A 72,089-nucleotide genomic window follows, 5' to 3' on the forward strand; every position below is an offset into this window, starting at 1 on the left:
TTAATCCTGCATCTCCCTCACCAAATGCCATGTACCTAATTGGGTTCTTACAGGATTCCCTGTGTAATCAAGGAGACCATTCCATGATGGCATTTTGCTTTACTTCAGTTGCTGTAATTGCTAATCAGTATTGTAGGTGTCTAAAACCAGCCCCATTTTATACAGCTACTTGAGAGACTGCTGTCTGTGTTAATAGAGGACAAAATGAACAAAATGTTCTGGGCATCCCTCTTGTGTTCTGCTTAGACATTTAACCCAACCCCAGCTAGCTTTCGTAAATATCTGTCCCCAGAATTAGTCATCTGTGAACTCTCAATCTCACTTCATAAAATTAGGTTAACTCATGCTGACATTTTTTTTCCATTTTTAATCTTTATCTTCATATTACTTTTCCCAGAGGGTTTATAACAATAACTTTACATCTCTTTTCCCTTTTTTTCTTCTATTCATCAGCTCAGGTTTAAAAAGAAGAAATGAATATTTTAGCATAACTATAAACACATGGGTGGGAAAATAAATATTTCTCACGATTGAACTAGAATTCACAGTCCAAATAAACAATGATGTACAAAGTTCATTGAGAGTTATTTGTCTCTGATCATCGGAAAGGTCAACGCTTCAGCAGAGTAACCATCACTGAATATTTGTTGTTACTGAGCAATTTGCGCTGAAGAGGACACAAATATTGTGAATATTTATGTGGGGTTTTTCAAGAAATTATCTTGGCACTTGACATTTAAGCTAGTTTTAGGAAATAAAAAAGTAACATTTGAATATAAAGAATGATAACAGGGCAATGTGGAAAACTCATTGAAGGAAAATTCATTGAAGAAAAATTGAAATAGTCATCAATAAGGCACTTTTGGGGGTGGGAGACAGTTGAGATGGGGGAGGGAGAGAAAGGAGAGAAAAGAGGGTGAGGCAAGTGGTAAGAGAGTGTGTGAATGAAAAAGATAAATAAAAGATATTAAAAGGTGGTAGCTTTGTTGTAGAAGAAGAATTGAGTTACCTTATCAAAAGAAACATAAAATGGAAAAGATAAAAGGGCATAAATGATATAAAAACATGTTTCTATTCCAACCTAAATTTATAGTAAAATCTAGTTACCCTAAGTCATTTGCAATAGTCCTGGTATTTGATGCCTGAATGCAGAGGTAAGTGCAAAGAGAGTGGGATGATATGATGATTGACAACTGTTAACAGAATTTGGTTTCTTGTTTAAATTTCATGCAGAATGTCAGAGTAAAAAATCCAAAAATGTGGGGCTTCCCTGGTGGCGCAGTGGTTGAGAATCTGCCTGCCAATGCGGGGGACACGGGTTCGAGCCCTGGTCTGGGAAGATCCCACATGCTGCGGAGCAACTAGGCCCGTGAGCCACAATTACTGAGCCTGCGCGTCTGGAGCCTGTGCTCCACAACAAGAGAGGCCGCGATGGTGAGAGGCCCGCGCACAGCGATGAAGAGTGGCCCCCGCTCGCCGCAACTAGAGAAAGCCCTCGCACAGAAACGAAGACCCAACACAGCCAAAAATAAATAAATAAATAAATAAATAAACCCAAAAGTTAAAAAAAAAAAAATCCACAAATGTGAAAGTAAGACCACTAAACAAGTCTTAATCATTAAGACTAGAAATAAAATGAATGAGAACTTCAATAACCGAATTTGCCTCTGATGTATTATCTCAAGAGAGAAAATAGTGAAAAATTGTTAACAAACACTGACAAATGCATACACAATGCCTGTTCCTTAGGCATTCTTTGTTTTAGATCAGCACACAATAATTATTAGCACCAGAGTCTGAATTACTGCAATAGCCTCATATCTAGTCTTCCTGCTCCAGTAGCCACCCGTCCTTAAATTTGTTGCACGTCTTTTAAATTTAAGAGATCACATCACTCCTCTTCTCAAAAACAACCAGAAGACAGCATAAAAGGCAAAGTCTTGCACTCCCTTTAGCAGCCAGCCCCTGGCCCCTCTGTGACCTAATCCCTTATCACTCCCTTCCTGGTCACGCTGTCCCAGCCACACTGGCCATAGTCATTCCTCAAGTACTCCACCATCTTCTTGCCTGGGGTCTGTGCACTTGCTGTTCCCCCACCTAGAACAATCTTTCCTTACCTATACTTGCCATTTTCAATAGAGGCTTTCCCTGACCACCCTGTTTAAAATACCAATTCCTCCCTTCCTCTCTCCATTCCCTGCTTTAATTTTCTCCATAGCATGTCATATTTTTATTTATTTATTGGTTTTACATAGACAGTGTTTATCACATAGAAGACACTTGATAAATATTTTTCTTAATGAATACTCCACATCTTCAATTGCCTATTCTTATATAGTACTTGTTATGTGTCAGGCCTGTTTATGCATTTTTTGCATAATGAACACTTTTAAATCGTCACAACAACCCTATGAGATATAGAGTTGTACTTCAAACATTAAGTTTTGTTGTCTTTTTTTTTTTTTTTAATCCACACTAGCAACTAGCAAGGAAATTAATCCCATTTTATAGTCAAGGAAACTGAAGCATAGAGATTTTAACTATCTTGCCCAAGAGTACATAGCTAGTAAGTGGTGCAGCCAGGATTCCAACCCAGTCAGTCAGCAGAGTTCCATTGTCTTAGCTGCTAATTTCCACTGCCTCTCCAGAATGAATGGATCAGGCCAACCAAAAATACCTGACATTTGTGCAATGCCTAATGATTTCCAATATCTGTTCATATACATGACCCCATATGTTATACAGAGGAAGTGTAGTGCCTTTGTTATTTTACTATTAAAGAGAGAGTGTATTTTACCTTTTCTTAATGAATACTCCACATCTTCAATTGCCTATTCTTATATAGTACTTGTTATGTGCCAGGCCTGTTTATGCATTTAATTTAATAGTTAGGAAATATTTAATATTTAATAGTTAGGAAATATCTAGCACATAACTGGTGCCAAGCCAGTCCCTGAAGGAAAATAAGTAAGAGTTCATGGAACAGAGTTCTAGCCTCAATACGCTTATATTCTATTGGGTAAAATAGAAAATTTGACACATAAATTAATAGATATTGGGATGATTGCTCTAACAGAAGCTTATACAATGTTCTGTGGCACATTTATAACTAGTCCTGTCTTAGGTAAGTGAAGAAGACTTTATAACGGGGTAGGGGGGCAGCTTTAGAATAGAGGATGAACAGACATTTGTTCTGTAGAGAAGAGAGAAAAAAGACATTCCAGGTGGAGAGCTTATCCTGAGAGAGCATGAAAGAAAGAGTGTGGTGTAAGTGGGTGAAGCAGACAGTTCTCTATGGGGAAATTGTTGAGTGGGTATGAAAGAGTGGTAAGAAAGAACACTACAATGTAGACTGGATCCAGGTTATGAAGGAGATAGAACTTTCTCGTGTATGTATTAGGAAGCTATCTAAACAAGAACAAATTTACTCTTTAGGATTGTAGAGGATTGATGTGAGGCAAGATCCAAGGAAGAACCTAAAAATCCCTGGACTTTCTGGAATATACTGGGTTAAATCCTGATGTGAATATCATTAAGGAAGCCCAGGGCTTCCAGAACTACCAGAAGTTCCTTAGCTTTTGTACGGAGTTGGCTTTAAGTCAACTTAGAAAAACAAAACAGGCCCCAGAGTCCAGTGTGTCCCCTCTTGGGGAGCACCAAGGGAAGAAAGGGAAATACAGAGGGAGTTACGAGCCAATTATAATGATAGAGGCCAAAGTAAACTATTTGACCCCAGTGGGTCTGAGGGCCTTGAAGGAAACTCAGTCACTTGTAAATGCTCCAAAAGAAGCGATTGACTTTTTCCTTAAGCATTAAGTTTTGTTCTTTGCTTTTTCGCCTTCTCATACACCTACTAGCAATGAGTATGAAAACTAAACTCTTTAGTAGTTCTCTGAGGAAAGGACTGCTAAATTAGATGGCTAGGAATCATATTAGATAATCAAACAATTACTGTACATTTTGACTTAAAGTCCATTTTAAGTCAAATGCTCAAAATCATTGAATAATTTGTTAGCATCACGCATTAAGATATGTTATTATTCTCATAGAGCTCTCCAAACTAGAAAAGAGGGCAGCATTGCAGATGATTGATAAATCTCTATTGGTTTGATACTGTTCCCAGAATAGAATCCTTATTTTCAGAATAGGGTTGGTTCTTTTTTCTGAATGCCTTTAGAAAAACAAAATTAGAGAATCATAATATTATCTTATAGTTTGTGTAACAAATTTCCTCTTAAAATTCTTTCATTCACTTCATCTCATTTAATCCTCACAAAAACTCCATGAGATGGGTATTACTGGTTCTGTTTTGCAGATGAGAAAACTTTAATTTAGAGGTCTTCCAACTTGAACCTGAAAATCATTTTCTAATGGCCAAAGTTATTTTATTTTACTATAAATTTTAAAAAATGCATTTCCCTATCTTAAAATGTGATTGAGATTCATTATTAACTCAAACTAATTTACAGAGGTTTAAATGGTTTCCACAACCACAGAGGGGTAGAGAGTAGCATGAGAATACAAATTCATGTCTTTTGAGTCTAAGCCTGTTATTTTTCTCCAGTATCGTGCCTCAGAGAAAGCTATCAAATTCACTAGTAATTCAAGTCGCTACCATAATCAATAATTGATGACACTTAACATTGATATTTTAACCATTCGTATTATGTAGAGTGTATGTGTGTGTGTGCGTGATTATTTTAAAAGTTAAAAATTTTTAAATCTCATTCATTCAGGTGGCTTCAATTAAATCATCTAGTATTGAGATGCTAGTCTGAACCAACCTTTTTATAACTGGAAAAAAGTTCTTCTTAATCAAACTATTACAATATAGAAGGCAGATTAAGTAATACTTTCATGTCTTATTGTCCAAATAGAGTTCCATGTCCTCATAAATTTGAATAATTTCTGCTCTTCTACTGTAGCCAAGGCAATGTCGTCCAAGAAACCTTTAGCAATTCCTTGGATCTGACTTCTCCCAGAATTCTTATAGCATAAAGTAGAATCATAAACCATTTAGTATTCTTAGCTGTTTCTTATAAATAATGTCCTCATCAGAATTTAAGCTCCTGGAGATCAAGACTGCTATCTCTGTTTTCGCTAGAATTCTCCACACCCACTAGGCTAGTACCTATGCATGAGGGTTGACATTTGCTGCATGTTTGAGTTCTTAGCAAAGGCAAGTTCTCAGCAAATATGGGGGTCATTTGATCAATGATGCAAGTTGTAAATAATCCATTTAGTAAAAAACATAGTCATGCAGAACTTGTACTTAGATATAGCTTCCTAACTGCAGAAGTTATTTTATTTCATTTTAAAGTAATAAAACCACATTTCCTTATCATACTGTGTGAGTCAGACTTATTAGTAATCCAGATTGTCCTTGGATCTAATTAGTAGATTTTATTATGTTTTCATTTTTTTTAACATACGTACAGCCAAATTCCAAAGATGTGTCTTTTTTTTAACATTTAAACTATTTTTTGCACATCACTGAACTCAGCATCTTGTAATTCTTATAACTATTATGGAGCATGCAATTGGCTTTTTTTATGAAGAACTGAAAATAGGGAGTTATCCTGTTGAAATAAAGACTTGAAACTCTAGAGAGAGTTCTGTCATTGCTTTCAATTTCACTTTATATCTTTACATTGTGGTGATTAGTTTATTTGAAAACTTCCAAATCCTCGTAAAGAAACCAGAACACTCTGTGTTCTGTCAGAGACACTTATAATGTCTCTCTGATTTAAATTGTATACCCTGAGGGCAGAAATAGAGGTTTTCTATCCTGGATAAAATATAACTCAGGCACCAAATAATATATAATAAAAGTAATGACAGCACTTCCTCACCTCCTGTTAGCATTTGAAACGACATCAAGGAGACGGTGTCTTGGGAAATTTTTTTAATGTTCATTTGTCTTGAAACATATTGTACTCCTTCCTTTAGAACATTTTATATATATTTTTGTTCCATTTGAGAAAATACTGTTATAGTATTTTTAAAATTAGAAGCCACTTGGGGAATATGACCTTTACATAGCCTGGTTTACTTATCCTCCAAGGTCTTTTTGTTTCACCTTTATAAAAAAGTGTTAGATAAAGCTACAGGGGAAGAATGTACATCTGTATGCAGACCCCGACAGTATTCCCTTGCCTCACACGACTGCAGTCTTATCTTGGCAGAATGATGTTTCTGTTACTATTGCTGCATAGCAAATCAACCCCAAATTTAATTGTATAAAGTAACAAACATTTTCTTATGCTCATGGGTCCTGTGGGAATGGGGCAAGGGACCTCTGAGATGGCGTATCTCTGCTCCTTGTCTGGGGCTATGAAGAATCCAAGGCTAGGGAGTCAGGATGGCTGAGGACTGAAACCATCTTGAACGCCCCTATCTCAACCTTGCTGGCACCTGAGCTGGGATGACTTATAAGTGTCAACAAGAGACGCTACATGAGGTCTCGGCACATGGCTTGACTTCCTTGTCACATGGCCATCTTACTTAGGGTTGCTGGATCTCTTAACTGGTGGCTCAAGACTCCAAGAGAGTACCCAGCAAACTAAGGAAAAGCCACTTAGCCTTTAACAAGTCAGCTTAGTCACACAGCATCACTTCTGCTGTATTCTATCAGGCAAAGCAGATTCAAAGCCCACCCAGATTCAAGCAAGGGGATTAAGACTACCTTTTGATGGAGGAGTGGCAAGCTTGCATGGCAGAAGAGCATGTGCAATAGCTCATATGGTGTGGCCATCTTTGGGAAATGAAATCTGCCACAAATAGACTCAGTGCTTCATGTCTGTCCCCACTGGCTCCACTTGCTTGATGTAGGGGTCTTGCTTGGCTGGGTTGCCTTTTTATCTCCCGTTTCAATTAGCACTTGCTACATATAGCACTCAGCAAATGTTTACTGAACCTGAATTTGAATTAATTCCTTTAGTCTTTTCAATGAGGACCCAGGAAAACTTTCACTTATGTCACAAGAGAAAATTTTTGTGCCATTAAGAAAACGATAGTGAATATTAATGTGCCACTTATCTCAGTTGTAGGCATAAAATTGCATTAAATTCATGTATCAGCTTCCTAAAAGGCAGTGTTGCCTAGCGCAGATTCTGATGTGAGGCATGCTTATTGTCAGTCCCTAGGACACCATCTACAAAGGTGTGCCCTTGAGCAAGTTATTCATTAGGTTCAGTTTCCTCATTAGCATAATGAAGCAAATGCCGCTGATTCAAAGGATCGGAAGTGAGCACATCAGCAAAGCCAGCTTGGAAGAGCTGTGTTCAAGATGAGAGATGAGTTGGGTATGATAAATGCCAACCAGGGATGCAGATAAAGATCTATTTATCTATCTGTTTATCTATAAATCTTCATATATATATTTATAATTTGCTCACCCAGAAGGGATGTCTTTTCTAGTTTTCACAAAAGCACCATATGTGCTAGTGGAGGCCCCTGTGGTATCTGTAAAAACAAACAAAAACAAGAACCAAGCAAGCACCACTATAATATGACTGTTAAGTGCACCAGTATCTACCCATTCTCCTTCCATTTTGCCAGTCCAAAGAGCCAATGTGGCCTGTACATAGTAAAAAACGCATACATATTTAGTACCAAATTTGGGTTACGTTACATGGAGGCTCCTGAACTGTATTATCAATAGTCACTATTCAATTATATTACATATGCCTTCCACTATGCTAGATTATGTTGATTTTTAGAAATGCATCGGTGTTCTCTTAGGTGTGAAAACATGACATCCATCTTGGAACTTGTTTTCTCAAAATCTTGAGATAAATGTAAGGAAAGATCCAACTACACTCTCAAAAAATGAGTTAGGATATGTGATTCTTCACAGTGAATTTACCTTTTTAGGCCACGGTAACATTTTTCATAGATGTTTAAATTTTGTAGATGAGAACTTGAGACACTCATAATTGATGCAAGAACAAGTGGCCCTGTAACCTACCCCAGTTCGCGTGGAGGCAGCTGGTTTCAGTGATTCTATTTGCACCAATATTAAAAACCAAAGTCTATCAGAATTCAAAATGGGTCGTTTTGGTAACCATTAGAGAGCACCAGTGCAGCTTGAAATCATCACCTAATGGAACAAAAAGCATTCTGAATCTTAGGCTTGTTACTGAACTGTTTCAAGTGTATCTTAAAAGAGCTAAGAGTTTGCTCAAAGGGAATTAAAAGTGGCCATTTTCCAAAGGAGAGTTCACACAAAGACACACACAAACTGGAATCTGCTTTTGCTACAAATAAGGAACTTGGTGCAACTCGCTACACAGTATTTCCTCCCCATGCTATGGCAAACACCTCTGCCTAACGTTCATCTTTCTAAAACATCTAACAAATTAACATTAAATTATCAAGTTAGCTTGAGCCAGCAAGAATAGAATCTTTTACTTCCTGTGCATGAAATAAAAATATCTCCAATAAGATCGACATAAACTCTGTCTTCTCACATAGGAGTTGCAATTAAGAAGGCAAATCTCCACCCACCTCCACTTTAAGCCCTCTACCAAACTCTTTACCCTGAAATTGTATTTACATTTTAGTATCTGGCCTTTGTCCTTGGGATTCTGGAAGCTTTGCCTATGTCACATGCATAGCACATTTATAAAGACAGGAATTTTTTGTTGTTGTTAAATATACTTTAGCTCCCTCTTCTCTTCCCTCTCTCAAAATTAACTTTTTGATCACCTGATCATCTGCTCAATAATTAATAGTTGTCAGGGCTGGGGGGGTGGGGAAAATGGGGAGAGGCCACAGACTTTGAATTATACAATGAATTAAGGTCTGAGGATCTAAAATATAGCATGGTGGTTATAATTGATAATACTGTATTGTACAACTGAAACTTGCTAAGAGAGTAGATCTTAAGCATTCTTACCAAAAAAAAAAAAAAAAGAAAGGTAAATATGTGAAGCAATGGGTATGTTAATTAACTCAATTGTGGGACTCCTTTGAAAACGTATACATATATCAAATCATCATGTATGCTTTAAATATATTACAATTTTATTTGTCAATTACAGCTTAATAAAGCTGGGAAAAATCATAATTAATAGTTGTCAATTCATCTCTGTCTCTCACAGGTCATCAGGGAAATAAAGACAGAGAGACTTTTCTGATGTCACAATGCCTAACCCAGGTTTATACCTGGCCTCTGTTCCTTTCTTCTGTGATCTAAAGGACCAGAACTTGCCCTGCCCCAATCCTTTCCCTACCTGTCTTGGAGGAGAGGCAAATCAGGACAAAGTTCCCTTTCTCTGTCCCAAATTTTGCTTTACCTCTCCTTATCTAGATCATAACACCCTGGACCCCAAGGGAGATTTTAGATATTATTTTAGCTATTTTAGCTAAACATTTTACAGCTTAAATAGTTTTTTTCTTCTAGTCACAAAGAAATGGCTCAATATTTGAGTAAGCTTGGTGCTTATTTATTTGAGAAATTTAGAATCCCTGATATGTGGATTAATGATAATATTTATATGCACATCTTTTTTAAAGCAAATTAATACTGAATCCATAAACCTAATATTGAGGATGATGAAATTAAAAGCTAATGCGTGAAGGTGGATATAACCTTTATATTATATACGAAGCATTACATAAAACTTGAGCAGACTTCTGAAGATGTCACTAAGTTCCATAAAAATACATGTGCACAAATATTGGTCACTGGGCCCTGAATATGATACTAGAACTAGAAGAAAAATAAATATTAATATATAATACATTACAAAGATAAATTGTTTATAAAATATATTAAGATACCCAGGATGTAAATTTAAAGAAATAAATGGATCGTTTCTCATCTATATGGAAAGGTAACATTTATTTTTTGCTATCTAAATAAAAAGCCTTTATTAGATGACAATCTGACATCAATTTTCTTGTCTTTTTTAGAAACATTTAAAGCACTGTATTCATATTATATATGGTAGCTATTAGCTGTTCAAAACTGATATACCTTGTGAGGAATCATGTGTTCATTGTCTTATGTGCATTGGACCATCATTGGACTATCAGAGTATGCAAGTTAATTCCCAAGGCAGCATCATGAAATGACAAGTAGTGCCTGGGGGGCCAACATGTGATAGATCAAACAACAGGGCATTTAGGGCATATGGTAGCAATCTAGGAAGAGTTCAATGATGTTAGCATTAGCAGGGTGACAATAGTCATGAGGAAAGTATTGGATATTTGAACAATACATATAACTTTTTCATGATGCACAATTTCAACTATTTATAATGGTAAACAGAAAAGATGCTGCATTTCCTTGTTTAGCGAAGGAAGTATTCATGGGTTGACAATGATTAATAAACAAATGCATATCACACTGTTTGATATTTATGCCCTTTTCCCTCCCAATCAACATAAAGTCATTTAGTCAGCCAAGTAACATTGGTTGAAGCAAAGTACAATAAATATATTTACTCTTCAGCAGTAATTTCTGTGACTGACATATGCTACACTCAGATGGTGAAATCATTTAGGAATCCTCTCAAAGCTATGTTACGCTTTCCAGGCTAGAGCTCCCGAAGTAGGACACTACAGTGAACTGTATGCCAAATGTGGGATCATGGTGTGCCAATATTATATCCTCAGCTTTCAGGGCAGTCAAATGGGACTGGAGCTGGGTTATCTCAGAATTACCATTTTCTACCATACCACAACTTGATAAAGGTGGAGAAGGCTTGCTTTAGAACCATGTCTCTGACATTCAAGATAGCCAACACTAAAGGCTAGTGTTTGGCTAAGTCATAATCAGCCTCTCAAGTTGTCAATGGAGTAAGGAGTCCCTTATACTTTTTTTAAAATTATACTTTTTATTTTGAGATAATTGTATACTCATATGCCGTTGTAAGAAATAATTTAGAGATCCCACATATCCTTCACCTAGTTTCCCCCACTGGTAACATCTTGCAAAACTATAGTATAAGGAGACACCCAGAATACTGACATTGATACAGTTAGTCAAGATGCAGAACAATTCCATCACTACCAGGAACCTTCATACTGACCCGTTGTAGTCATACCACCCCAGCCCACCACTATCCCTGACACCTGGGAACCGCTGATCTGTTCTCATTTCTAAAATTTTGTAAGTTCAAGAATGTCATGTAAATGGAAGCAAACAGTATTCAATTCTTTGAGGTTGGATCTTTTCACTCTGCATAATTCTCTGAAACTTCATCCAGGTTGTTGCATATATCCATAGTCCATTCTTTTCTACTGCTGAGTAGTAAGCCATAGTTTGCATGTACGAAGTTTATATAACCATTATCCATTGAAGGGCGTCTGGGTCGTTTCCATTTGGGGGGCATTACAGATAAATTGCTATGAAAATTTGTGTACAGGTTTTTGTATGAACATAAAATTCCACTTTTGTGAGATAAATCTCCAGGAGTGAAATTGCTGGGTTGTATGGTAGTTGCATGTTTAGTTTTATAAGAAACTGCCAAACTGTCTTCCAGAATGGCTTGTACCATTTCCATTCCCACCAGCAATGTATGAATGTTCCAGCTTTTCCACATCCTTTCCAGCATTTGCTGTTGTCACTACTTTTATTTTAGCCATTCTGATAGCCAAGTAGTGATATCTCATTGGAACTTAAATTTGCATTTCCCTAATCGCTAATAATGTCTTTTCATGTGCTTGTTTGCTATTTGTATACCCTCTTGAGTGAAATGCCTGTTTAAGCCTTTTGCCCATTTTCTTTTTTTTTTTTTTAATTTATTTATTTATTTATATTTATTTTTGGCTGTGTTGGGTCTTCGTTTCTGTGCGAGGGCTTTCTCCAGGTGCGGCGAGTGGGGGGCCACTCTTCATCGCGGTGCGCGGGCCTCTCACAGTCACGGCCTCTCTCTTTGCGGAGCACAGGCTCCAGATGCGCAGGCTCAGTAGTTGTGGCTCACGGGCTTAATCGCTCCGCGGCATGTGAGATCTTCCCAGACCAGGGCTCGAACCCGTGTTTCCTGCATTGGCAGGCAGATTCTTAACCACTGCGCCACCAGGGAAGCCCTTGCCCATTTTCTAATTGGATTTTTGGGGGAGATTTTACTTTTGAGTTTTAAGAGTTCTTTGTATGTATTCTAGATTGAGTCCTTTGAAAGATAATGTGTTTTGCAAATATTTTCTCCTGGTATGTACCTTCTCTGTCCATCCTTTTAACAGGGTATATCAGCCAGGGGTATCCAAAGAAGCAAAATAGAGAGACAGATAAGACAGAGAAAGAGAGAGAGAGAGAGACTTTTTTTTTTTTAACACCTTTATTGGAGTAAAATTGCTTTACAATGGTGTGTTAGTTTCTGCTTTATAACAAAGTGAATCAGCTATACATATACATATATCCTCATATCTCTTCCCTCTTGCATCTCCCTCCCACCCTCCCTATCCCACCCCTCCAGGTGGTCACAAAGCACCAAGCTGATCTCCCTGTACTATGCAGCTGCTTCCCACTATCTATCTATTTTACATTTGGTAGTATATATTAGTCCATGCCACTCTCTCACTTCGTCCCAGCTTACCCTTCCCCCTCCCCATGTCCTCAAGTCCATTCTCTACCTCTGCATCTTTATTCCTGTCCTTCCCCTAGGTTCTTCAGAACCTTTTTTTTTTTTTTTAGATTCCATATATATGTGTTAGCATATGGTATTTGTTTTTCTCTTTCTGATCTACTTTACTCTGTATGACAGACTCTAGGTCCATCCACCTCACTACAAATAACTCAATTTCGTTTCTTTTTATGGCTGAGTAATATTCCATTGTATATATGTGCCACATCTTCTTCATCCATTCATCTGTTGATGGACACTTAGGTTGCTTCCATGTCCTGGCTATTGCATATAGTGCTGCAGTGAACATTGTGGTACATGACTCTTTTTGAATTATGGTTTTCTCAGGGTATACGCCCAGTAGTGGGATTGCCGGGTCATATGGTAGTTCTATTTTTAATTTTTTAAGGAACCTCCATACTGTTCTCCATAGTGGCTGTATCAATTTACATTCCTACCAACAGTGCAAGAGGTTACATTCCTACCAACAGTGCAAGAGGTCCCTTTTCTCCACACCCTCTCCAGCATTTATTGTTTGTAGATTTTTTGATGATGGCAATTCTGATTAGTGTGAGGTGATATCTCATTGTACTTTTGATTTGCACTGAGAGAGACTTCTTATAAGAAATTGGCTTATGTGAATCTGGAGGCTGAAAAGTCTCAAGATCTACAGTTGGCAAGCTGAAAACACAGGAGGGTTGTTAGTGTAGTTCCAGTATGAACCTAAAGGCTGAGAATCAATGGTATAAGTTCTAGTCTGAAAGCTGGCAGGCTCAAGACCCAAGAAGAGCCAATGTTTTAGATCAAGTCCAAAGGCAGAAAAAAACCAGTGCCCCAGTTTCAAGGCAGTAAGACAGAGGGAGTTCCCCCCTCTTACTCGGCCTTTTTGACCTATTCAGGTCATCAATTGGTTGAATGGTGGTCACCCACATTAGGAAGGGCAATCTGCTTTACTAGGTCTACCAATTCAAATGTTAATTGAATCCAGAAACACCCTTACAGACACATCCAGAATTATGTTTGATCAAATGTCTGAATATCCATGGCCAGTCAAGTTGATACATAAATTTAAATATCTCACGGTATGTTTCACAGAGCAAAAGTTTTTAATTTTGATAAGACTCAATTTATTTATTATTCCTTTTATTGTTAGTGCTTTTGGTGTCAACTCTAAGAATCTCTGCCTCTCCCTAGAGCCTAAAGATTTTCTCCTATGCTTTTTTCTAAACATTTTATTGTTTTTTGTTTTGCATTAAGTGTAAATAACACTTCTATGAACATGGGGGTGCAAATATTTTTTCGAGTTCGTGTTTTTGTTTCTATTGGAGATATTCCCAGAAGTGGAATTGCTGGATCATATGGTAGTTTTATTTTTAAGCTTTTGAGGAAGCTCCATACTGTTTTCCACAGTGGCTGTGACTAATTCCACCAACAGTGCATAACTTTTCCCTTTTCTCCACATCCATGCCAACATTTCTCGTCTTTTTTTGTTTTTTGAATTTTTGAATTTTATTTTGTTTATTTTTTTATACAGCAGGTTCTTATTAGTCATCAATTTTATCCACATCAGTGTATACATGTCAATCCCAATCGCCCAATTCATCACACCACCACCACCACCTATCTCTTGACTTTTTGATGATGGCCATTCTAGTAGATGTTAGGTGATATCTCACTGTGGTTTTAATTTGCACTTCCCTAATATCTTGTGGTGTTGAGCATCATTTCATTTACTTGCTGGCCATCAGTATATCTTTTTTGGAAAAATGTCTGTGAAGGTCCTTTTGCCCTTTTTTTTAATTGGATTATTTGGTTTTTTGCTATTGAGTTGTGTGAGTTCTTTATATATTTAACCCCTTCTCAGCAATAAGGTTTGCAAATATTTTCTCCCATTCCGTAGGTTGTCTTTTCACTTTGTTGATGGTTTCTTTTGCTGTGAAAAAGCTTCTTAGTTTGATGTACTCCCACTTGTTTGGTTTTTATTTTGTTGCTTGTGCTTCAGGTGTGATTTCCAAAAAATTACAAGATCCATGTCAAGGAGTTTTTGCCTATGTTTTCTTCTATGTGTTTCATAGTTTCAGGTCTTAAACTTAAGTCTTTAATCCATTTCTAGTTAATTTTTGTGAGTGGTATAAGATAGGGGTCAAGTTTCATTCTTTTACATGTGAATAGCCCATTTCCCAAGCACCATTTATTGCCTTTTCTCCATTGAGTATTCCTGCCTCCCCTGTCAAATATGAGAAGACTGTATACATTCAAATTTATTTCTGGGCTCTCAATTCTGTCCCACTGGTCTATCTGTCTGTTTTAATGCCAGTACCATACTGTTTTAATTACTACAAGTTTATGGTATAGCTTGAATTCAGGAAGTGTGATGCCTCCTGCTTTGTTCTTCTTTTTCAGGAATTCTTTGGCTATTCTTCGTCTTTTGTGGTACCATATAATTTTTAGGAGTGCTTTTTTTTTTTCTGTAAAAAACACCACTGGAATCTTGATAGGGATTGCATTGAATCTATAGGTGGCTTTAGGTAGTGATGACATTTTAACAATATTAATTCTTCCAATCCATGAACATGGGATACCTTTCCATTTATTTGTTCAATTTCTTTCATCACTGTCTTACAGGTTTGAGAGTATAGATCTTTCACCTACTTGGTTAAATTTATTCCTAAGTATTCTATTATTTTTGATGCTGTTTTAAATGGGATTGATTTTTTTAAATTCTTTCTCAGGAAATTCATTGTTAGTGTGTAGAAACACTACCAATTTTTGTATGTTAGTTTTATATCTGGCAACCTTACCGAATTCATTGATTAGTTCTAACAGGTTTTTTTTTTTGAGCATTTAGGATTGTCTGTGTACAAAATCATGTCATCTGCAAATAATGACAATTTTACTTCTTCCTTTCCAATTCTGATGTATTTTATTTATTTATTTTTTTCTTGCCTGATTGCTCTAGCCAGGACTTCTGGTACTATGATGAATAGGAGTGGTGAGAGTGGGATATGTGTAGATAACACTCACTGCTGGGAAGATGTAGGAGCACATAGTGCCCTCAAGAGAAGGAGGGAGAGGTCTCTTGTTTCACAGAGACCTCTCATTCCTTCCTGGCAGCTGGAAAACCTAAAAGCTTGGCCTGACTCTAAACAGACTCATAAGTAAGCAAGAAAGAAAAATACAGCTGAGGAGAACCAGCAACCAGAGGACAATCAAGAAGAACATCTAGAGATAGTTCTCAGGGAAATGGAACTTTTAGAAGAGATAAATGACAACTTTAACAAAATAGGAGCAAAAATTCAAGGAGATCTTACTATACCATAGATAAGATTTGTCTAGTACCCCATTCCCCCAAAAGTTAATACATCAGCTAAAAGTGAGAATAATCACTTGCTGAGAACCAAATAAGTAGCATAGGATAGCAAACAGAAGAAAAATATTAAAACACAAAGCAGAAATGTAGAGTAATTAAAATGAAAATTGTTGAACTTCTCTCAAGAAAAATATATGTGAAAACAAAATTTTGTGTGAACTTGCCCTGATTTGCAGATGCCCCTAATGCACATCTGTGGACCCTATGGCATATAGAAATGCAAATAAAAGATACAAATCCAATTTAAAGCATAATTTTAATTTAGAAAATTTTTAAAAATCTAAGCATCAAGATTTCTCTCATATCCAAAAGCTTTCTCCTGGCTATTTGTCCGCTCTTACTCAGACCCTCATACCTATTTTTTTCTGGTGATGACCAAGAATGGTGGGGATTGCACTTAGTACTGGATTCATTATAATTAAGAAGTCTTTCCCACCGGGGAGAGGATGTCTTTTCTGATAGGCCTCTGGAGAACACTGATCCCCTGCCTTTTTGGCTGCTTTCCTACTGCTGACTCTACTGTACTGCTGTCATTTCAACCGACATGGCACTATCCATTGCTGTCCTGACCACTAGAGAAGTCTTGGATGGAAAGGTCTGAGTCACCCTCCCCTCCAATCTACATCTGAGTCTCCAAAATTCTCCAAAAATGTTCATCATCTATATTTTCACCTGCCATCATGGCTCTCCTACAAAATCAGGTCAGCTTTATCTCGGCAGTGGCTTTTAAATATCTCACATATCACCTAAGCAACTATCTTTAAAAAGAAACAAAACAAAGCCAAAATATAATAGCATTTTAATAGATAAACCTTTAAAAAGCAGCTAGTTTTTACATAAGGACAGTAGACAATTTGGGTTCACACATTTCCCATTAACTCTTTTGACTATTGCAAGTGATCTTTTAAGGGTCATGACAAGTGGGTTTTTGTTTTGTTTTGTTTTGTTTGTTTTGCTGAGCCATAAATTTAATCACCAACCCAGGGAGGCTAGTGTGTGGGGGCTGAACCTCTTAACTCACCTTAACTTGGTGATTCCCAGACTTCAGAATTTCACAAGACAGCTTTTTTGTTTTCTTTTAATTGGGAGGCTAGATAGGCCAAAAACAGCTCTTTTTTTGTCAAATAACCACCTTAAAAAAAAAGATAACTGCTACCTACCATCTCCATAATTTTCAAGCTAAATGGCCATAAACTGAATTTGAACGAGCATAATCTCTAAAAAAGACTGTTATTTCTTCCTATTTTCCACTCATGACTGGAAAAATCTACATTTTAGCCTCACACCAATTACCAGAGCTGTGATGTGACCACTGACCTGCCATCTAATCGAGGCCCCTGGCCCCAGCCTCTGTACTGCAATGCACTCTGTTCTCTACGAGTTGTCATGACACCAGAATCCTTGGGAAATATCACACCTACATTCTTTCGAGGGAAAGGGCCACTGAGCAAAACAAAGCTTTTAGGAACATTGAAAAAACTTAAAAAGAGATGTGATATATGAGAAATAAGTGGAAGTAACTATTTATGGAAATGTTTTAAGCATCACTACCAAATGTGAAGGGTCTTCTGATGAGTGCCCTACCTGGCATTTTCCATTTTAATTAATAATGTGAATCCCATGATTGTCAGTTATTCTTGATAATTACTCAAGTGGTCATAAATATATGTGATTAGTATTTTCAATACATATAATAAAGATTTTAAAGTAAAATGACAAAAAAAGAATTTCATTAATATCAGATCATTTGACATTCTCTAAATCTTTATTCCATATGTGTAGTTATATAGGAAAGGCTGCTTTCCATTCTTTTCTCTTAGCGTAGGCTCCTACTTAGAAGCATTTTAGGTGCAACACTGTTTTTGTTTTTGTTTTCTAAACAGTCACCTATTTACTAAATGTGGTCTCCTGAGTCCAAGAAATAAATTTATGCTCTTCATACCAGTATCCAAAAATGGAAACTAATTAATGTCAAATATATTATACTTAAAAGACTCCTTTTTTGCAATTTTTAGTTACAACTTCCAGAAAGAGGCCAAAGTTCAAACACTGAGTAAGAAAATAAACTTCTATTTATACTGAAAATTATCAAAATACATGATCCAATAAAAGATAATTTCCCACACACATTCATCTCATTTATGAATTAAGTGAGAAAGAACAACCTGAATGAGCTTTGAAGAATGAGGTGTATCATGTTAGTCATACCCTTTCATACATGTTTTTGAATGGGAAAAGTATTTTTAAAATCCTATCCAAATAGCAGCAGCATGAATGACATTACAACATTTCAATCAATAGGTCTTACATTTTACAAAGTTTTCTGGCACTATCTTATCCCCAGATTCATCTAGAACATAGAACTATTGAACATACAACAAACTTACAACATAGATTATGAACATATATTTTTAGAAAAGATGATAATATAAATGAGAAATGTTATAATTTACTTTGAAACTATAGAATGTTTTTAAACATAGGTATATTCAGATAAAATGTAGAAGGTCAAATGAGTCACCTGCCTTTCTGACAGGATTCAGCCACCAGTTGTATTATTATAATCAGTACGATACACAGGTTCAAGTGGTGGGTACTTTTTGCTTTATCCTCTATCCAACCCTGTGCTATAAGTATAATCAGTTCCATTTTACAGATGGGAAAACTGTGTTACCAAATGGTTAAGTAATGTTTCAAATTCATACACATTTTTCTGTGTCTCATTTGTCCTTTCTTATTTATTGTGTTTATTTGTATTTTACTGAAGAATTCTATAGAGATTTGTAATTAAAGTCACATCCATGTGGCACAGCTGAAATGCGAACTCTGACTTCAAATCCAGGTACTTTTCACCATACGCCTCAGCCTCCAAGTACAGTTTCATATTTATGGAATAAACCCGAAAGGACACCTCATTTTCTAAGTTTAACTACCAACAAAGTCAACAAATATTAACTTCATCCAACCTAGGTTAAAGTGAAAAATGGCATGCAGTGGAAAAATTCAAAGTATTTAAAGTTAGAAAATCTGTGTTCCAATCTTTTGCTCAATACCTATTAGGTAAAAAATTTAAGAAAAATCACTGCCTTTCTCTTTGGTAAAGTGGAGTTAATGATAATAATAATACACCTAATGTTTCAACTTCACAGTATTGTTTGAAGAAACAAAAGATATATAGTAAATTTCTGTGCAAGTTGTAAAAAATTATAATACACCAAATTAGTTTATTTGCATAATTTATTCAGAGAATCTCTCTCTCTCTGTGTATATGGAAACATTCAAAATTTTAGTAGCATTAATCTCAAAAGAACCAGTTCAAAAAAGCCCTATAATCTGAAATGTTAGTTATATTATAGGATTTATTTTATACTAAAGTGAATAATTTAAATCCACTTAGTATGTGTTTATCATAGGATACAACTAAAGGGCAGTATTCATATAACATGTACGCAGAGTATTTGAAGTGTCAACTATTTTTTTCTGAGCATCTGTTACGTGTTATGCACCAGCTTGATAATGATGCTAGATTACACAGGTAACATTTTGATTTTGCAAAGATCAATAAAATTCAGCCTCTAACATTGATAAGATAGTAATCTAGTGGATAAATCAAAGAAACGCCTAACTCTAATACAAGGTGAATAGTGCTAAAATCAATATGTGAAATGGAAAGTTCATTGACTTGACCCAATTTTGAATCTATTTTCATTTCATATTCTTATGTAATTCTTTCTGATCCTTCAGAGACCATTATCTCTGTAACTGCTAGTTATTTGTTCCTAAATAAACCCAGTGTATGCAAATTAATTCGACATTCTTTGCAATAAACATCTCCAAACAGAAGCTAACATTATTTGTCATGATCAACAACAATTGACAGGAAAAGCAAATTTCCTAGCAGCAAGGCGATTTAGAATGGTTCTAGGTCATCAGACTTTTGCTCTATTTCCTTCTGCCTTTCCCACATTGTAAATCCTGTAGGCCACAACTGTAGTATCTCAGAGTCAACAATTCTCTGAAGAATTTATGTATCCGGGGCTGCAAAATGACCTGTAAACTAGATGGACATTTTCAACAGAACTAGATGTTTCCTGCAGTTAAAAAATAAATAAATAAATAAAACTTCAGACAGTAACCACCACCTTAAGGGCACACAACAAAGGCTAGGACGTTCTTCAGTATAAACATCCATTCAAACCTGGGAGATTTCTAGAGCAGATTTGCAATAGTCTTCCATCATATACAAAGGTCAGAAAAATAAAGACTTAAAAAAATTGGAATGTTTTATTCAATTTAGGTGCCATTTGACCACAAAGCATTTGACCACAAATGCTCTGTCTGAGAAAATTGAAGAAATAAATCAGGATTCTTTCTCTTAATGGTAGTTTTCACTGGCCAGTGCTTGGCAATATGACTCAAGGCCCAGATTGAATTTCACTTTGGGGAAACTTCATTTATCTTGATTCCACAGGCAGGTACTGCTGCCATTTGGTTTTGGCACACACACACAAAAAAATCACTAGTTCGATGGGACTTGTTTTATTTTGGTGTGTGGAGGGGGGAAAATCACAATAGTATACTTTTCTACAGAAGGTGCTTCTATAAAGATCTTTCAATTAGTAGTAAAATATTTGGCCAGATATAGCTGATAGTAAAATGGGGTGTTCCAAAAGTACAGTAATTAATTTAGTACCAATATTTGTTATGCATCATACTGGTCACTAAAAACCAAATCCATCATGCTGATAAAGGAAAAAAATTCAGCTAAAACATTGGAGTGAAAAAGTCACTGTTTTTATTCTGCTTTGCAAGCTTATAGTCAGAAGTACTCATTCATTAATATATATTGAATGCTTACTCTATTCAATGCATTGTGTTAGGTGTAAGAAATAATAAATTGAATAAGGCAAAATGCCAGCTCTCATAGTCTGGACCGAACAGAATATTGAGAAGAGAGACATGAATAGTTAGCACATAAAATAATCAATAATATGGGTGGCTAATGGGAATGAAATGGATAAAGTATTAAACAGAATCATTTTTTCTGTGGCTTTGGTACTTTATGTGGCTCAGGTTGAGAGTCTCCAGGTTGGTGCTTATCTCTCATAAGCAATAATAGATTCCAGTGAGGAGTAGGGACTGAATTCTCGCATTTGGGATCCAGAATCTCCACTCAGTGGGTGATTTGAGGCAATAACTTCAACCTTCAGGACTCAATTTACATATTTTTTAAACATATTTATTGGAGTATAATTGCTTTACAATGGTGTGTTAGTTTCTGCTGTATAACAAAGTGAATCAGCTATACGTATACATATATCCCCATAGCCCCTCCCTCTTGTGTCTCCCTCCCACCCCTCAATTTACACCTTAAAATCAGGAAAGAATAGTACCTATCTCTACTGGGAAGTCATGAATATAAAATGAGACAATGCATAAGAAAATGCATTGCAAGAAAACAGGGTAGACTGCCAACTGATATATCTATGCAAATGCTATTTGTTGTTGCTGTTGTTATTAATGAATCCTCTGGGCCAAATAAACCCTTTATAAAAAAGTAAGCCATCTTAAAGGGAAAAAAGCCATAAATCATGTAAAATAGAACTTCCTGCATGCCTTCCCATGAGAAAACTATATCTGAGCATAGTTTTAATTTATCCCTAACAATGTAAAAGCAAATAGACCTGATCCAATTCAAAATTATGAAATTGGAGAAACCTCTGTCCCAGGCCTTGTCTTCTTGATTTGGGGCAAGTTTTTTAATCTTTCTGAATATCAATCTCTGTGCCTGGAAAATGGGAATAAGAACACTGTACAGAGAACTACCGAGTTATAGAGACACCAAATGAAATGGAGTATGTAAAAGCATGAGGCCCTGTGCCAGGTTCATAGTAGGTCCTCTATAAATGTTAATCAGTTCCATCACCAAAACAATGAGTTCCAAAATTATCATTAACTCTAATTTAATTAACCAATTACCCTTTACTGTTGATGAGTTTTGCATATCACCCCAATCAGCCTTTACATTTTGACACTTTTATTTCTAATTATGTATAATTTGCTCCCTGTTAAAGGAATTTCAGGCATCAGCAAGCAGATCAGGAGACACTGTGCCGACACAGAATGTCTACTAGAAAGCTGCTTCTGAAGTCATACTTCTTTGTTTCTTTTAATGCAGCTTCCAAGAGACCAAACGGTGATAGAGATCTTCAGATGGGACCCATGTGCTTGTTGGAGGTTCATTTGTAGAACGCAATCATAGCATAAGAGTGACTCAATCATTACTGATTTCTTCTAGGACTTGGAATGATGTTCCATCCCACAGCATTTTTCCTTTCCCTAAAGCAGGCCCCATCACCTAAAAGCCCAAACCCCACTTTCCTTTCTTAGCTCAAGACTCTCTAGTTTCTATTTCTGCATTTTAGTATATTTTACAGTTTCTTTTTGTTTGATTTTCATCCTGTAACCCTGTGTTGGTTAGGGTTCAGTTGAACATAACAGAAACCACTCTAATGAGGTTGAACAGAGAGGGATTTATCACCAGGTACCAGTGGGAGAGCAGGCTCTAGGGTAAACTTCCAGGCTACTTCCAGCCCTCAGAATCACACTCATCTTCTGTGAATAGGAAAGAGGCCCCAGAGCAGCAGAAAGCTACAACTGCAAAAGCCAGCTGCCTCTACCATGACCATGCCATGAAATGGATGCCTTGTCCCTTGCTTTCCTCCCTTCATAACTCAGACCTGAATCCAAGTCTTGCCAGAATGCACGTGATTGGCAGAAACTGAACACATCCAGGAATCTACCCAGAAGGGAATCTTGGAAATACAATGTTTTTTTCTTACCAGTCTCTGCAAAATAGGAAGAATACTAGTCAGGACCTAGAATATACTAAGACCATTCTAAATGTCTGCTGCAAACATTATAGAATATTTACATGAGCTATATTTTTCTACCATTTGTGGGTGAAGAAGGACCAAAAAAAGACAATTTGCTACGAGAATATATCTTGTTTGTGAATAAAGTAGCATAATTAACAACCATAAACTTGAAGTCAAAGACCTAGATTCCAGGGCTTGCTCAGCCGCTAATTAGTTTTTGGACCTGGGAAATCCATTCACTTTACAAAACCTTAGTTTCCCGCATATATAAAATGAGGAGATTCGACTCAGTATTTGCTGAAGAAGCATTATCTTTATAATGTGCTAATGTATATTATTGTTGCTGGCATAAATAAGTAACTTTTTATATTTGATTAAAAGTGATACACAGGCTCTTAGTATTTTTATGAAAACAATGCCATTCCAATTAATTCTAATTGGCCCATCTGCAGAAGCAGATAAGAACAAGCAGCATGTTTCCCCATGCTGGGGAAACATGGGACGGAAAAATATAGATTTTTCAAAGGGTCCCAATCTCTCCAAGGTACTTTGTGAAACAATCAGTCCTTTTCCCTTTTCTAACTACCTTCCTAATTCCCACAGCGGATATTGAGATGCTAAAGGGAATCATTTTACTGGATGTCATGCCATTTGGGGAGCCAAGGCAGTAGGCAGGCCCTCTCAGCCTGGTGTGTTCTTGCTGTAAGGCCACATGCCAACAGGCCCTGGCCTCTGCAAGATGGGTTTCCATGGTAACTCCAGTTTTTCACCCTTTTATGTAGTCACACTTATGATTCTTAAAGTACTATAATAACATCTGTTTTAGTCATCTTGGGCTACTGTAACAAAATACCATAGACTGGATGGCTTGAACAACAAACTTCTATTCTTCATAGTTCTGAAAACTGGAAAATCCAAGGTCAAGGTGTCAAGAGATTTAGTGTCTGGTGAGAAAACTCTTCCAGGTTTGCAGACAGCCGTCTTCTCATTATAACCTCACATGGCAGAGAGCAGAGGTCACCTCTTTCATTTCTCTTCTTATAAGGGGACTAGTGCCATTCATGAGGGCTCCATCCTCCCAAAGGCCCCATCATCTAATACCATCACATTGGGTGTTAGAATTTCAATATATGAATGGGGGGGGCACAAATATTTAGTCCTTAACAGCACTCATTCTGCTCTTTCTTTTAATACTGTATAAAAGATTCTACGCCAATATAATTTAAATAGGTTACATCAATATAAACAAATTGGACTTCCCTGGTGGCACAGTGGTTAAGAATCCGCCTGCCAGTGCAGGGGACATGGGTTTGAGCCCTGGTCCGGGAATATGCCACATGCCTCGGAGCAACTAAGCCCGTGTGCCACAACTACTGAGCCTGCGCTCTAGAGCCCGCATGCCACAACTACTGAGCCTGCGTGCCACAACTACTGAAGCCTGTGCGCTAGAGCCCATGCTCTGCAACAAGAGAAGCCACCACAATGAGAAGCCCACGCACCGCAACGAAGAGTAGCCCTCGCTCACCACAACTAGAGAAAGCCCGCATGCAGCAACGAAGACCTAATGCAGCCAAATATAAATAAAATTAAAAAATAAAAATAAACAAATCGACCTATCCCCAAGATGGTTTTTAAAAACCAATACACCAAAACTCCCTTGATGCTGACCCCACTTAAAGTATAAAACTCTGATCACTTGAAAAATTTTTTGTTTGTTTGTTTGTTTTACTGTTGAGCTTTGAGAGTTCTTCATATATTCTGGATGAAGTCTTTTGACAGATACTTCATTTCCAAATATTTTCTCCAAGTGTGTAACTTGTCTACATCCTCTTAACAGGGTCTTTCATAGAACAAAAGTTTTTAATTTTGATGAGATTAAGTGTATCAATTTTTCCTTTTATTGATCGTGTTTTGAGGTCAAGTCTAAGTTAGAACTATTGGCCTAGCCCTAAAACTCAAAGATCATCTCATTCTTTTTTTCTAAAAATTTTATAAGCTTACGTTTAAGTTGATGATCCATTTTAACTTAATTTATGTATAGGGTATGAAGTTTAGATGGAGATGCAATTTTTTGCCTATGGATGTCCAATTGCTCTAGAACCACTTGTTGAAAAAGCTGTCCTTCCTTCACTGAATTGCATTTGCACCTCTGTCAAATATCACTTGAGCATATTTGTGTGGGTCTATTTCTAGGTACTCTATTCTGTTCCAGTTATCTATCCCTTTGCCAATGCCACAAAATCATAATTACTGAACCTATGTAGGAAGATTCCGCCCACTTTTTTCTTCTGTTTCAAATGTTTTAGCTATTATAAGTCCTTTTCAAGTCCATATAAATTTTAGAATATTTTTGTCTATATATATTAAAAAATAAACCTTGCTGCTGTTTTGATGGGAGTTGTATTATATCTGCAGTCAAATGCTCTATCACTGAGCTGTGCCCTCAGATTGTGTTATATCTGTATCTCAGTTTGAGAATTGACATTTTTACTATGTTGTCTTCCAATCCATGAACATTTACTTAGATGATTTCTATTTCATTATATTATAGTTTTAAGCTTATAAATTCTATACTATATGTTATGTTAGATTTACACCTGTTTCATTTTTTGAGTGATTGTAAATCATACTGTGTTTTTAACTTCTATGTCCACAGTTTTCTTGCAAGCATGTAGAAGTAAAAACAAATTTTTAACATTGATCTTGTTTCCTATGACCTTGCTGAACTCACTAATTAGTTTCTAGCAGGGTTTTTTTTTGGGGGGGGGTTGTTTTTGTTTGTTAGATTCCATGGGACATTTTATGTAGACAATTATGTCATCAGCAAATAGGGACAGTTCTCTTTCTTGCTTTCAAATCTATGTATCTTTTATTACTTCTTCTTTCCCTATTGTGCTGTTTAACAAACACTTCCAGTACTATGTTGAATAAGAGAGGTAACAGTAGACATGTTCGCCTTATTCCTGATCTTAGGGGAAAAGTATTCACTCTTTAACCATTAAGTATACTGTTAGCTGTGATATTTTGTGGATGATCTTATTTGAACAAAAGACTGTCTTTTTCAATCTCATATGAGATACTGCAATACATTGAAATGTAGGAGCAGATAGGAGAATCTAGCTGCCTTCTACAATATTAAGTTAGACATTAAAGAGATCAGCAAAATTGTGAAACAATGCTACTCTTTCTTTCACTTTTTGTTTTGGAAACTATAGTAACCGTCTATACAAACATGCTATTTTATTTTTAGAGAATTAATAAATAAATGTTTTAAATTTTAACAGGTTTAATGTTTGATATGGTAAATATCTATAGATATATCCCAAATAAACACAGTCTTTGGAGCCCTCAAAAATTTTTAAAGTGTAAAGTGGTCCTGAGACAAAAGTGTTTGAAACCATTTCTATAGGCTGACAGAAATCTTTAACTTTTACTAGAGTTGATGTTTAACTTCTGATATTTGTCCTGCATGTAGGAATGTTACTGGAGACATAATTTCTACAAATACGTATATGAGTCACAATTACAGGGACTTTTTTTCATGATTCTTATTAACTTTTCCTTGAAAGTCTGTGTTGTCCTTCCCTTTCAGCTAATAAAGGGCTACACAACCAAAACCAAAAACTCACTATTAGAGACTGTATATAGGTATAATCAACAAATACTGAATGCTTGTTTTGTGCACTGGGTTTATAGTGGTAAAGAAAACAGGTAGAAATCTTTTGCTTTCATGAACTGTGTCTTCTAATTGCAGGGAAAGGAAAATAATAAGCAAATAATAATACACCAGGTACACTGTATGGCAAGTAGGCATGGAAATCCGAGCCAGTTATGGCTTCTCTTGCTCTGGGGCTAAGAAGTTCTGCCTCTTCTGGAATTACAGCCCGGAGTAAAGGATATTTCTACTGGTTGGGTACAAATATTAATGAGAATATGCAGTTCATCACTGGACTAAAGTGCTTTCCTTCACTTTTCCTCAATCCTTCTTCCTTTGCTTTGCCTTGCATTTAACTCTTATCAAGCTTGCAGCATTATTGTCAAGGTTTCTTCTTATAAGTAGTAAAATCTGTATTACTGCCCTAGAGCATGTTACTGACCTCTACTCCTAGGGGAGTTAAAAAAAAAAAAGACATTCATTTACATCAGGAAGTTATCCATCAATTTTTCCTTATCCACTGACTGTTTTAATGATGATACAACAAACAGGCCAACATTTTTTTTACAAATAAAAATAGAAATCTTATAAAGAATGTGTTTCCTGCTGACTGTGAGAAACAGGGTCCTAGGTGGCATGGTGGCCTTAGTTTGTTTGCATTTAGCCTTGTCTTGAGATAAGGAGAGCTACTGGAAATCACTCCTGTCACAGCCAACCAAAGCCAATGTCACAGCACATGGAATCCCATAAGAACTAGCAATGTGGCAAGCCAGAGTGTACGGAAGGCCTCCTAGCTTAATAAGCAACTGCCTTAACTATCTCATCAAGTTCTTTTTTTTTTTTTTTAAATTTTTGCACATCCATTAATATAATCATCTTTTTCTTTTTCATTTCTGGAATAGCCTCAGCAAAAGCACATGTTGTTTCTTTCAATGACGTTCTAGTCTGATGGATGGGTCTTATGTTTATAACACTTCTCTACTCTGCAAACATCATCACTAAGCACTTGGATGTGCTTAACTGTGTGAGTGAGAAAATTCAAAGTAATAATAATTTGGCAGAATTCATACAATAAGGAGAATGTTGTTAAAAATTGCTCTTGACTGGTCATTTTCCTTACCTTCTACAATTAAAGCAGCTTTCCTCTTACCGTTCATATAGTCCCTTTCTTTCCTAGAAATACAGCATCAACAGTGACTTCTTGCCTAAGTTTTCTCATATATTCATTTATCAATTATGTATAACTCAGATATTTGTCTGATTATACTTAGATGTGAAATGCATTAAGTGGTTATGGCCCCATGGAAATAAAGCTTGTTTTTTGTTTTTTTTTTTCTATTGATGAAGTTTCACTTCAATGACTACTATTTCTTTCCTTCTTTTCTTTCTTTTTTTCTGGCCCTGTACAAGGAAAGTTTGAGACTCCATGATTAGAGGAAGCAGAAAACAAACAAAAAGATAATTATTCTGGCCACTTCAGATAAGGGGATCTGTGAAAGCCTTTCTGAGAAGATGACATGAAACTTGAAAGCTAAAAAGGGCCAGCCAGGCAGAATAAAACAGTAGGTGCAAAGGCCCTGAGGTACTGAGGTAGGATGAGCTTGGTTTGTTAAAGAAACAGCAAGGAGGGAAGTGTGGCTGGAGCTGAGTGGTCTAAGGGAGACAGGAGGAGTCTGGGGGGGAAGGTTTTTTTTTGGCCATGGTGAGAGGCTGGATTTGATCTTAAAAGTGATGGGACTCCTAGAGAAATGGAAATAAAAACAAAAATAAACAAATGGGACCTAATGAAACTTAAAAGCTTTTGCATAGCAAAGGAAACCATAAACAAGACAAGAAAGACAACCTTCAGAATGGGAAAAAATATTTGCAAACGAAGCAACTGACGAAGGATTAATCTCCAAAATATACAAGCAGCTCATGCAGCTCAATATCAAAAAAACAAACAATCCAATCCAAAAATGGGCAGAAGACTTAAATAGACATTTCTCCAAAGAAGACATACAGATTGTCAACAAACACATGAAAAGATGCTCAACATCACTAATCATTAGAGAAACGCAAATCAAAACTACAGTGAGGTATCACCTCATATCACCTCGGTCAGAATGGCCATCATCAAAAAATCTACAAACAATAAATGCTGGAGAGGGTGTGAAGAAAAGGGAACCCTCTTGCACTGTTGGTGGGAATGTAAGTTGATACAGCCACTATGGAGAACAGTATGGATGTTCCTTAAAAAACTAAAAATAGAACTACCATACGACCCAGCAATCCCACTACTGGGCATATACCCTGAGAAAACCATAATTCAAAAAGAGTCATGTACCACAATGTTCATTGCAGCTCTATTTACAATAGCCAGGACATGGAAGCAACCTAAGTGTCCATTGACAGATGAATGGATAAAGAAGATGTGGCACATATATACAATGGAATATTACTCAGCCATAAAAAGAAACAAAATTGAGTTATTTGTAGTGAGGTGGATGGACCTAGAATCTGTCATATATAGTGAACTAAGTCAGAAAGAGAAAAACAAATACCGTATGCTAATGCATATATATAGAATTAAAAAGAAACAATGGTTCTGATGAACCTAGGGGCAGGACAGTAATAAAGATGCAGATGTAGAGAATGGACTTGAGGACATGGGGAGAGGGAAGGGTAAGCTAGGACGAAGTGACAGAGTGACACTGACATATATACACTACCAAATGTAAAATAGATAGCTAGTGGGAAGCAGCTGCATAGCACAGGGAGATCAGCTCGGTGCTTTGTGACCACCTAGAGGGGTGGGATAGGGAGGGCTGGAGGGAGACGCAAGAGGGGAGGGGATATGGGGATATATGTATACATATAGTTGATTCACTTTGTTATATAGCAGAAACTAGCACAACATGTAAAGCAATTATACTCCAATAAAGATGTTAAAAAAATAAAAAATAAAAATAAAAGTGATGGGAAGCCACCTGAAGGAATTTGATCCATCACTTATTCATTCAACAAACACCTGTGGAATCTTCCTTCAAAATACAGAGATATATCCTAAAGGATCCCTACCCTCGGCCTAAGGAGATGCAATAGCAGGACTTAAGGAGCCTCCAAGGACAGCCTCATCTAACCTGCCTTGTTTTACAGAAGTTCAAGGAGGACCATGGCCAACCCCCAGCCACAGAGCAGATGGGGAACAGGGACCCCCGGGGCTGTTCTGGGCTCCTAGTCCGGAGGGGACTGTCTGGCTCTTCTTGTTCCATTTCTGGACTTCTTATTGCAACCACCCCAGCAACATCCTCCACTTTCATCTCATTACCAACCCCTGCCTTCCTGCTCCCATCTCACCCTTCCCCCTGCTTGCACCCAGTCCTGTTACCTCCCCCTTTTGTTCCCCATCCTCAGATCTGGATGGCCCCCATGGAACTGAGGGGCAGGGGGAGGGTGAGGATTTGGGAATGTGGGTGAGGGAGGAGTGGGAGGGGGTGGTGAAGATCTCTGCTTCTCTTGCCTCTGATGCCAAAATCCATTCATTGAATTCAAATAATGGCTGGAGCTGATGGGGCTGCCTGAATTACCTACCCCAAGGTCCTGGATCCCTCCCCCTTCCACACGCCTCCCTTCCTCTCTATCCTCTTCCCCCATGACCCACCCTCCATTATTCCCCCTGCCCACCTTCTTCCAAGACCCTTCCCCCTGACCTGTCCCCACACTCCCCATGACCCCTCCCTTCTCCGACTTCCCTCACCAACCACCTGAGTCCAGCATAGACCCCTGTTCCCCCTTCCTCCCCAGCCCTCCCTGTCCTCTCTTCCTTCATCCTCCTCCTCCCCCCAGCCACACCAGAAGCTCCTTCCATATTTGATGTCTCTGGCCACCCCCATTTCACTGCTCCCCTCCCTCAGAAAATACCAGAGAGGAGGAAGAGATCCTGGCATTTCTCCATCTCCACCCTGCCCAACAGTGAGGCTGTGTTGGGCAGTTCCTGCTGACCACCACCTGCCACCATGACTGTGTGTATTTCTGTCCCCAGCTCTTGTCAATAACTACTGTTTCAAAAATGATCTGAAGTTATAGCCACATCCCCGTAGTCAGTCACTCCTGTGACACATTTATTGAGCCCTAGTCTGTGTCAGCCACTAAGCATAATTCTGGATTTAAGGGTCCAGTGCTGATAAAACATAGCAACCGTGCCTTGTTTACATAGTTATGCAATTAATTCTCTACAATCCTTATTTTCATATTACATTCAAAGGACCCCTGGAATGTGTTCTACTGTGGCCCCTATGGTGTGAGGACAGAGCCCTACCCCTGCTGTTGTTCTCATTTTTAAATATTGGACTTTCATGTAAGATTTCAATTAAAGAAATAGTTGTAAAGCTGACAGAACCCTTTTCTCTGTCATAAACAAACTAGCAAGATAAAGATATTTTCCTAAAATCAACCTATATTTATACCAGATGATGTGCTAGATGATAAATTAGTGACCCAGAGAATTCATTTAAATAGGATTGAACTAAATTAGAGATTCTCAAACTTTTTCATTTTAGAACCTCAAACTCTTAAAAATTATTAAAGACATCAAAGAGTTTTTCTTATGAGTTAAATCTACCAATATTTTTACATTAGAAATTATTTTAGTTTCTGAGGAAATTTACACATATTTATGTAATAATTCATTTTTTAAATAAATGCATTCATGTTAACATAAATTTATGTTAACATACATAAATCTGCAAAAAATAACTATATTTTTCAAAACAAAAAAATTAGTGAGTGGTATTATTTTGCACTTTTGCAAGTCTCTTCACTGTGTTAACATAATGGAAGACTGCTGGATTCCTAAATCTTGTGCAATATTACATGTCATGTAGCCTCTGGAATATTCCACTGCAGGTTCATGAAATAGCAAAAATGGCAAATAACATCCTAGTATAATTTTGATCAAAATTTTGACCCTGTGGACCCACTAAAAATATCTCAAAGGACTCCTGGGAGTGCCCAACTACACTTTAAGAACCATTGACCTAAGAGCTATTTTAAAAAATCATTGATCCACTCAAGGTTATAGAAAACAACATATAATGAACAATAATTTCAAAAGGAACAAATATTTGCCATAAATGTAAAAGCACAGGTATGTAAGCTTCAAAACTAAAACTATGCTATTTTCAGATGACATGATTTTCTGCATAGACAATCTCAAGGAACCTATAAAAAACTCCTAGACCTATGAAGTTAGTTTAGCAATGCTGCAAGATATGAGATCAACAAAAAATCACTCACATTTCTATATACTAACAACAAGCATATGGAAACTAAAGTTTAAAACACATATCATTTTTACATTTGCTTCAAAGAAAATTAAATACTTTGCCATGAAACTAACAAAACATATACAGGATCTGTATGCTGAATACAAAATAATGATGAAAGAAATCAAAGACCTACATAAATAGAGACACATATTCTGTTAATGGATTTGAAGATGCAGCAGTAGTGAAGGTCCCATATAGCAAACTTAGTATTAAAAGATAAGAACAGGGCTTCCCTGGTGGTGCAGTGGTTGAGAGTCTGCCTGCCAATGCGGGGGACACGGGTTCGAGCCCTGGTCTGGGAAGATCCCACGTGCCGCGGAGCAACTGGGCCCGTGAGCCACAACTACTGAGCCTGCGCGTCTGGAGCCTGTGCTCCGCAACAAGAGAAGCCGCGATAGTGAGAGGCCCACGCACCGCGATGAAGAGTGGCCCCCGCTTGCCCCAACTAGAGAAAGCCCTCGCACAGAAACGAAGACCCAACACAGCCAAAAATAAAAAATAAATAACTTAATTAATTAATTTAAAAAAAAAATAGGAAGTAAAAAAAAGTAACTAAGCCCAATACATGCCCTCAAAGTACAGACCACATAAAGCACATCTGAAGAAAGGAAACTCAGAGTTTGTGAGTAGCTCAGTAAATGAGGCATGTTTCTATTATGCAGTCTATACGGTTTAGAGCGCAGTGGGCCAAGGCAAAGAAACACCATTAACAGAGGAAGCATCAGTATGGAGGGACTGAATGAGCTCATAACAAGAACATGAGCATGTGACCGGTTACTTTGGTTCAGTTCCTTTGTCATCCATCATCCTAGCCTACTGGAAGAAATTTTCTCTAATTTCAAAAGAGCTTTGGCCAATTTTACACTGACTCGATCACACAATTATACATTCAATTTCCAGGTCAAACTCTGATGTCACCACTTAATCAGAGTAGCATACGTTTTTATATCAAAAGATCCGGTATCTTTTAAAGTTCATGTCCAAGTGGGCCATTACTATGATAATTACAATTATTAAAAACTAATTACATAGACAACGAAGGCACTTACCAGGCACTGGTGGGGGACCACAGACACCTAAGGAGATGGGAGGAACCCCCAGCTCTGGTTGTTTCAATTATAGTTTTATTTTACAATTTTTTTACAAAAAATTGCACAATTTGTATGAAAACACAAAAGACCCCGAATAGCCAAAACCAGCTTCAGAAGAAAAATGGAGCTGGAGGAATCAGCCTCCTGGACTTCAGACTATACTACAAAGCTACAGTAATCAAGACAGTATGGTACTGGCACAAAAACAGAAATATACATCAGTGGAACAGGTTAGAAAGCCCAGAGATAAACCCACACACATATGGTCACCTTATCTTTGATAAAGGAGGCAAGAATATACAATGCAGGAAAGACAGCCTCTTCAATAAACGGTGCTGGGAAAACGGAACAGCTACATGGAAAAGAATGAAATTAGAACACTCCCTAACACCATACACAAAAATAAACTCAAAATGGATTAAAGTCGAAATGTAAGGCCAGACACTATCAAACTCTTAGAGGAAAACATAGGCAGAACACTCTTGACATAAATCACAGCAAGATCCTTTTTGACCCACTTCCTAGAGAAATGGAAATAAAAACAAAAATAAACAAATGGGACCTAATGAAACTTAAAAGCTTTTGCACAGCAAAGGAAACCATAAACAAGACCAAAAGACAATCCTCAGAATGGGAGAAAACATTTGCAAATGAAGCAACTGACAAAGGATTAATCTCCAAAATATGCAATCAGCTCATGCAGCTCAATATCAAAAAATCTAGCAACCCAATCCAAAAATGGGCAGAAGACCTAAATAGACATTTCTCCAAAGAAGATATACAGACAGCCAACAAACACATGAAAAGTTGCTCAACATCACTAATTATTAGAGAAATGCAAATCAAAACCACAATGAGGTATCACCTCATACCAGTCAGAATGGCCATCATCAAAAAATCTACAAACAATAAATGCTGGAGAGGGTGTGGAGAAAAGGGAAACCTCTTGCACTGTTGATGGGAATGTAAATTGATACATTCTTTACGGAGAACAGTATGGAGGTTCCTTAAAAAACTAAAAATAGAACTACCATACAACCCAGCAATCCCACTACTGGGCATATACCCTGAGAAAACCATAATTCAGAAAGAATCATGTACCAAAATGTCCATTGCAGCACTATTTACAATAGCCAGGACATGGAAGCAACCAAAGTGTCCATCGACATGTGAATGGATAAAGAAGATGTAGCACATATATACAATGGAATATTCCTCTGCCATAAAAAGAAATGAAATTGAGTTATTTGTAGTGAGGTGGATGGATCTAGAGTCTGTCATACAGAGTGAAGTAAGTCAGAAGGTGAAAAACAAATACTATATGCTAACACATATATATGGATTCTAAAAAAAAAAAAAGGTTCTGAAGAACCTATGGGCAAGACAGGAATAAAGACACAGAGGTAGAGAATGGACTTGAGGACACAGGGAGGGGGAAAAGTAAGCTGGGATGGAGTGAGAGTGTAATATTGACTTATATATACTACCAAATGTAAAATAGATAGCTATTGGGAAGCAGCTGCATAGCACAGGGAGATCAGCTTGGTGCTTTACGACCACCTAGAGGGGTGGGATAGGGAGGGTTAGAGGGAGACGCAAGAGGGAGGGGGTATAGGGATATATGTATGCGTATAGCTGACTCACTTTGTTGTTATACAGCAGAAACTAACACAACACTGTAAAGCAATTATACGCCAATAAAGTTGTTAAAAAAAACTAATTACACAAAAATGATAAAACATTGATAACCAAATTTGAATTAATTTCAATAAAACAAATATTATTTTAGAAACTACTGCCAGGCCAGTCAGCTTACATTAATATAAGCCTGGATTCTCAGATTTGTAAACTACTGATTTCAGCATTGTTTCCAGAGATGTAGTGTGTGCTTTTACTCCTCAGAAGTAACTGGTTGTGACATACATTTGGAAAAATAAATGCATTAAAGATCTGTTTTTTCTAAAAGAGTTGACATCTAGGAACTAATATATTAGTTATTTCATTTTCTTTCTACCAAAGGAGTGTAGAAATGCCAGAATGCCAGGAACTGTTCAACAAAATGATGGTGTTAACCTCAAGAGGACAAAATTAAGTTCACCAGTTGTGTCTTCTTATTCTTTGATTGGTGTTGTGAAAATCAGAAGTCTCTTCCATAATTTTAATAAAGCTTTCTTTCAGAAAGAACTAACTGCTAATTTTAATCCACATCAGTTTACAAAAAGTTTCTTTGAAATGTTTTAATTCAGTGCCCTTTGAAGCTTGTGTGTTGATGTTTACATATCAGTAGGCATTTCTGCATTCATACGCTAGCATACTGGTACAGAAAATATGCCACCTTTAGACATAAATATTAGTTATGAGCCTGAGAAAGGGCACACCCTGACTAATATTAATTGATATATTAATAAAAATTCACTTGTTACACAATGCCGTGGTCTCAGTCCTCCACCAGGAGCCAGAGGGTGAAGGTGCATTTGGAATCAGAAGTTTCTTCCATCAGTTTTAGGAAGTGTTTGGATTTTTGACCCTTTATGTTCTGACTTGGAATACAATACGTGTCAATTAACTCATCCCAACGTTCTGATCGTGCAAACACTATAATAGAGCAATAAAGCATACTTCTCTCTAAATCAGTTCAGTTCAGCCAAAAGCTGGTTGGTATAAACAGCTAACAACATACTAGATATTGGAGTAGAGACAACGAAATAAAAGACCAGGGCCCTATCTTGAAATGTTTACAGTTTTTGAATTGACAATATAAAATAAGAAGCTCCTAGGTAGTGGAGTACAGATAGTTTGCTGCTTTGCCAAAGGGCTTGGATTAAATTTCACTTCAAGTTCAGTGTCATGGCTATCCCTAAAAAACAAATGTCCAGATAGCCAAACAGATAAATATTAGAAAAAAATGATTTGTTTTTATTTTACCAAAACTAGGAGTAAGTTTGCATTCAGAGTAAAATGCACAAGGTTTATAAAATTAAATCAAGATTATATCTCAGGAACTTCATGCATTTTATTATCACGTGCCAACAAAGTTCATCTATAACTACCAGGTGACAAAAGCTTTACATGGTGAATTGCTGTGTGCCCAATGCTGGTTATTTTCTTTGTCACTTCTAATGCAAAATCTCTTTCACCGTAAATGAAATGTGATTAGACAAAGTCTCCCCTCAGTACTTGGAGGTGAGAGTAAATGCACAATGAGAGAAGTAAATGTAGCAGAACATGGGCTTCGAATTCCTAATGGTTGCTTGGCAGTAAAATATGTGTATGCAGTAATAATGACACTGTATTACTCTCAAGAGCAATGAGATTCCTATCCACGGGAGAAGAAGTGCATTAAAGTGCCTGGAAACCCATCCTAGCAGCATGGATGAGGCTCCCTCCTCCCGTTCCATCAATCAACCAGGCAGGGTAGGAAGCACTGGGCCTGGTCCCTGCACCTGACCCTGAGGTCCCAGAGCAGAGCCTGGGGGGCAGTGCTGGCCCCACCAGTGGCAGCACAGCGATGCTTTCTTTTAGAATTATGACATAATCCAATGTGAAGGATTTGGGTTACCATGGCATACAACAGCCTGGAAATGTTTGGTTTGGTAACATCATCATATATTTATTTATAAGATACATGATTCTTGTATTTTATAACTTGAATTCCACAAGAAATTGTATAATGTTTTATTAAAATGCACTATTTTCCTCCTTTTCGGCTAAGGTTTCTTTTCCTTACAAAGATGTAAAGAGAAAAAGATAGGGAGAAAAACCTGACTATTTAAACATAATGAGGCATGTATAATTTAACCCTGAATTTAACCAGGAAAAGGTTCAATGGGCTTGACTCCCGGTGTTGACAATGGGAATTTGGAAGTCATCAGACCAATGTATGAACTCATACTACCTTTTAATTAAGTATAATGGAATTAATTTCACTTTGATATTTTCAGGGTTTCCAAATATCTCCAGAGAAAGGAAATTAATCAATAAAGCTGCCCAAATTAAGTCATTTTTGCAGATACTCCCTGAGCACTAAAGAATAGACTTTTTTTGAAAATCTTGTAGAATGAACATAAATTCAAATAATAAAAGGAAAAAAAAAGCTTTTACAAAAACCAGAATGCATGTTTCCATAAAATTTCAATGTAACCATCAGTTCACAGTAGTTTTTAGATGACTGGTTTGCTACATAAGAAAATAAAAATGAACATGTCACATAATATGCCAGTTTTGCTAGCAAATATAGCCCATTATGTACCCTCTGTGAAAAAGATCACCTCTACACTTACTCCAAACTTCTTCTTTAGGGGAACCTCCGCCCTCACAGATAAAGGTAAATTAAGAAAAATGCCTTCTTAGAAAAAACTAAGGATTCTCTCACCATACATTTCAATGAATTAGTATAAGTCATGGGTAAAACTTAAATTTACTTTTCATTAAGCATAGTAGGCAATTAATGAATTGACAACTAGATATTTGTGCTCATTTGAATATTCAAAAACATGATATAGGGCTTCCCTGGTGGCGCAGACGTTAAGAATCCGCCTGCCAATGCAGGGGACACGGGTTCGAGCCCTGGTCTGGGAAGATCCCACATGTCGTGAAGCAACTAAGCCTGTGCGCCACAACTACTGAGCTTGCACTCTAGAGCCTGCGAGTTGCAACTACTGAGCCCATGTGCCACAACTACTGAGCCCACGTGCCTAGAACCCATGCTCCACAACAAGAGAAGCCACTGCAATGAGAAGCCCGTGCACCGCAACAAAGAGTAGCCCCCGCTTGCTGCAGCTAGAGAAAGCCTGCGCACAGCAAGGAAGCCAAAAATAAATTAAAATAAATAAATAAATAAATTAATTAATTTAAAAAACATGATATAGACATCTCAAAATGTAGACATTTTTTTAAAGAAATCAAAACTAGTTGGAAACAATAATAAACAAATGGGGAAATATCTTTAGCAGTAAGAAATATGAGAAATAGGGCTAAAAGAGTATTGGAAATGTAGAAAATAAATTATTTGACCAAGTGTCTGGACTTACATTACAGCTGTAGTAGATGCCATTAATTCCCTTCCCCGACCCCCTGACCTGCCAGTGTAGCCCCAGCTCCACACCTGCTGTAAGTTTTGGCTACAATGGCACACAGCTGCTCCCTTCTCTAGATATTAATTGTGCTGGACCAGGTGGAGACACCTCTCCCAGAGATGTCTTTGTGGTTATGGAAGCTCCCACCCAACCTGGGAAGGAGCTTAGCCCACTGCCAATAATTGATACACGCGAACAAGATCCAATTTGTCTCAATGGAACAACTCTGGGATGCCATTCATACTCTACAGCTCCACATAGGATCAGGCTGAGCATAGACTGCTGCTAAAAGTACATCTTTTCTTAGCTTCTTCATGTACTCTATTCTGTTCGGCTTTCGTCACTTCCTTAGTTTTTTTCTGAGAGGATGGCCTCAAAAAAGAAAAAAACACTTCATTTGCATAGTAATCTCCAACTTAGATTCTGATCTAGGGAAATTGATCTCAGGATAATCAGACAACTTGATATTTTAGCATAAGGAAACATGAACTATAAAATGACTCAAGTAATTCCTAAATTTTTTACACTTTTACTTTTGCTTCACTGAAATCCTATCTTATGTACATTTGATATCAAATTAGTCAGATAGTATTCATTAAGGTCATCCCCAGTCTTTCAAAAAAAAAAACTTTATAGTTAAAATGAAAATATGTCTTCTTTAAATCCCCTGAGAGCCAACAAAGTCACTACAGTATTTTGAACTGATATCTTGGAATTTCCATTCTTGCTTGATGCTCACACTTTTTTGTAAGGTAATACAAATATACACAGAAGGGGAAATACATATGGCTATATATTAAACTATTCAACGTTTGAACAGTTCTCTAAATGCGTTTCAATATTGTCAGTGTACTGAAATGTCTCTTGGAATCATAATTTTGAAAACACTAGGACATCTCCTTTTGTAATTAGTTGATCTGCATCAGAATTTTTTCAAATTATTTCTACATTTCAGGGTAACTAAACAGATTCTTAAGGAAATGACATCTATTAGTGTCAGTGGCTCAAAATTAATTCCCTTTAATATTCACACTGGAGAGTACATGAGGATAGATATGAGGGCTGAAAATGCTAGAGGGCTGATTTGTTTGTTTTGGTTTTGCTTTCTTTTCCATAATGGACATATAATCCAATGAGATTGTCTACACAATACAATCAAAATCACTTAAGAAACAAGTACTGATTTGTTTTGCCATATTTAACTACATTAAAAGCTTATCACTGTTACAATTTAACGTTTACCAACTCACTTTATTGCATATTAAATGCAAAAATCTATGTTACCGTAATGTTGAGATTGCATATTTGAAATTAAAGAGAGGAAAAAAAGAAAATGCAAGGTTAGATTCTCTTAGCAAAGGTCAATTTTCTTTATTGGTAGAAGGATTCATATAAAATAATTTAAGTAGCGAAAGTGGCAATGTTATTGAAAGCAAAAAACTATAAAGTCAGTTTAACATTTTAATTGTCTACTTATATAAACATGTATGTGTTTTGTGTTTGTGTGTATAGATCTTTTTATATCAATTCAATTTTGGTTATAAAGGAAATTACTTGAATAATTTTAAAGCAATTTATCAATTTATCAATTTCTGTTCAAAAAGATACAAAAATGAGGCAGGAAGAATCAAGAGCTCCAAAGAGAATCTTTCAGAAACTATTAAAATATAATACTACTGGTTTAAAATAAACAAATTTAAAAGTTTGATAGAAGGAGGTGACAATTTTGCTGAAAATTCACCAGAGTGTAGAGTAGGATGATCAAGGCAGGATAAGACATAAGATTTCAAGAAGCCGACTCCTTGACCTCAAGGTCCCTCTATCTATTTAGAAAGTCAATAAACATGTGTGTGTTTATTGCATGTGTGAAAAAATGAAATAATTCAGTTAAGCTTTGTTCATTCAATGGGAATATCAGTTACCTATCACCACAATAATGCTACAAAGCAAGCCACAAGAAAACTTCAGTGACATAAAACAAGTACTTACTGCTCACAGATCTGAGGTGGCCATTAGGTGGCTCTGCTGACCTAAATAGCTCACTTATTCCTCTGGGGTTGGCTGACTAAGTGGCCAGCTGCTTTAGGTGGGCCTTAACTAGGCTCATTCACATCTATAGTTTGACTGGCTCACTTACCTATCTATGAGTGGGGTTATTCCATGTCTTATCCCCCAAAAGGCTAGTCCAGAACGTTCTGACAGCAATGGCCAGAGTGGAAATAAGGATATTTTATTCCACCCTCTGCTGTATCAAATCTTCTAACCTTCATTAGCCAAAGAAAATCACATTGCTGAGCCCAGAGTCCAAGTGGGAGGACATCAAAAAGCTATATGACAAATGCCATGGGCTCAAAAAGAGGAGAGAATTTGGGCCAGTAATGTTTTCTACCACAATGGGTATTTATTGATTACACTATTCTCAAAACTTATTGGGGTTAAAATATTTTTTTTTATCATCTTTACTGGTATACCAACCAAAAAGCAACAGGTAGATTGTGTCACCATAGAATGGAAGACCAACTGTATAGTTTTAGATTCATGCCATTAAGCCCCATTTTTTTTTTTTCTTTTTTTAACCATTTGTAAGGTCAGATATGTAACCATTTACAACATTAGGGTCATTTTGATGTTTAATTTTGATAATAATGTAAAAAAATGAATTTCTGAGTAACCATAACCTACTTAAGTGGGCAAAATACTTTCATAATTTTTGTAGTACCTACTTACAAATGAGTAGTTGAATTATTTTTACCTCCTCCTTAAATAGTTCCCTCAAAGACTGCAATTTGTAATCCATTGTTTGTTACTATTGAGATTACTATATGTGTACTTAATAATAAAATTATATTTGGATTTTTTCCTGCAAAACTTAAATTTTCATTTATTAATATTTTTGTCTTTTACCTGTTTGTAACAGAATTAGTGACTTTTCCAATAAGAAATAAGAAAATAATATTTCAAAAAGTTAAATGAGCTGAGTTGTGAATGTAAAATCAAACCCAAACCAATGTAAATATTTACAACACTGTAATAGTAATTAAATTGTTCTAGATCCAAGATATTTGAAGTTTATTGAGAACATCAAAAACTACTGGAGAATTCAGGTAGGAGGCTACCTGAAGGTACAGTATATACCAGGAAGATTCCTTGGGTCCAGCTGATCCTGGAGAAGAGTTGCCCAATCATAAAGCTAAAAAGGTCTTTGGGGAGTTAAAAGCACCATATAAATGAAAAGAGAGTACATTTTATTCGGAGGCATTTTATTCATATGAAAGGGAAGATGAGCAAACAAGAGGTTGGTGAGTTTCTGTAAGGGTAGATTTAAAAAAAAAAAATAAATTGAACGAAATAGTAAAAATTGTTTAAAATCCTTTAACAGGTTCTGAACTCCCAACTGAAGTCCCCAAAAGGGATCTGGATGTTATTATAAATTGTTCTCTGAAAAATATCTATATCAATAGATAAAAATATCAATAAGCTATGCATTACAACAGAAAAGAAGAAGGAGTGTCTTGCAAAGATTGCAATTAGGAATATTTGGATGAAAAGAAATGAAGCCTTTTTTTTGGATGGAGAAGGGGTGCCTGAGGATGAGACACAAAGTATCATTATCAAATATTTATTAAGTTAGCTGGAAACTTAAAGGTAGTTTTAAGAAAACAAAAGAAAGTACCAGTTTAGTTAGTAGATTGTATATATTCAGAATTCATGTCCAAAGTATCTGACACTAAGTAGATATATAAACACATGAAAAGACATGGATTATGCAATATCATCACTATTATTTAATATTAGTAGAAGTGTTATCTAATGAGGGGCAACCCAAACAGATACTAGTCATTTCACTTAGTTGGAGAGACAGAAATGAGAGTTTGGGGAGACTGAGACACCTGCAATTTTCAAAAGGTACAAACTTCCAGATATAAGATAAGTAAGTACTGGGGATGTAATGAACAACATGATGACTATAGTTAACACTGCTGTATAATATATGTGAAACTTGCTAAGAGAGCAAATCCTAGGAGTTCTCATCACAAGAAAAAACAATTTAACTCTTCTTATTGTATCTATATGAGATGATGGATGCTAACTAAATTTATTGCGGTAATCATTTCACAACACATGTAAGTCAAACCATTATTCTGTACACCTTAAACTTATACAGTAATGTATGTCAATTATATCTCAATAAAACTGGAAAAAAATCAGAATATCGAAGAAGTGGGATCTACGCAAAGAAAGAACACTGGAGATTTACAAAAATTCCCTCAAGTCTATAGCTAATTATTACTCTGCATATGCATGAAAGAAAACTATCTGGGACTGAAGACAGAATCCAAGGAAAACAGTAGGCAGAACAACAGCTGATGGGACTTCCCTGGTGGCGCAGTTGTTGGGAGTCTGCCTGCCAATGCGGGGGGACTCGGGTTCGAGCCCTAGTCTGGGAGGATCCCACATGCCGTCGAGCAACTAAGCCCATGTGCCACATCTACTGAGCCTGCGCTCTAGAGCCCGCGAGCCACAACTACTGAAGCCCGTGAGTCTAGAGCCTGTGCTCTGCAACAAGAGAAGCCACTGCAATGAGAGGCCCGCGCACCGCAACGAAGACCCAATGCAGCCAAAAATATAAATAAATAATTTTTTTTAAAAAAAGAACAATTGCTGGAGAGGATACAGGACTAGGAATAAGGTCACCAGCTATAGTGAGACCTTTTAATACATGAGGCATCCACAGAGTAGTAAGAAAGATACAGACCTAGTAGTAGGATTAAATTAGTCCTAGATTAAGGCTGATTTGGAACCACCTTAACAAAACTTAAAAAGCAAGCCTTGAAAAGATACAACTGATTTAACTAATTTAACTGCCCCACTGAGTAAAATCCAATACGTTTTAAAGGAGTATGAGAAAAAACTACCTCAACAATGGAATATTCACAATACTCAGCATCTGATCCAAAATTACCAAGCATTCAATGAAGTTGGAAAATATGAACCATACCCAAGATAAAAATTCAACCAATAAAAACAGAACAAGAAATTATAGAAAGAATTAGCAGCATTATGGATATGCTCCATATTTTCAAGAAGATAATGAAAAACAGACCATGATGATGAGAGAAATAGAAAATATAAAAAGACCCAAATAGATTTCTAGAGATGAAAATGCTGTATCTGAAATGAAATACACTGAACAGGAATAAATACCACATTCTACAAGACAGGGAGAAAAAGAGCTCGAAGGCATATGGATAAAACATGTGGAAGCACAAGAGAAAAGCAAATGAAAAAAAAAAAAAATGACCAGTAACCTGTGGGAAGATATCAAACAGTGTAATTGGAATCCCAGAAGGAGAAGGAGAGAAATGGTAAAGGGAACATAAAAAATATTTAAAGAAGAATTCATGCCAGATGAATGATACCAGATGGAAATCTTGTCTACAAAAAGTCATGAAGGGTACTAGAAATCACAAATATATGGCAAATACGTGACCACGTTTAAAAGTCTTCCTCATTTTTAAATCTCTTTAAAAGATAGTTGACTATTTCAAGCAAAAACAACATCATGTGTTGTGGAATTTATAGGATTTGAGATGAAAAATTTTTCACAACAGAAGCATGAAGGACAGGAGGGGTACGAAAGTATATTGTTTTAAGGTTCTTACACTATATGTGAAGCAGTATAATTTTATTTGAAGGTAAACAGTGATAAGTTAAAGATTTATATTCTAACCCCTAGTGCAACCACAAAAAAATTTAAGCAGTATAAATAATAATAAAATGATGATTATAAAATTAATTGAAAAAAGAAATAAAACTTAATTCTTCATAGAATACTAGAAAATAAGGGAGAAAAAGAAGGAAAATGGAGGAGAGAGATTATGGGACAAATAGAAAGACAATAGCGAAATGGATTTGAAACCAATGATCGCAAAATTGCATTAAATGTGGATAGCTTAAACATGCCCAATTAAAAGACAGATTTTCAAGTCTTTTTTTTTTTAAAGACCCAAATATACACTGTCTACAATAAATCACTATAAATATAAAGTCAAAGAATAAAATTTAAAGGCTAAAAAAAGATATACCATAAAATACTAATCAAAAGAAAGGGGATATATTAATATCAAATAAAGTAGATCAGATAAAGTAGACAGCAGAAAGGTAGATTTAAATAGAATAATATTGATAGTGATTTTAAATGCAAATGGTAAAAACATTCCAATTAAAAGAGAAAGATTATCAGACTGTAGAAAGAAAACCAATAAGGACATAGAAAACCTGAACATTACTATCAACCAACTTAACTGACATTAACAGAACACTCAGCTCAACACCTGCAGATTACACATACTTTCCAAGTGCATATGAAACATTCACAAGTAAGAATTAAGATTGTATTCTAGGTAATAATAACAATTCATAAATAATAAACAATTATCTTAATTTAAGAATATGGAAATCATGCAAAATAAATTCTTTGTCCACAATGGAATTAAACTAAAATGATGATTAACAGAAAGGTATTTGGAAAATCCCCCTAATATTGGGATATTAAACAAGACACTTCTAAATAACCCAAAAGTCAAAGAATTTCACAAGGAAATTTAAGAAAATTTGACACTGAATGAAAACAAAAACATAACGTATCAAAATATGTGGAGTTAAAGCAGTGGTTTGAGAAATTTTATATCATTTAACACTGTATTTAAAAGAAGAAAGGATTGAACTAAATGACCTATACAATTCTACCTTATGAAATCAGTGGAAGAAGAATAAATTAAACCTAGTCAAAGTATAAGGAAGGAAATAATGAAATAAGAGAATAAGTCAATAAAATAAAAAACAGAAAAAAAAGCAATGAAACCAAAAACTGGATCTTTAAAAAGATCAATAACGTTCATAATCTTGCAGCCAGACTGATTAAATAAGAGAAAAGACACAAATTTCTAACATCAGAAATTAAACATAGACATCATTACAGAGATCCTACAAACAATAAAATAACATAATTATGAAAAACTCTATGCTAATAAAATTGATCATTTAAAATGGCTTGAAAGACAAAAACTGCCAAAGATCATTCAAGAGGAAATTGATAGCCTGGATATATACCCCTGTATCTATCAAAAAATTTTAATTCAAAATTAAAAAATCCCCCACAATGATAAATCTAGATCCAGATGGTTTAACTGATGAATTCTCCCAAACATTTAAAGAAGAATAATGCCAAGGAAACATTAAATCTTCCAGAAAATAGAAGAAGAACAAACATACCTTACTCATTTTATGAGGCCAACATTACCGTAATACCAAAGGCAGGTAGACATTACAAGTAAACTATGGACAAATAACCCTCATGAACATAAACACAAAAATTCCTTAAAAAATTGAAGCAATTACAATCCAGAAATATATACAAAGGATAATATATTATGTTGAATTGTGTTTTATCTTGGGAATGTACTGTTGACTTAACATTCAAAAGTCAATCAATGTAATTCACCATTTAACAGACAAAAAAAGAAAAAGTATATGATCATCTTGATAGATGAAGGAAAAACATTTAACAAAATTCAATATCCAGTCATGATAAAACTAGTGATAGAAACTCAACCTCATAAGAGACATCTGCCAAGAATCCACAGCTAACATCTTATATCACTGTGATAAACTGAATGTTTTCTACCTAGATCAGAAACAATGACAGGATGTCCATTCTTACCACATCTACTCACCATTGTACTCTAGATCCAGCCAAGTGCAATAGGCAAAATAAAAAAATTAAAGACATACATATTGGAATGGACGAGGTGAAACTAGTCATTGATGACATGATCTTCCATGTAGAAAATCCTACGGAATCTACCAAAAAAAGGTACTAGAACAAAAACATGAGTTTAGCAGGGTTGCATGACACAAGCACAATTTACAAATATCAGTAGTGGTTCTTTATACCAGCAACAAGCAATCTTAAATTGAAATTTTAATTCCATTTTTAATAGCATCCAAAAATATAAAATATTTAAGGATAAATTTAATAAAATGTGCACGAATTGCATGCTATAAAACAACGCTAAGAGAAATTACAGAAGACCTAAAAATATAGAGCTATGACAGGTTTAAAAATAAAAGGACCAACATTTTAAGATATTAATTCTCCCCAAATTGATCTCCCAGTGCATTCCTGATCAAAATGATCTATAGATATATCCCCAGTAAAAGTACAGATAGACTTTTCTCATAACATTAATAAGCTGATTCTAAAATTTATATGAAAAGCAGAGGAACTAGAGTGGCCAAAATAATTTCAAAAAATAAATTTGGAGAACACACACTAATTTCAAGACTTATTATGAAGCTACAATAATCAAAATAGTTTTGTTCTGGGATAAGGATAGAAACAGAGCAATAAGATATAATTAAGAGTCCAGAAATAGACTCACACATATATAGTTAATTGATTTTTCACAAAAGTGCCAAGTAATTCAATGAGGAAGGGAACAGAGTTTTCAAAATTAGTGCTGGAAAAACTGGATGTCCACATATCCAAAACACACCACCCAGAAATTTGACCCTAACCTACCATCATACATAAATAATAAACTCAAAAAGAAGTAGCCTAAACATAAAAGCTAAAACAGTAAAATTTCTAGAAGGAAACTTAAGAAAATCTCATTGTTAGGCAAATATTTCTTGGTTTGAGATTAATAAAAATTATAAACTTTTGCTCTTCAAAAGACACTGTTAAGAAAATGAAAAGGCAACACAGAGACTGGGGAGTAAATTATCTGATAAAGAACTATTTCCAGAATATATAAACTCTTATAACTCAATAATAAATCCACTCAAGAAGTGAACAGATAAACACATGAAATATGCTCAACATCAGTAGTCATTAGGGAAATACAAATTAGAACCACAATGAAATACCACTACATACTCACTAGACTAGCTAAAATTTAAAAGACTGACAATACCAATGTTTGATGAAGATGTAGGAAAACTGGAACACTCATATATTGCTGGTAGAAATGAAAAATAATGCACCCATATTTGGAAAACATTTTAACAATATTTTTCAAACTTAAATATATATTTATTGTACAACCCAACAACCTGAATTCTAAGATTTTATCCAAGAAAAATAAAATCTTAGGTCCAAACAAAGAATTGTACTTGACTGTTCATAGCAGAGTAGCTTAATTCATAATAGTATAAAGCTGGAAGCAACCCAATTAACCATCAACTGGTGAATGAATAAGCAAAATGTGGTATATTCATCCAAAAAATGGAGCACTGCTGAGCAATAAAAAGTAAATAACTACTGTACAATAGCATGGATGAATCTTAAAAACAATATGCTGAATGAAAGAAATCAGACATAAAAGATTATGTATTATGTAATTCCATTTATAGTAAATTCTAGAAAAAGCAAAACTGTAAAGACAGAAAGCAGTAAGTGGTTGCCTAAGGTAAGGGCTTGAGGGAAGAAACCTGACTGTAAAAGGATACATGGGAACTTTTAGGGGTAAGAGAAATATTATAATTTTGGTGGTTGTTACACAACAATATACATTTGTTATAATGCATCAAATGCATATTTTAAATTAGTGCAAAAAGATAATTGTATGTGCTATATATCTCAATGAAAAATTAACAAAAAAAATTCCGTTTACAACACCACAGAAAGGAAAAACAAATGACCAGGAATAAGTATAAAAAGAAGTGCGTGAGATCTGCATGAAAAAAAAAAAAGATATATATGAATAAAAGAGCTTAAAATGTTAGAAGAGATGCAAAATGAGATTTTAATACATAAAAAGTCATCTCATTTTCTTGGATAGGAAGATTCAATATTAATGGTAAAATTTATACTACAGTGAGTATGATATGCTGTTCTAAGCCTTTTATGTGTATTAATTCTTAATCTTCACAAGTGCCCTATGATGTTAGTACTATTACTGTTCTTTTTTTTTAATCATCCAGGCAGAGACAGAGAAAGTTTTATTTACCTAAGGTCACAAAGCTAATAAGTGGTACAGTTTGAATTTAAGAACAGGTAGTCTGGCAGTCTGGTGTTATATACCCATCAGATGTCATTCTGCCTCTGAACATCATAAAGATGTCAATTTTCCCTCTATTAACCTATAGGTTTAATGATCTCAATAAATATATTATCAATTCTAATTTTAGAATGAGAAATTTATCTCTACATTCATATGGAAAAATAAACAAAAGTTAAAAATCTGAAACATAAATGAAATAAAAGAAGACTAAGTCAATGGAACAGAATTGAGATGTCAAGAATAAACCTAAATTCCAAATGAATTTATTTGTATATATGTAAATATATATAAAAGAGCATTATGTATCAAAGAGGAAATTACAGATTTGTCAAAAATGATGTTGGAACACTGGTAGCCATCCAGAATAACATAGTATTTGATCCCTACTTACTTCTTACATCAACATTAAAGTTCAGGCAGATTAAGATTTTAAATGTGAAAACTGTAACCATGAAAGGTATAAAACATGAGAAAATTTATTTATAAACTTAAGAGTACTAAAGGCCTTTCTAAGTGTGATATAAAACACAGAAGCCATAAAAGAAATGATTGATAATTTCAACTATTTAAAAGTTAGAAATATCTGCACGGCAAACACACCATTATCAATAGTGAAAGCCATATGAAAAAATGGGGAAAATCTTTGCAACACACATCACAGAAAAGAAGCAATTTACTAAACTAGAAACTCCTACAAATACATTAACAACCCAATAGCGAAAGCAGCAATGGACAAACTCTTCAGATAACAGAACTTTAAACAGCTCTTAAACATATGAAAATATACTCAATTTCATTTGCAAAAAATAGAGGTATGCACATTAAAACTAAAAAGAGATAACTTGGGGGAGACCTTCAAGATGGCAGAGGAGTTAGACATGGAGATCACCTTCCTTCCCATAAATACATCAAAAATACATCTAGGGCTTCCCTGGTGGCGCAGTGGTTGAGAATCTGCCTGCCAATGCAGGGGACACGGGTTCGAGCCCTGGTCTGGGAAGATCCCACATGCCGTGGAGCAACTAGGCCCGTAAGCCACAATTGCTGAGCCTGCGCGTCTGGAGCCTGTGCTCCCCAACAAGAGAGGCCGCGATAGTGAGACGCCCGCGCACCGCGATGAAGAGTGGACCCCACTTGCCACAACTAGAGGAAGCCCTCGCACAGAAACGAAGACCCAACACAACCATAAATTAATTAATTAATTAATTTAAAAAAAAAAAGAATAAAGAGACTTTATTAAAAAAAAAAAAATACATCTATATGTGGAACAACTCCTAACAGAACACCTACTGAATGCTGGCAGAAGACCTCAGATTTCCCAAAAGGCAAGAAACTCCCCACGTACCTGGGTAGGGCAAAAGAAAAAAGAAAAAACAGAGATGAAAGAATAGGGACTGGACCCATACCTCTGCGAGGGAGCTGTGAAGGAGGAAAAGTTTCCACACACTAGGAAGCCCCTTCACTGGCGGAGACTGGGGGTGGGCAGAGGGGAAGCTTCGGAGCCACGGAGGAGAGCACAGCCACACGGGTGCGGAGGGCAAAGCAGAGAGATTCCTGCACGGAGGATTGGTGCCGACCAGCACTCACCAGCCCGAGAGGCTTGTCTGCTCATCCGCCGGGGCGGGCGGGGCTGGGAGCTGAGGCTCGGGCTTCGGAGGTCGGATCCCAGGGAGAGGACTGGGGTTGGCTGCGTGAACACAGCCTGAAGGGGGCTAGTGTACCACGGCTAGCAGGGAAGGAGTCCAGGAAAAGTCTGGACCTGCAGGAGAGGCAAGAGACCTTTGTTTCAGGGTGTGTGAGCAGAGGGGATTCCTTCCCAGTGTGCCCACAGAAGGCAGAGCACTGCCTAAACAAGCTCCAAAGACGGGCGCAAGACGTAGCTATCAGCTCGGACCCCTGAGACGGGAATGAACTGCTAATGCTGCTGCTGCTACCACCAAGAAGCCTGTGTGCAAGCGCAGGCCACTATCCACACCCCCGCCGGGAGCCTGTGCAACCCACCACTGCCAGGGGCCCGAAATCCAGGGACAACTTCCCCGGGAGAACGCACGGCGTACCTCAGGCTGTTGCAACGTCACGCTGGCCTCTGCCGCCACAGGCTCACCCCGCATTCCAATTATGACTACCGTACCCCTCCTTCCCCCCCAGCCTGAGTGAGCAAGAGAGCCTTATCAGCTGCTGCTTTATCCCCCTCCTGTCTGTGTGGGGAACAGACTCCTGAGGATGGCCTACGCGCAGAGGCGGGGCCAAAACAAAAGCTGAACCCCAGGAGCCGTGTTAACAAAGAAGAGAAAGGGAAATTTCTCCCAGCAGCCTCAGGAGCAGCAGATTAAATCCTCACAATCAACTTGATAAATGCTGCATCTGAATAATACTTCCATAGACAACGACTGTTCCCAAAATTGAAGCAGTGGACTTTGGGAGCAACAGTAGACTTGGCGTTTGCTTTCTGCATCTAATTTGTTTATGGTTTTATGTTTATCTTAGTATAGTATTTAGTGCTTATTATCATTGGTGGATCTGTTTATTGGTTTGGTTGCTCTCTTCCTTTGTTTTTTAATATATACTTTTTTTTTTCCTTTTTCTCTTTTTGTGAATGTGTATGTGTATGCTTCTTTGTGTATTTTGTCTGTATAGGTTTGCTTTTACCATTTGTTGTAGGGATCTGTCAGTTCATTTCGGTTTATTTTGGTTTTTTGGTTTTTTTCTCTCCTCCTTTTCTTCTGAGCCGTGTGGCTGGCAGGGTCTTGGTGCTCCAGCCGGGTGTTGGGCCTGAGCCTCTGAGGTGGGAGGGCCGAGTCCAGGACACTGGACCACCACAAACCTCCCTGCCCCATGTAATATCAATCAGCAAGAGCTCTCCCAGAGATCTCCATCTCAACACTAAGACCCAGCTCCACTCAACGACCAGCAAGCTACAGTGCTGGATGCCCCATGCCAAACAACTAGCAAGACAGGAACACAAACCCACCCATTAGCAGAGAGGCTGCCTAAAGTCATGCTAAGTTCACAGACACCCCAAAACACACCACCGGACAGGGCCCTGCCCACCAGAGGACAAGATACAGCCCCACCCACCAGAACACAGGCACTAGTCCCCTCCAACAGGAAGCCTACACAGGCCACTGAACCAACCTCACCCACTGGGGGCAGACACCAAAAATAACCAGAACTATGAACCTGAAGCCTGCAAAAAGGAGACTCCAAACACAGTAAGTTAAACAAACTGAGAAAACAGAGAAATATGCAGCTGATGAAGGAGCAAGGTAAAGACCCACCAGACCAAACAAATGAAGAGGAAATAGGGAGTGTACTTGAAAAAAAATTCAGAGTAATGATAGTAAAGATGATCCAAAATCTCAGAAATAGAATGGAGAAAATACAAGAAACATTTAACAAGGACCTAGAAGAACTAAAGAGCAAACAAACAATGATGAACAACACAATAAATTAAATTAAAAATACTCTAAAAGAAATCAGCAGAATAAAACTCAAAATGGAATAAAGACCTAAATGTAAGGCCAGACACTATAAAACTCTTAGAGGAAAACATAGGCAGAACACTCTATGACATAAATCACAGCAAGATCCTTTTTGACCCACCTCTTAGAGAAACAGAAATAAAAACAAAAATAAACAAATGGGACCTAATGAAACTTAAAAGATTTTGCACAGCGAAGGATAACATAAACAAGACGAAAGGACAACCCTCAGAATGGGAAAAAATATTTGCAAACGAAGCAACTGACGAAGGATTAATCTCCAAAATATACAAGCAGCTCATGCAGCTCAATGTCAAATAAACAAACCCAATCCAAAAATGGATGGAAGACCTAAATAGACATTTCTCCAAAGACGATATACAGATTGCCAGCAAACACATGAAAGGATGCTCAACATCACTAATCATTAGAGAAATGCAAATCAAAACCACAATGAGGTATCACCTCATACTGGTCAGAATGGCCATCATCAAAAAATCTACAAACAATAAATCTGGTGACGGTTTGGAGAAAAGGGAACCCTTTTGTACTGTTGGTGGGAATGTAAATTGATCCAACCACTATGGAGAATAGTACGGAGGTTCCTTAAAAAACTAAAAATAAAACTACCGTAGGACCCAGCAATCCCACTACTGGGCATATACCCTAAGAAAACCATAATTCAAAAAGAGACATGTACCATAATGTTCATTGCAGCACTATTTACAATAGCCAGGACCATGGAAGCAACCTAAGTGTCCATTGACAGATGAATGGATAAAGAAGATGTGGCACCTATATACAATGGAATATTAGTCACAAAAAGAAACGAAATTGAGTTATTTGTAGTGAGGTGGATGGACCTAGAGTCTGTCATACAGAGTGAAATGTCAGAAAGAGAAAAACAAATGCCATATGCTAACACATATATATGGAATCAAAAAAAAAAAAAGGTTCTAATGAACCCAGGGGCAGGACAGGAATAAAGATGCAGAGGTAGAGAATGGACGTGAGGACACGCGGAGGGGGAAGGGTAAACTGGGACGAAGTGAGAGAGTAACATTGACATATATACACTACCAAATGTAAAATAGATAGCTAGTGGGAATCAGCTGCATAGCATAGGGAGGGTGGGAGGGAGCCGCAAGAGGAAGGGATATGGTGATACATGTATACGTATAGGTGATTCACTTTATTCAACAGCAGAAACTAACACAACGTTAAAAGCAATTATACTCCAAATAAGATGTTAAAAAAAAAGGTGAATGACTGGAAAAATTAAAAATTTAGATTCAACAGACATAAGATTATTCCTTCAAATTGCTTTAAAACTTTCTAAATGTGTTTTAACTATGGCTCGCCTCATAATAAAATACCTAAGAACTCCAAAAAAAAAAAGGAGAGGTAACTCATTTTTTACCTACCCAATTGCCAAATATCAAAAAGAATGTATACTGTGTTACAAGGGTATGAGGAAACAAGCACTCTCATACATTTTTGATGGGCATGTAAACTGATGCTACATCTATGCCCGGCAATTTGCCATATCAATCATAACTGAAAATGCATATACCATTTGAAACAATAATCACACACTTTTAGAAACTTGTTTTATATACACACACATTTCAAAACTGATTTTTGTATATGAGTACTTATTTCACCAATATTTACAATAGCTAAAGAGTTGAAATAAACTAAAGCTCATAAATTATGGACTAGCTAAATCAATTAAGATATATCCATGTAACAGAATACTATGCAGATGCCATGATCGTGTGTGTTTGTTAAAACAATTATATTAATATATTTTGAGAAAAGCATTGTGTAAAAAAGTAGTATTCATATATACATATTATTCATTTTTTCATAAATGATTATATATAGGTATATGTGTGTGAAGGTTTGTATTTATGATTTCTGGAAAATTACACAACCAAAGTAAGTAACAGTGATTGCCTCCAGGGAAGAAAACTGAGTGGCTATGGGAGAGAAGCAGATTATCTTATACCTTTTGGATTTTATGTCATATATAATTTATTCAAAATTATGTGAAATTATTTAAAAACAAAATTAATGTGTTGATTAATTACAAAATAAATCTAAGAAAGGCTTACTAATTTAGTGTTGATAGTCCATGACAAGTTATTCAAGTACTATAAGATGTTTGGAAATTTACCTTATACATTTTAATGTTAACCTGTCAGAAAGCAAACTGGATTGTCTCTATCAGAGAAGAAATACTAAACAGGATGAACTTTTGAACTATAAGCTTCCTTATATTCTAGTTTTTACTCGTACAGGGGTAGATATGAAGAGAGTGCATTGACAGTGGGAAAAATAGATTTATGTCATCTCCTACTGTTTCAATTTATTAAAGGTTTATGCATACGTGTGTGTATGTGTGTGTGTGTGTGCGTGTGTGTGTGTGTGTGTGTGACAGAGAGAGAAACAGGCAACAGGCCTGGGTAGAGAAAGGGGAGCCCCAAAATAAGCAGGGTCACAAGAGATACATTTTCTACTCATTGCTACTACTTTGGATCTGTAAACTGTTACTGGGTCTTTCTCTCTTTCCTAGAAATGGCTGCCTTTCAGCACATTTTGGAGTGAGTGCTCCTACAGGATTTATTTATGTGTGGAACAAAGGGTACATTAAGAACCTTTTGTATTGAAAGGCATGATGTTATTTTAAGACATGTTTATTACTGCTTGACATCACGAACGCAAAACAGACTTGGGGATGAGGATGGCACTGGCAATGGAAAAGTGTTTTCAGGAACAGACATTTGCCCCTGTGTTTCAGACTTGACTCAATGGCCCAAATAGACAAAGGGAAGGGTGTGCTTGATCTCCAAGCCTATTAGAATGGTGGCTTGTGGAAACAATAAGAATGTCCTTTCCACTAATCTATAAACCCCTCTACTGTTGCCCCAATTTACGCTTATCATTACCTGTTTTCCTACAAGACCGCTATACTCCAGCCAAACTGGAGTACATGTGAGTGCACACACACACACACACACACACACGATGTTGGCTTTCTTATTTTTAAACATTTTTACTCAAATTTATCTCTTTGAGCTCTTCACATCTCTCCTCTGTGGACCCTGCCTAGACCACTCCAGAGTTGTCACCATCCCTTCTGAACTGAGCCCATATTGCCTTGATGACAATCTTAGTGTTGCCTTGTAATTTTTGAGGCACAGAAAATTTGCTGAGGTTGTTTTGGGATTTCATTTTTGTTGGATTTTATTTTTTATTTTTTGCCTTTAAAAAATCAAATCAATTGCACTATAGTGAGGAAAGTGATATTCCAAGGGTCAAAAAGGACTTCTGCTTTTGTCTATGACAGTGATGGGCTCCAGACTTGCCCTCCCACAGTAAACAACTGGACAACTAGACAAAATACTTGGCATTAGACAACAACAGTTCAGGACTGTGTTTCCTCAGAGAAGAAAAGCAAATGAAGTGAGCCCTCCAATTGCACTGGGTTTCTGCCTGGAGGCACTTCAAGACTGTGGCCCAGAGAAGGGCTCCCAAGCAAAGCATAGCAGTCTTGCTGAATTAAGGAATCAAGTTTCTGCAGAGGGGGGAGCTATGCAGAGAAAGAGCACTAGAAATCCACATGAGAGTCTTCTTGAATCTTTGTCTGCATACTAAGCTGTGCAGGCATAGGGTAAATCTCCACAAGGACACGCAAGGATGACTGGAGAGTTAAAGGTGAACATTTTCCATAGCTTGCATAGGAATGGGGTAGGAGACGTTCCAGTTCTGACCAGTCAGAGTGGGGAGACCTCCTTGAACATCCAGTGCATTCAGTAGGAACCCCAAAAAGGGGCCACACCTTGGTAGTAGGACTAAACTAGCTCTAGAATAAAGGCTATTCTATACCTTCCCTGAAAAAAACTTAAAACTAAGCTTGGAAAGAATGAAGCTGATCCACAAGCACTCTTTAAAGGAAGACAATAAAATCCAGACACTCAACAATGTAATTTATCCATACACATAAATTATTTCTTTTGTGTTTCTTCCCACCAAAATGTAAGATTCATAAAGGTAGAGATTTTTATCTATTTAATTCATGGATATATAGCAAATACTTAAAAGAGAATTTGTACAAAGTAGGCATGCAATAAATACTTATTGAATGAATAAATACTATTTAATCTTTATCCTATATTAAATATTTACGTTATACCAACTCATAGCATCACACAATGTTTACTCTATATTAAATGTTTACATTACACAGATTCAAGCCTCATTAATTTGTGGCTGAGAGAAGAAAATATTTAAATGAAAAGAAAATTCTTATTTTTCAAAATGTCTACTGACAAGTAGAAATGGAGATCAACAATCACAATTTTTATTTTACTTGAAAATAAAGGAAAGTGAGATTTCCAGAAAGAAGCAATTAGTAATTCTTGATCAGCCTAATTAAGGAGTAGCTGAATTTTCTAAAACGTGTATTTTTTACCTTTCCCACAACATATCTGCATAAAATAGCAAATCCACACTATATTGCAATGAAAGCCCTATATGGAAGTAGTCTTGACGGGGCATTCAATATGAGGGTCTGCCTCAGCAACATAGGCCCTAATGAAAAATGAGCGGGTAAACTAAACAAGCAAGAAAACAAAACATAACGTAGAGATGTCATTGTGATATTAAAAATATATATATATGTTATACTTTATAAAAATGTTGACATATTTTATTGTCAAAAGATAAAAATAAAATTATTCTTCTAAGTTTTTTTATGGTAATTTTTTGTTTTGCTACAAAGTAAAAACGTGCATATGAACACCAAGTTTTCATATACTGCAGCAATTAATTTACCAGAAAAATCATAAATCGCTTTCTACATTCTCCTCAGCATGTATCATAAATGATGAACTCCTATGTATATTCTATTGATGCATTATCATTATGAAAGTTTTCTGTGGGCTAATAAGTTTGATAAATGCCACTTTAAAGGTTGATGTTCCCTGGATATTATAATTATCTCTCTTTACTTATCACCTCACTGATCATCAGGATCTCAAATCCCAGTTGCTGCTTCCAGTTGACCTGACTTCAAAAAGTCACACCCAAACTTCTAGTTGCTTTAGCTGTCTACACACCTCCAAGTTATAATTCCAGTTGAACATGCTAACTTTCTCTCTAGATACCCCACCCTCCCTGCACAACTAGTTCCTTCCCCTCACGCTTTCCTCACTTTGGTGTATGGCATGTTTACCCAAACAAAACCCTGAGAATTGTTTTAACTATCTCCTTGCCTCTTACCACCCACATCTAACTTTTTCTCCTTGTTATATCTATAATCCAACCCTTCCTATCAAGTCCTACCACTCTTCAGGCTTTTATTATCCCTGGTTTATTAAATCACAGTCGATCCAAGTGCCCACCCTGTCTCTATCTTTCCCAGCAACTGCCAAGTCTGTTCCCCAGGGCTCTCAGCATGGTATCTCTCACTGCAGATCTCTCCACACTTTGTCCTTTGTAAGATTCTTCAGTGGTAGCTTACACCAGTTCATACGGCCCACAGCTCGTGTTTGTTTTGTTAGCCCTTTTGGTATTTAATAGTAAATGAGCTGCTGTTTAAAATTAGAGACTTCACATAAAATTCCAGATTTTCAGGTGAGGGGTGGCCAAGATGTTGAAGTAGGAAGACGCTGAGCTCACCTCCTCCCACAGTACACAAAATTACACCTACTTACAGAGAAACTACCTATGAGAATGACTACCAGAAAAGATCTTCTACAACTAAAGATATAAAGAAGGAGCCACAGCAAGATGAGTAGGAGGGGTGGAGACGCAGTATAGTCTAGGCCCAAACGCCTGGGTAGACAACCCACAAACAGGAGGACAGTCACAATTGCAGAGGTTTTCCCCAAGGAGCACATCAGGCTCCCCAGCTAGAGGGTTCTGCACTGGGAAGATGAGTCCCCAGAATATCTGGCTTTGAAATGGACAAAGTTCTAGAAACCTACAATCTGTCAAGACTGATTCAAGAAGAAACAGACAATCTGAAGAGACCATTCACTAGTAGTATAATTGAATTTGTAATTTAAAAATTCCCAGCAAACAAAAGTCCAGGACCAGATGGCTTCATAGGGGAATTCTACAAAGCATATAAAGAAAAACTAATATCTATCATTCTCAAACTATTCTAAAAAATTGAAGAGGACAGAACACTCACAAATTCATTCTATGAGGCCACCATTACCCTGATTCCAAGACCAAACAAAGACAGTACAAAAAAGGAAAATTACAGGCCATTATCTTTTATAAATATAGGTGCAAAAATCCTCCAGAAAATATTAGCAAACTGAATCCAACAATATATAAAAAGGATCATACACCATGATCAAGTTGGATTTATTCCAGGGACATAAAAGTGGTTCAGCATTCACAAATCAATCAATGTGATACACCACATTAAGAAAAGGAAGGATAAAAATCACATTATCATCTCAATAGATGCAGAAAACGCATCTGACAAAATTCAACATCCGTTCATAATCAGATAAAGACAAATATGGTATGATATCACTTATATGTGGAATCTAAAATTAATAAAAACCGATGTATATGCAAAACAGAAACAGACTCAAAGATATAGAAAGCAAACTAGTGGCTACCAAAGGGGTGAGGGAAAGGGGAAGGGAAAAGCTAGGGGTATGGGATTAAGATATATAAACTACTATATATAAAATAGATAAACAACAAGTATATATTATGTAGCACAGAGAATTATAGCCATTATCTTGTAATAACTTTTAATGGTGTATAATCTATAAAAATATTGAATCACAATGCTGTACACCTAAAACTAATATAATATTGTAAATGAACCATACATTTTTTTAAAAACCTAACGAAACAGAAACAGACACAAAGATACAGAGAACAAATCAGTGACAGCCAGAGGGGAAGGCACTGGGCAGAAGAGTGAAATAGATGAGGTAGATTAAAAGGTACAAACTACTAGTTATAAATAAGTCCCAGAGATGTAACATACATCATAGGGAATATAGCCAATAATATGTGATAACTTTGTATGGTGACAGATGGCAACTAGACTTAACATGGTGATCATTTTGTAGTGTATAAAAATACGGAACCTCTTTGTTCTACATCTGAAACTAATATAATATTGTAAGTCAATTATACTTCAATTTTTTAAAAAACCCAGATTTTCAGCTTCTCTCAAAACCTCAACGTGGCAGCACTGGCCCCTTCATTCCCAACTTTGTGGCAATTGACTAATGCTAAGTGGAAGGTGCTGCATTTGGACAAAGGATAGTGCCCTCTCCAGATCCCAACATTAAAGTGATAAAAGTGATACTCATGCTTCTACTTACCAAGCCACCTTCCCCCACCTGTTTGACATTTGATGGCACGGTATGTCATTTGAGTTTCCAACCTCTGGCCTAACTCAGACTCTACCTGAGGTTTAGTCTAATAAAATCTTTTAACGTTGTTCCTCTGGGTTAATCATGTCACCTCTCAGTTCAAGTTTCTTAAATATAAGATGAGGAACAAAGACCAAGTGGTCCCTAATCTGCTAACTACAAGGAGGGGCCTGGGACAATAAACACCCTGACCTCACACTTCTTCCTCCCTCTACTCTCCCACTAGGGCTCTTCATTGCCTCAACCCCACCAGAAATCCAAGGACAGATGAATGGTTTAGAAGAATTTAGAACCCAAAATGGCCAGGCAGCATCTAGTTTAGCAAAACTATGATTTTGTCTTCTGATAGAAGCAGTCCTCTCTAGAACTTTAAAATTCAGAGACCCCAGGGTCACGGGAAGAATAGGAAAAAATTCAACCAGTGGGTCATTAGTCAAAATAGTGATAAAGGTCAATCTCATCTTCATCCTTGGTTCCTGGATATATTCTAACTATGTAGATGGAACCAAATATTAGCTGCTGGATTAAGGGATATTAGCTGCATTCTATAGAATAGTACTGAACTGCCCAGGGTATTTTTTTTCTACCTGGCACTGCAACTGAGCCTTCCTTCCTCAGACCATTACACTTCTTTGTCAAGATAGTTGTTTGGGGAGGATGGGGCACAAAGTAAGACCAGGGTGAATTCCATGGGCATGAATCCAATGCCACACTTCCTCCACTATATAAGGAGCCCCCTGGACAGAGGTGATGTTTTATGGAGTGCCATGGATACAGCAATCTGTAATTCGTGAACCAACATGCTGACAGAAGTCCTGAAGGCAGGGAAGGAAAATGTGTTCCTGACTAAGTCTGTCCCTCTGTGGACAAGTGCGACCTCTTCCCGACGAGCAGGCAGCAGCCAGTTGTTCCCTTCATAAGTCATGTGGAAACCCACTGTTGTCCTTTGCTGCAGTCAGGTTGGACACTCAATTGAAGCCAGATCAGCCTTGCTGAGAGCAGCTCCATGTCAAGCCCATGAAAAACTTCCATTCTTGATGCCATGGCCACTTTGTAATGGACCCATGAAACAGGGACCAAGGTGCCTGGAATAAGAAGCTGACTGACATCCAAGCTGACTGACATCCATGATGGATCAAGTTGTCTACCTAATTATTAAGAGCCTCCTTCACAGATCTGAAGCCCTATAGTAAGCATTTATGTGGATCATAAATATTTTGCACTCAGTGCCCACTATAAGAGGTCCATCTAAATACCTTATCTCTAGACCTCTTGTCACCAATCTTCCAAATGTGTTCATTTCAAATCCATGACCAACCCATCAATCCATTAGCCACAGTTCATGAATCAAACACATCCATACTCAGGCCAGAATAGATGCACAACCACATGGACCACCTAAAGTCCTGCCCATTCTGGGGATTCCCTTTCACCACTGTTTTTCAGGGGCAACTCTGAGAGGAGCTGTATTTCAGTAGTTACCCCTTTCTGGCTCATGTCAATTCTAACAGTATGAAGCAGAAGAAGGCAGAATCCTGTTCTGATATTTAAGCCCTGTACCTATCCAGATAACTTCTAATATTTTTCTCAGTTGTATAAAAAGTGAAGCAAACACACAGCACCACTCTCACACATAAACCCACGTCAGCTTTGTCCCTGAACTAGATCCTCTTGTTTCAGAAACATTTCCTATCAGGCATCAAGGCTTATACGCATTAAGAGTCAACTAGAAATTAACCTTTCTACAGCAGTAGAAAAAGGCAGCAATAACATTGTTTAGAAGTACACATTTTCTTAAAAATTAAGCATTGCTTTAGAGCTATGTTGGTTTCCCCCCCCCCCCATTTCCATCACAAGCAAACTTACTCTTACTGGAAAGGATAAAACTGATGGCAGGAAAAGCAAACAGTGCTCACTCATGTAAACAACCTCATCTGTAATTCATTAACCCCACTACTCTCAGCCTCTTATTTTTTAGCTTCCAATCCCAAGTTCATGTTTGTCTTCCAGTTCTGGGGCATTATTGGGCAGTAAAGAAAAGAGATGCTCTGTTACTGGTGACATTCCATACATGGAGTTACCTATCTTACCAATGATGCAGGTTGTTTAATAAACTCTTTTCATCTCTGCCTGATTAGCTATCCCACTACTCCCATTATTTATATGTCCTGCCCACGGAAGAAAGTAGAAAAACACGTTTACTGAGGCACCCCACTCCTCTTTCTCCCATCTAAAACAGGGGAAATAGAGACTGAAATAGCAATAGCTACTGAGGAACAGCAATGTTTCTCAAGCGAGGGACGCTATTGGTATTTGAGATGACTCTAGTTGGCAAGCGAGACTATCGATGTCAGGTGGTACTCTAACCCAGAAAATAATGATATTAAAAATTATAATAAGAAAGTTATTCCTTTTATATTTTCCTTCAATCCTTTAATTCCATCAGGGAAAAAAAAAGTCTCAGTTTGGCGATAGCCTTTAATACCTTACGTTTTAACTCAGAGAGAACAAGCCTCATCCTCAGAACACTTGGTGAGCAACATCTAGCTAGAACTTATTGTCATTATTCTGTTTTTGTTGTCTACTTATGGAAAGTGGTACTGATTGTTTAGTAGTGATAGTGAGAGTTCTCTTTTGATAACTTATGTTTTAAAAGTAAGTTATTTTAAGCAAAAGTATTAAGCAACTAACAGTACAGGTGATAGATGAATACAGTGGAAATTTCAAAATGGGACTATAAAAGAAAGAAATGTTGAAAACACTGCAAGAGAGAAAAAAAGATATCATAACTCTTATTTATTTTTATTTTTGGCAGTGTTGGGTCTTCGTTTCTATGAGAGGGCTTTCTCTAGTTGCGGCAAGTGGGGGCCACTCTTCATCGCGGTGCGCGGACCTCTCACTATCGCGGCCTCTCTTGTTGCGGAGCACAGGCTCCAGACGCGCAGGCTCAGTAATTGTGGCTCATGGGCCCAGTTGCTCCGCGGCATGTGGGATCTTCCCAGACCAGGGCTCGAACCCGTGTCCCCTGCATTGGCAGGCAGGCTCTCAACCACTGCGCCACCAGGGAAGTCCCATAACTCTTTATGATAGGATGTCGTCCTGAAGGTAGGATTCACTCAAGATGGTGGGTGTTTGTGTCTGGGCCATGTGTGTGTGTGTGTGTGTGTGTGTGTGTGTGTGCATAGGAGAGGAACTGAGGTTCTGAACCTTCTACTTTCCATTTCCACATGATGAAAACATCATATTATTGTCATATTTCCATTGTGTTAAATATATGTGTATATTGTATTAAATATAAATATATATGTGGTAGCATTGACTCTCATATTACTATAATATTTTTCAAAACTTGATATATGTGTGCATATATACACATATTTTTATTTTTTACAATTGTCTTTAATCCTGAAATCTCCTTCTGAAATATCAGTTATTTCCTTCAATTAAATATATGATACACTGTTTTATAAACATTATGTCCTTGAGCATTTCTGTTTATTCACTCTCTGGATTGTCTTCTATTTAGAACCTAGGCTTAATAAACTAATTTTATTGAAGTAAATGTGTCTGGAGATCTTGTTCTTCAGAAAGAAAAGACGTAATTGGCATTTTGTGTATAGGAATAGAAGAGTCTTTGTTAAACTTCATTAGTCTTATTCAGCTGAGATTAATGGTTAAAAATTATATTTTGCTGCAATTATTTATATTTCTCTCTTATGCAGTCATATGCAAATTATTTTATTTGTTAATTTCACATAAACAACTGACTGTGTAGACAGATCAAGAAGAAGGGCTTATACCTATTTAGAATAATTTATTTTTCATTTCACTACTGTCAAACATTTGTTTTATAGCATTGACAACTGTAATAGGAGGATGTGGTGTTTAAGGATCATCACTTTGCCAATTTTTCAGTTTCTGGCATTCCACTGTGTCTCTCAGCAATCATTAGGACCCATAGGTCACTAAACTTCTAAAGTCTCCCAGATACGTCCTAAAGCACAGTGTGTTCATTTCCTTCCTTGGATTCTTGAATTGGAGCTAAAATTGCTGTGGCTTTTGAACACAAATAAATAGACAACTTCTAGAGTTGTTTTTGGATTATTGAGATTAAGTTTTCACTCATTCTCATGAAAAAAGACAGTGTTGCCACATGTGCATAAACCCAAAGGGATGCTGAAAACTCTAAGAAACAGATTAGTAATCACTGTAGAATAAACAGATGTACACTTTGGCAAGTATTGAATTTTTTAAAGAAAAACGACAAAAAAAAGTTGGTCAAGTTTATTCCCATGTTCAAATCTTTCACTCTTTAGTACAAAGTGCATTCTGTAAAGTACTTTTTAAAGCATGATAAATGTGTTTTGATATGTTTAGTGTCCTACAGCTGTAAAACCATGGGACCAGGAATCACTTGTTCCTCATCATATAGATATTTTTAAACAAACACTCAGCAACAAAAACAACAAAAAAGCATGACATTCACACAGACTTTTTTCCATGTTGTCTCTAGATTGTACACTTTTCTTCATACACTTTTTTCACTTAAAGGACAATTGACATATGGCAAAAGCACATCATTTAGAGAATGCTTCATGTGTAAAATATAACCATTTTTAAAATTATATTAAAAATGTAACTTTAAAATAGTCACTAGTAAAGAACAAATTTCTTTAAGTCTTTTTTTTCTTTTACAACATCCGATGTGAACTTTGCATTTATTCTAAAATACAATATTTCCTTATACATTGATTATAACTTACTTTTGGTTTTCAAATAATTTTGCAACTTAAGATTCACAAATATTACAAGGAACAAAGAAATGTAGCTTTTGTAGTAGCTGCTGAACTGCTTAGCAAGAAAGTACTTTTTACATAAAAGAGAAATTTCATAATAAAGTCAGAATCATACAGACATCAAACATATGTCATCAGTGCTATCAAAGTCTGTCACCTTCTTGCCAAGATGATTCTTGCCATCAAGATAAAGATGGAGAGAAATTAAATAAACACTCAAGACTGTGTATCAGCCAGGAGTTTGAGCCCTTTGTATAAGGAAAGACAAGCTTTCTAGGAAGAAATGTAATATAATCAACCTGGTATCCAGCTTCCAAGAAACTTTTGCTCTTAAATCTTGCAATTAAATTAAAACCAGGGCTTCCCTGGTGGCTCAGTGGTTGAGAATCTGCCCGCCAATGCAGGGGACACGGGTTCGAGCCCTGATCTGGGAAGATCCCACATGCCACGGAGCAACTGGGCCCGTGAGCCACAACTACTGAGCCTGCGTGTCTGGAGCCTGTGCTCCGCAACAAGAGAGGCCGCGCTAGTGAGAGGCCCGCGCACCGCGATGAGGAGTGGCCCCTGCTCGCCGCAACTAGAGAAAGCCCTCGGACAGAAACGAAGACCCAACACAGCCAAAAATAAATTAAAAAAAAAAAAAATTAAAACCAATTGCAAGTTGAATATTGATCAAAATGAAAGAAATCCCAAAGGATTGAAATTGGTTCAACCTATGTTACTATTGAGTTTTACAATGCGATTTTTTACAAATATGAGAAAAAAAAATTTCAGGGCTTATGGGAAACAGAACATTTTATTTTATGTTACTTATCCCCTGTTGAAAAGAAGACTTATTTTGGCAGATTACAATAACAATTATAAAGAATTATTATTCCAATATGAATTATTATTCCAGGCATTTAAAACTGCATTTGGGAAAGAAAACCCTTACTTCACCCTAGAAAAGAAAGCCTCAATACAGAAATATAGCTGGAAAATAAGCAGGGGTGGAAGAAAAGCAAGTCTTAGAGACCAGGCCACTCTGAGAAGACACTTGACGTCGCACCCTCATGTGAATGTTAACTGTTAGGCTGCTCTTCGTAATCACTGCCTGTCTTCTTGCCCTTCTCAAAAGCAAGCTTATCCATTTTCCTTTTCACTTTTCCCTCTGTATGTCCTGTTTCATCATATGCTAAGTAATGTTCTAATAGTTCAAAATCAGGCTGTGTGCTTCCAGTTCAAATTGTGGACTGAGCTCAGGCATTTATCAACCTTCCCTCTCAAAATCTGATTAAAATGTTAAAAATAGTAATAACAGCAGGTAAAATAATAATAGCTAATTGCGGTGGATTAACCAAGATGGCGGAGTAGAAGGACGTGCTCTCACTCCCTCTTGCAAGAGCACCAGAATCACAACTGGCTGCTGGACAATCATTGACAGGAAGACCCTGGACTTCACCAAGGAGGATACCCCACGTCCAAGGACAGAGGAGAAGCCACAGTGAGACGGTAGGAGGGGCGCAATCAGAGTAAAATCAAAGCCCATAACTGCTGGGTGGGTGACTCACAGACTGGCGAACACTTATACCACAGAAGTCCACCCACTGGAGTGAAGGTTCTGAGCCCCACGTCAGGCTTCCCAACCTGGGGGTCCAGCAACGGGAGGAGGAATTCCTAGAGAATCAGACTTTGAAGCCTAGTGGGAATTGATTGCAGGACTTTGACAGGACTGGGGGAAACAGACCCCACTCTTGGAGGGCACACACAAAGTAATGTGTGCATCGGGACCCAGGGGAAGGAGCAGTGACTCTGGGGGAGACTGAACCAGACCTACCTGCTGGTGTTGGGGGGTCTCCTGCAGAGGCGAGTGGTGGCTCTGTTTCACCGTGGGGATAAGGACACTGGCAGCAGAGGTTCTGGGAAGTTCTCCTTGGCGTGAGGCCTCCCAGAGTCTGCCATTAACCCCACCAAAGAGCACGGGTAGGCTCCAGTGTTGGGTTGCCTCAGGCAAAACAACCAACAGGGAGGGAACCCAGCCCCACCCATCAACAGTCAAGTGGATTAAGGTTTTACTGAGCCCTGACCGCCACAGCAACAGGGAGGGAACCCAGCCCCACCCATCAACAGTCAAGTGGATTAAGGTTTTACTGAGCTCTGACCACCACAGCAACAGTCAGCTCTACTCACCACCAGAGCCTCCCATCAAGCCTCTTAGATAGCCTCAACCACCAGAGGGCAGACAGCAGAAGCAAGAAAAACTACAGTCCTGCAGCCTGTGGACCAAAAACCACAGTTACAGAAAGATAGACAAGATGAAAAGGCAGAGGGCTATGTACCAGATGAAGGAACAAGAAAAAAACCCAGAAAAACAACTAAATGAAGTGGAGATAGGCAACCTTCCAGAAAAAGAATTCAGAATAATGATAGTGAAGATGATCCAGGACCTCGGAATAAGAATGGAGGCAAAGATTGAGAAGATGCAAGAAATGATTAACAAAGACCTAGAAGAATTAAAGAACAAACAAACAGAGATGACCAATACAATAACTGAAATGAAAACTACACTAGAAGGAATCAATAGCAGAATAACTGAGGCAGAAGAACGGATAAGTGACCTGGAAGACAGAATGGTGGAATTCACTGCTGCGGAACAGACTAAAGAAAAAAGAATGAAAAGAAATGAAGACAGCCTAAGAGACCTCTGGGACAACATTAAACGCAACAACATTCGCATTATAGAGGTCCCAGAAGGAGAAGAGAGAGAGAAAGGACCAGAGAAAATATTTGAAGAGATTATAGTCGAAAACTTCCCTAACATGGGAAAGGAAATAGCCACCCAAGTCCAGGAAGCGCAGAGAGTCCCATACAGAATAAACCCAAGGAGAAACACGCCGAGACACATAGTAATCAAAGTGGCAAAAAGTAAAGACAAAGAAAAATTATTGAAAGCAGCAAGGGAAAAACGACAAATAACATACAAGGGAACTCCCATAAGGTTAACAGCTGATTTCTCAGCAGAAACTCTGCAAGCCAGAAGGGAGTGGCATGATATACTTAAAGTGATGAAAGGGAAGAACCTACAACCAAGATTACTCTACCCGGCAAGGATCTCATTCAGATTTGATGGAGAAATCAAAAGCTTTACAGACAAGCAAAAGCTAAGAGAATTCAGCACCACCAAACCAGCTCTACAACAAATGCTAAAGGAACTTCTCTAAGTGGGAAACACAAGAGAAGAAAAGGACCTACAAAAACAAACCCAAAACAATTAAGAAAATGGTCATAGGAACGTACATATCGATAATTACCTTAAACGTGAATGGATTAAATGCCCCAACCAAAAGACATAGACTGGCTGAATGGATACAAAAACAAGACCCATATATATGCTGTCTACAAGAGACCCACTTTAGACCTACGGACACATACAGACTGAAAGTGAGGGGATGGAAAAAGATATTCCATGCAAATGGAAATCAAAAGAAAGCTGGAGTAGCTATACTCATATCAGATAAAATAGACTTTAAAATAAAGAATGTTACAAGAGACAAGGAAGGACACTACATAATGATCCAGGGATCAATCCAAGAAGAAGATATAACAATTATAAATATATATGCACCCAACATAGGAGCACCTCAATACATAAGGCAACTGCTAACAGCTATAAAAGAGGAAATCGACAGTAACACAATAATAGTGGGGGACTTTAACACCTCACTTACACCAATGGACAGATCATCCAAAATGAAAATAAATAAGGAAACAGAAGCTTTAAATGACACAATAGACCAGATAGATTTAATTGATATATATAGGACATTCCATCCAAAAACAGCAGATTACACGTTCTTCTCAAGTGCGCACGGAACATTCTCCAGGATAGATCACATCTTGGGTCACAAATCAAGCCTCAGTAAATTTAAGAAAATTGAAATCATATCAAGCATCTTTTCTGACCACAACGCTATGAGATTAGAAATGAATTACAGGGAAAAAAACGTAAAAAGGACAAACACATGGAGGCTAAACAATACGTTACTAAATAACCAAGAGATCACTGAAGAAATCAAAGAGGAAATCAAAAAATACCTAGAGACAAATGACAATGAAAACACAACGACCCAAAACCTATGGGATGCAGCAAAAGCGGTTCTAAGAGGGAAGTTTATAGCTATACAAGCCTACCTCAAGAAACAACAAAAATCTCAAGTAAACAATCTAACCTTACACCTAAAGAAACTAGAGAAAGAAGAACAAACAAAACCCAAAGTTAGCAGAAGGAAAGAAATCATAAAGATCAGAGCAGAAATAAATGAAATAGAAACAAAGAAAACAATAGCAAAGATCAATAAAACTAAAAGTTGGTTCTTTGAGAAGATAAACAAAATTGATAAGCCATTAGCCAGACTCATCAAGAAAAAGAGAGGACTCAAATCAATAAAATCAGAAATGAAAAAGGAGAAGTTACAACAGACACCGCAGAAATACAAAGCATCCTAAGAGACTACTACAAGCAACTTTATGCCAATAAAATGGACAACCTGGAAGAAATGGACAAATTCTTAGAAAGGTATAACCTTCCAAGACTGAATCAGGAAGAAACAGAAAATATGAACAGACCAATCACAAGTAATGAAATTGAAACTGTGATTAAAAATCTTCCAACAAACAAAAGTCCAGGACCAGATGGCTTCACAGGTGAATTCTATCAAACATTTAGAGAAGAGCTAACACCCATCCTTCTCAAACTCTTCCAAAAAATTGCAGAGGAAGGAACACTCCCAAACTCATTCTATGAGGCCACCATCACCCTGATACCAAAACCAGACAAAGACACTACAAAAAAAGAAAATTACACACCAATATCACTGATGAATATAGATGCAAAAATCCTCAACAAAATACTAGCAAACAGAATCCAACAACACATTAAAAGGATCATACACCACGATCAAGTGGGATTTATCCCAGGGATGCAAGGATTCTTCAATATACGCAAATCAATCAATGTGATACACCATATTAACAAATTGAAGAATAAAAACCATATGATCATCTCAATAGATGCAGAAAAAGCTTTTGACAAAATTCAACACCCATTTCTGATAAAAACTCTCCAGAAAGTGGGCATAGAGGGAACCTACCTCAACATAATAAAGGCCATATATGACAAACCCACAGCAAACATCATTCTCAATGGTGAAAAACTGAAAGCATTTCCTCTAAGATCAGGAACGAGACAAGGATGTCCACTCTCACCACTATTATTCAACGTAGTTCTGGAAGTCCTAGCCACGGCAATCAGAGAAGAAAAAGAAATAAAAGGAATACAAATTGGAAAAGAAGAAGTAAAACTGTCACTGTTTGCGGATGACATGATACTATACATAGAGAATCCTAAAACTGCCACCAGAAAACTGCTAGAGCTAATTAATGAATATGGTAAAGTTGCAGGATACAAAATTAATGCACAGAAATCTCTTGCATTCCTATACACTAATGATGAAAAATCTGAAAGAGAAATTATGGAAACACTCCCATTTACCATTGCAACAAAAAGAATAAAATACCTAGGAATAAACCTACCTAGGGAGACAAAAGACCTGTATGCAGAAATCTATAAGACACTGATGAAAGAAATTAAAGATGATACCAAGAGATGGAGAGATATACCATGTTCTTGGATCGGAAGAATCAACATTGTGAAAATGAGTATACTACCCAAAGCAATCTACAGATTCAATGCAATCCCTATCAAATTACCAATGGCATTTTTTACAGAGCTAGAACAAATCATCTTAAAATTTGTATGGAGACACAAAAGACCCCGAATAGTCAAAGCAGTCTTGAGGCAAAAAAATGGAGCTGGAGGAATCAGACTCCCTGACTTCAGACTATACTACAAAGCTACAGTAATGAAGACAATATGGTACTGGCACAAAAACAGAAACATAGATCAATGGAACAAGATAGAAAGCCCAGAGATTAACCCACGCACCTATGGTCAACTAATCTATGACAAAGGAGGCAAAGATATACAATGGAGAAAAGACAGTCTCTTCAATAAGTGGTGCTGGGAAAACTGGACAGCTACATGTAAAAGAATGAAATTAGAATACTCCCTAACACCATACACAAAAATAAACTCAAAATGGATTAGAGACCTAAATATAAGACTGGACACTATAAAACTCTTAGAGGAAAACATAGGAAGAACACTCTTTGACATAAATCACAGCAAGATCTTTTTTGATCCACCTCCTAGAGTAATGGAAATAAAAACAAAAATAAACAAGTGGGACCTAATGAAACTTCAAAGCTTTTGCACAGCAAAGGAAACCATAAACAAGACGAAAAGACAACCCTCAGAATGGGAGAAAATATTTGCAAATGAATCAACGGACAAAGGATTAATCTCCAAAATATATAAACAGCTCCTTCAGCTCAATATCAAAGAAACAAACACCCCAATCCAAAAATGGGCAGAAGACCTAAATAGACATTTCTCCAAAGAAGACATACAGACGGCCACGAAGCACATGAAAAGATGCTCAACATCACTAATTATTAGAGAAATGCAAATCAAAACTACAATGAGGTATCACCTCACTCCTGTTAGAATGGGCATCATCAGAAAATCTACAAACAACAAATGCTGGAGAGGGTGTGGAGAAAAGGGAAACCTCTTGCACTGTTGGTGGGAATGTAAATTGATACAGCCACTATGGAGAACAATATGGAGGTTCCTTAAAAAACTAAAAATAGAATTACCATATGACCCAGCAATCCCACTACTGGGCATATACCCAGAGAAAACCGTAATTCAAAAAGACACATGCACCCGAATGTTCATTGCAGCACTATTTACAATAGCCAGGTCATGGAAGCAACCTAAATGCCCATCAACAGACGAATGGATAAAGAAGATGTGGTACATATATACAATGGAATATTACTCAGCCATAAAAAGGAACGAAATTGAGTCATTTGTTGAGACGTGGATGGATCTAGAGACTGTCATACAGAGTGAAGTAAGTCAGAAAGAGAAAAACAAATATCGTATATTAATGCATGTATGCGGAACCTAGAAAAATGGTACAGATGAGCCAGTTTGCAGGGCAGAAGTTGAGACACAGATGTAGAGAATGGACATATGGACACCAAGGGGGGAAAACTGCGGTGAGGTGGGGATGGTGGTGTGCTGAATTGGGCGATTGGGATTGACATGTATACACTGATGTGTATAAAACTGATGCCTAATAAGAACCTGCAGTATAAAAAAACAAACAAAACAACTAATACTAAACTTTCATTGGGTTATTTGTATGGAAATATGTTAATATAAATGTTTCAGACATTACATGACATTTCTAAAAATCTTATATTTGTATTCGTATGGAAATATGTATGGAAATATGTTAATATAAATGTTTCAGACATTACATGAAATTTCTAAAAAAATAATAATAATAATAATAATAGCTAATTGCTATTGAGCAACTATTATGTTTCAGGCACTCTTCTGCAGGTATATCACTTAATCCTCAGCAACTCCCACTTTCCAGGTGAACAACTGAAGGCACAAAAAAGGAACTTGTGCCAAGTCACAAAACCAGTATTTAGTGGAGATGGGGTTTGAATCCAGAACCCATGAAGGGAGCCCCTATGCGATCTGCCAGTAAAAAGCAGAAGATGAAGAAAAGGAAGGAGGAAGAAGAGGAAGAGGGGAAGGGGGAGAAGGAGAGGGGAAGGAGATGGGGAAGGAGAAAGAGAAGAAGAGGAGGGGGAGGATGAAGAGAAAGAGGAAGAAATCAGTAAAAGTGATGAAAATAAGAAATGGTCCTTTCAGTAGACTAAAATTTTTTAAGGATTTCTACAAGAAAGCAGATTGATGGAGGGAGTACAACTGTAAGAGTAGTGGCAGGCTATGAGGCAATCACCATCAAGACATTAAATTTAAAAAATGTCTACAATACATCTAGATTCATTAGCCATTGTCACTGCCCCAAAACACAGTGCAGCTGCAGAATTTGTCCTCATCCTAAAGCAGGCTACTGTATCAGTCAGGGTCCAACCAGGGAGACAGAAAAAAATGTATTTACACTAGAGGGAATTTAATGCAGGTAACCAATTACACAGAGGATAGTGTTGCTGAGAAGCCACACGGGAATGGAGGGCAAAAGCAGGAAGCAGGGCGGACACGGTGTTCCTGATGGCAAAGGGTCAGGTTGCTCAGTAAAAGCTTGGAGGAGGCGTGCCCAGGGAAAGCTGAAGCTAATTCTGGAGACACTGCCTGAGGCAGACAGGCAGAGGGAGAGGGAGAACGGCTTTTTCATGCCCCTCGTCCAAGTCCGATCTGATCTGCTGCCTCTGTGTCCCACTGGTCAAACC

Source organism: Balaenoptera musculus, chromosome 4 (assembly GCF_009873245.2).
Source record: "Balaenoptera musculus isolate JJ_BM4_2016_0621 chromosome 4, mBalMus1.pri.v3, whole genome shotgun sequence".
Lineage (NCBI taxonomy): Eukaryota > Metazoa > Chordata > Mammalia > Artiodactyla > Balaenopteridae > Balaenoptera > Balaenoptera musculus.